Raw genomic sequence first — 72089 nt, 5'->3', positions numbered from 1 at the left:
GGAATGGCGCCAAACTTCGGTACTTAAAAATCGAGATAGGCGACGCTTTAACATTTTTTTACAGGTTACTATTTTTGAGTTACAGAGGAGTTCTAGTGCTAGAATTGTTGCACGCGCTCTAACGCACGCGATGATACCTCACATGTGGTGTTTGAACGGCGTTTACATTATGTGGGCGGGACCTGCATGCGTGTTCGCTTCTGCGCGCAAGATAAAGGGGACAGGGGCGTTTTGAAAAAAAATAAAAAAATTATTTTTATTTTACTTAATTTTTTTATTTTTACACTTTTTTTTATATTTTTTTTATTTTTTATCACTTTTATTCCTATTACAAGGAATGTAAACATCCCTTGTAATAGGAATATATTGTGACAGGTCCTCTTTATGGAGAGAGGCGGGGTCAATAAGACCCCAAATCTCTCCTCCAGGCTGGAAAGCATGAGATTGTGAAAAAAAATCACCGATCTCATGCCGACAGCCGCGATTGCGGCTTTTTTTACTTCTGGGTACCGGGCGTGACGTCATCACGTCGCTCCCGGGACTCCGACGGTCATAGAGATGACTGGTGACCATCAGGTCACCAGTCATCTCTATGCTTTTCAGGCTGCGCCGACCGATTCGCTCTCCGGGCCCCCGATGGCACGGGAGAGCCCGAAGAAGCCCCGGATGGCGGCAGGAGGGGAGGGAACTGCTTTGATCGTTCTTGTCGTGCACAGAATCGGCGGCGGAAGACGCGATATCTGAATGATGCCTGTAGCTGCTCCCATCATTCAGATATCACCGCACAAAGCCGAGGACGTCATATGAAGTCCTCCCGTGGACAAGTGGTTAATGGTCCCGTAATCAATTTTTCATGAAATTGTAGACATGTGCAATTCTTTTCGTTCCGAATTTGTTTTTAAACAAATTTCGACAAATTCGTTTATACAGAAACATCCGAATTAACGCAAAAACCCTTTTAACTAAATTTTCCGAATGTTCGTAAATTCGAAAATCCGAAAACCTGAAATAATAACTAACTATTAAATTATAGGTATAATAATATAAAAGAATAGAATAAAACAGAATAGAATAAAATAGAAAAAGAATACAAAATAAAGAATAGAATAAAACCGAATACAATCGAATAGAATAGAACATTTAAGAATAGAATAGAAAAGAATATAATAAGTTAGAATAGAAAAGAAAGAAATAGAATAAAACAGAGCACAATCAAATAGAATAGAACATTTTAAAGTAGAAAATAATAGAATAAAACAGAATATAATAAAACAGAAGAGAAAATAATAGAATAGAAGATAAAAGAATAGAATAAAACAATAGAATAGAATAGAATTTTTTTTTTTTTTTACACTTTTTTTATTTATTTTTTATTTTTTATCATGTTTTGTAAACATCCCTTGTAATAGGAATCAGTGTGACAGGTCCTCTTTATGGAGAGAGGCGGGGTCAATAAGACCTCACATCTCTCCTCCAGGCTTACAAGCATGAAATCGGTCACCAGCACCCATCAATGCAGCCTCACCGGCGCCCATCAAATGTCGTCTCACCAGCTCCCATCAAATACCTCACCAGCGTCCATCAAATGCAGCCTCACCAGCGCCCATCAAATGTAGCCTCACCGGTGCCCATCAAATGCAGCCTCACCAGCGCCCATCAAATGCAGCCTCACCAGCGCCCATCAAATGCAACCTCACCAGTGCCCATCAAATGCAGCCTCACCGTTGCCCATCAAATGCAGCCTCACCAGCACCCATCAAATGCAGCCTCACCAGCACCCATCAAATGCAGCCTCACCAGCGCCCATCAAATGCAGCCTCACCAGTGCCCATCAAATGTAGCCTCACCAGCACCCATCAAATGCAGCCTCACAAGCACCCATCCATGCAGCCTCACCAGCACCCATCAAATGCAGCCTCACCAGTGCCCATCAATGAATGTTTGCTTGCTTCCATTCATTCAGGAGTTGGGACACAGACACAGTCCTCCACCGCCTCTGACACTATGTGCTAACAGAGCGGTGGCTGCCTACTGATGCTGAGACTTAGTTGCTTGCTGCAGAGAGAAGAGAGTAGGAACACCAGTGGCTGGGCGCCCCCTAGGCAGCAGTTTGCCTAGTGGTAGCACCGTCCCTGTGTCCATCCAAACCCATGCCTACATTGGCCATCCACCTCAACACTCCTTCCATGTGCCCACATCATGTCCCAAACCTCACCTCTTGCATCCGGCCATTTATTTTCAAAAGGGATAACCAGGAAAGTTTAAGAGATTTTAATTTGAAAGGAACTCAGTCCTGAGTGAAGGAGACAAACGAAGGGAGGCGCTTCCATGTGGACACCATAAGATATCTGCCATTACCTTCACCCATGCTCTTCACTGCCCAGATCCATTGAGGATGTCTCCAAAAGTCCTGGTTATTGGCTGCTCAGGAAAGGGGTCAGAATTTTTGGTGGGGGATTATGTCCCTGTGTGGGTGTATGGGGGGGGGGGGGGGGGGCGGGGGGGGGGGAACCCGAGGACACTGATGTGAAAAGAGGGGAGGGGCTCTGATGTAAAAGGGTGGTCCTTGAGGATGCTGTTGCGGAAGGGGGAGGACTGAGGACTCTGATGTAGAAGGGGGGGAACTAAGGACTCCGATGTTAAAAGGCTTTAATGGGAAAGTGGGGGGTTGGGAGGTTGGTTGAGCTCTGATGTGAGCGGGGGAGATGAGGACTCTGATGGGGAACCATGGAATGGGGGAACTGAGGACTCTGATGGTAAAGGGGGGTTACTGAGGATGCTAATGTGGAAGGAGAAGGACTGTGGACTTTGATGTGAAAGAGTTTAACAGGGAAAGTGTGTGTGGGAGGGGGGGGGGGGGGGTAACTGAGAACCTTGATGTGAGAGGGGGGAATGAGATCTCTGATGGGTAAACATGTAATGGGGGGAACTGAGGACTCTGATGGGGAAACATGAAATGGGGGGAACTGAGGACTCTGATGTGAAAGGGTTTGATGGGAAAGTGTGTGTGTGTGGGGGGGGGGGGGGTAACTCAAAACTTTGATGTGAGAGGGGGGATGAGGACTCTGGTGGGGAAACATGGAAAGGGGACATTGAGGACTCTGATGTGAAAGGGGGGTTACTGAGGATGCTAATGTAGAAGGAGAGGGACTGTGGACTTGGATGGGAAAGTGTGTGTGGGAGGAGGGTAACTCAGAACTTTGATGTGACAGGGGGGATGAGGACTCTGATGGGGGAAACATGGAATGGGGGGAACTGATGACTCTGATGGGGAAACATGTAATGGGGGGAACTGATGACTCTGATGGGGAAACATGGAATGGGGGGAACTGATGACTCTGATGGGGAAAAATAGAATGGGGGGGGAACTGAGGACTCTGATGGGGAAACATGGAATGGGGGGAACTGATGACTCTGATGGGGAAACATAGAATGGGGGGATCTGATGACTCTGATGGGGAAACATGTAATGGGGGGACCTGAGGACTCTGATGGGGAAACACGGAATGGGGGAACTGAGGACTCTGATGGGGAAACATGGAATGGGGGGGAACTGAGGACTCTGATGGGGAAACATAGAATGGGGGGGAACTGATGACTCTGATGGGGAAACATGGAATGGGGGGAACTGATGACTCCGATGGGGAAACATGGAATGGGGGGAACTGATGACTCTGATGGGGAAACATGGAATGGGGGGATGAGGACTCTGATAGGGGAAACATGGAATGGGGGGAACTGATGACTCTGATGGGGAAACATGGAATGGGGGGAACTGAGGACTCTGATGGGGAAACATGGAATGGGGGGAACTGAGGACTCTGATGGGGAAAAATAGAATGGGGGGGGAACTGAGGACTCTGATGGGGAAACATGGAATGGGGGGAACTGATGACTCTGATGGGGAAACATGGAATGGGGGGAACTGATGACTCTGATGGGGAAACATAGAATGGGGGGATCTGATGACTCTGATGGGGAAACATGTAATGGGGGGACCTGAGGACTCTGATGGGGAAACACGGAATGGGGGAACTGAGGACTCTGATGGGGAAACATGGAATGGGGGGGAACTGAGGACTCTGATGGGGAAACATAGAATGGGGGGGAACTGATGACTCTGATGGGGAAACATGGAATGGGGGGAACTGATGACTCCGATGGGGAAACATGGAATGGGGGGAACTGATGACTCTGATGGGGAAACATGGAATGGGGGGATGAGGACTCTGATAGGGGAAACATGGAATGGGGGGAACTGATGACTCTGATGGGGAAACATGGAATGGGGGGAACTGAGGACTCTGATGGGGAAACATGGAATGGGGGGAACTGAGGACTCTGATAGGGGAAACATGGAATGGGGGGAACTGATGACTCTGATGGGGAAACATAGAATGGGGGGATCTGATGACTCTGATGGGGAAACACGGAATGGGGGAACTGAGGACTCTGATGGGGAAACATGGAATGGGGGGGAACTGAGGACTCTGATGGGGAAACATGGAATGGGGGGAACTGATGACTCTGATGGGGAAACATAGAATGGGGGGATCTGATGACTCTGATGGGGAAACATGTAATGGGGGGACCTGAGGACTCTGATGGGGAAACACGGAATGGGGGAACTGAGGACTCTGATGGGGAAACATGGAAGGGGGGGGAACTGAGGACTCTGATGGGGAAACATAGAATGGGGGGGAACTGATGACTCTGATGGGGAAACATGGAATGGGGGGAACTGATGACTCCGATGGGGAAACATGGAATGGGGGGAACTGATGACTCTGATGGGGAAACATGGAATGGGGGGATGAGGACTCTGATAGGGGAAACATGGAATGGGGGGAACTGATGACTCTGATGGGGAAACATGGAATGGGGGGAACTGAGGACTCTGATGGGGAAACATGGAATGGGGGGAACTGAGGACTCTGATGGGGAAAAATAGAATGGGGGGGGAACTGAGGACTCTGATGGGGAAACATGGAATGGGGGGAACTGATGACTCTGATGGGGAAACATGGAATGGGGGGAACTGATGACTCTGATGGGGAAACATAGAATGGGGGGATCTGATGACTCTGATGGGGAAACATGTAATGGGGGGACCTGAGGACTCTGATGGGGAAACACGGAATGGGGGAACTGAGGACTCTGATGGGGAAACATGGAATGGGGGGGAACTGAGGACTCTGATGGGGAAACATAGAATGGGGGGGAACTGATGACTCTGATGGGGAAACATGGAATGGGGGGAACTGATGACTCTGATGGGGAAACATGGAATGGGGGGAACTGATGACTCTGATGGGGAAACATGGAATGGGGGGATGAGGACTCTGATAGGGGAAACATGGAATGGGGGGAACTGATGACTCTGATGGGGAAACATGGAATGGGGGGAACTGAGGACTCTGATGGGGAAACATGGAATGGGGGGAACTGAGGACTCTGATAGGGGAAACATGGAATGGGGGGAACTGATGACTCTGATGGGGAAACATAGAATGGGGGGATCTGATGACTCTGATGGGGAAACACGGAATGGGGGAACTGAGGACTCTGATGGGGAAACATGGAATGGGGGGGAACTGAGGACTCTGATGGGGAAACATAGAATGGGGGGGAACTGATGACTCTGATGGGGAAACATGGAATGGGGGGAACTGATGACTCCGATGGGGAAACATGGAATGGGGGGAACTGATGACTCTGATGGGGAAACATGGAATGGGGGGATGAGGACTCTGATAGGGGAAACATGGAATGGGGGGAACTGATGACTCTGATGGGGAAACATGGAATGGGGGGAACTGAGGACTCTGATGGGGAAACATGGAATGGGGGGAACTGATGACTCTGATGGGGAAACATGGAATGGGGGGATGAGGACTCTGATAGGGGAAACATGGAATGGGGGGAACTGATGACTCTGATGGGGAAACATGGAATGGGGGGAACTGATGACTCCGATGGGGAAACATGGAATGGGGGGAACTGATGACTCTGATGGGGAAACATGGAATGGGGGGATGAGGACTCTGATAGGGGAAACATGGAATGGGGGGAACTGATGACTCTGATGGGGAAACATGGAATGGGGGGAACTGAGGACTCTGATGGGGAAACATGGAATGGGGGGAACTGAGGACTCTGATGGGGAAAAATAGAATGGGGGGGAACTGAGGACTCTGATGGGGAAACATAGAATGGGGGGATCTGATGACTCTGATGGGGAAACATGTAATGGGGGGAACTGAGGACTCTGATGGGGAAACACGGAATGGGGGAACTGAGGACTCTGATGGGGAAACATGGAATGGGGGAACTGAGGACTCTGATGTGAAAGGGGGGTTACCGAGGATGCTAATGTGGAAGGAGAAGGACTGTGGACTTTGATGTGAGAGGGTTTGATGGGAAAGTGTGTGTGGGAGGGGGTAACTCAGAACTTTGATGTGAGAGGGGGGGTGAGGACTCTGATGGGGAAACGTGAAATGGGGGGGACTGAAGACTCTGATGTGAAAGAGGGGCAATGAAGACTGATTTAAAAGAAGGAGGCTGAGGACTCTTATATGCAAATGTGGAATGAGGGGGACTGTGAAGGTGGCGGGGGGGGGGTGTTACTGAGGATGCTGGGGGGGTGACTGACTAAGGACCCTAATGTGGAAGGAGGGGAACTTTGATGTGATGGGTGACCACGTTTTAGATTGGGGCGCTTTGAGATTTTGTACGCTGTTCTTGCATTAAAAATCAAATAACTATCTACAATCCAACGCGTTTCGGGGTGTAAGCCCTGCCACCTTCACCTGGGTTTGACCTGTAATATCAAAAAACGGAGAACGCTCGTCAGCAGCCGCGGTAGAGGGAAGTCACCAAGGTGACATTGCGGTGACTGTTACACTAATAAATCACACTGTGACAATAAACCGGCAACACAATCAGTCAGATTAATAAATCTTCTGTGCCGTGTCTTTTTTTTTGGTGTTCCTCTTTTTCAGTCAATATTGGTTTATGAAATCATCAGGACATCCCGGAACACTTCTTCGTTGTGTAACATGTTTGCTCGGAAAGGGGGAAGTGATTCCTGAGACTGAGATTCTTTTCAGAAATATTAATGTAGCGCTACCCCTTCAGGAGCCGCTGGTTGTTTCTGGGATCGGCGTATTAAGTAACCTCTAATCGTTGTCTAGGGTGATAGTAGTGAGTAGAGCAGTAAACAAATGTCCAATCAGCGAGTAAGGTTTTCTGAATGCTTTATTTCTCGGCCGAACAAGACCAACATCAACATGAGGTAGAGAGGAAAGGTTGATGAAGTAAGAGAACCTCGCAGTATCAGGCCTGGATAGGAAAAGAGCAGTCCTGCTCTCAGTAGTAGTAGATACAGTTCGTCGCCACTCCAGCCGGAGTGGGTGAAGTGCCCCCGGACAGACTCCTGCCACGAGCCTGGCAGCCGAAGTGTCACTTTAAGGTTTGCTGAGAAGAACAAGTCACTGCCACTGACTTGGCTCTGATTTTAACCACTTGCCGCCCGCCAATGACAGATTGACGTCGGCAAAGTGGTTGTGGAATCCTGACTGGACGTCATATGACGTCCTCAGGATTCTGAGCCGATGCGCGCCCCCGGGGGCGCGCATCGCGGCGATCGTTGTTGCAGGGTGTCAGTCTGACACCCCGCAACACCGATCTCGGTAAAGAGTCTCTCACGGAGACTCTTTACCACGTGATCAGCCGTGTCCAATCACGGCTGATCACGATGTAAACAGGAAGAGCCGTTGACGGCTCTTCCTCACTCGCGTCTGACAGACGCGAGTAGTGGAGTGCCGATCGGCGGCTCTCCTGACAGGGGGGTTCGCGCTGATTGTTTATCAGCGCAGCCCCCCCTCAGATCGCCACACTGGACCACCAGGGAAGGGCAAACAAAAAAAAAAGGGGCCAAAAAAAAAAAAAGTCTGAAAAATAAAAGATGCCAATCAGTGCCCACAAATGGGCACTGACTGGCAACATGGGTAAATCACTGCCGCCCCACAGTGTCCATCAGTGCAACCCCACAGTGTCCATCAGTGCCACCCCACAGTGCCCATCCATGCCCAGTGCCCACCTATCAGTGCCCATCTGTGCCATCCATAAGTGCCACCCATGAGTGCCCATCAGTGCAGCCTATGTGTGCCATCAGTGCCGCATACCAGCGCCGCCAATCAGTGCCACCTCATCTGTGCCCGTCAGTACTACCTCATCGATGTCCATCAGTGCCATCTCATCGGTGCCCATTAGTGCCGCCATATCAGTGCCCGTAATTGAAAGAGAAAACGTACTTATTTACAAAAAAATTAACAGAAAAAAATAAAAACGTAATTTTTTTAAAAAATTTTCTGTCTTTTTTTAGTTGTTGCGCAGAAAAAAAAATCGCAGAGGTGATCAAATACCACCAAAAGAAAGCTCTATTTGTGGGGAAAAAAGGACGCCAATTTTCTTTGGGTACAGTGTAGCATGACCGCGCAATTGCCATTCAAAGTGCGACAGTGCTGAAAGCTGAAAATTGGCTTGGGCAGGAAGGTGCGTAAGTGCCTGGTATGGAAGTGGTTAAATAAGATGCCAGATGAGGCCTCTGCCACAGGCTCAATGCTGACAATGGAGGACAGCAGAGCAAATCCTCCCAGTCTTTCTCTTTGGGGTCACCGACTGACAGTACTAAGGTTATCTGTCAGTGTTCGGTCACCAGATCCCCGATGGTTGGTTCAAGCCCCTCAGATAACCTGCCTCCGGGTTCTCCTTGAGCCGATCCCCCACCGCACAGCACGTAGCTTAGGATCTCTTCAGTAGAGTTGGGGACCCAGTAAGTCACTGGGGCCCCTGACAGCATCAGTTGCTCCAGGCCAGGAGGGCCCAGAGTCAGGAACTCCGCGTTGCGACCCCAGGCCAGGTAGGCCATAGTGGTGGGGCCCGCGATGTGCGCACGCCCTAAAGGTGGGTGCCGCACCCGGAAACCAGGAACCCGCGAAGAACCAAGAACAACGGCCTCCGCCACAGAAATACTCCCTCCCAGCATGCACAGCGAGGCTCAACTGCTCTCATTGGCTGCTGGGAAAAATCGGCTCCGCCTGGACCTCTCTGGCGCCACCTGCCGCCCAGGGATGGCACCACATCCCTAGAACGCAGTCTGACCCACAGAACAATCCAGATTTGGCGACAGGCAAATTTAACATAATTCGGAATGAGAGCAAATTATCTCTCTCATTCTCCCACTAACTTTAGCGTAGCGCCTTTACTGAAAGTAAGGGGGCGTTACCCTAAGATACAAGGGTTGCCATTTCCTATGATTGATGGAATAAACTTGACAGCCACCCCACGGCGTGCATTTATAAAAATACATTTTCCAGGTTTTTCATCCTGTGAAACTGCATGTACATTCGCTCTGTGCCATCGGGGGGACAAAAACTCAATGGGGCAGATTCACGTAGAGCCGCGCAAAATTGTGCGGGCGTAACGTATCTGATTTACGTTACGCCTCCGCAACTTACACGGGCAAGTGCTGTATTCTCAAAGCACTTGCTCCGTAAGTTGCGGCGGCATAGCGTAGATCACCCGCCGGAATTCAAATTCGGCGGGTAGGGGGCGTGTATCATTTAAATCAAGCGCGTCCCCGCGCCGAACGAACTGCGCATGCGCCGTCCGTAAAATATCCCAGTGTGCATTGCTCCAAATGACGTCCAGGCCCATTTACGGAAGACTTACGCAAACAACGTAACTTTTTAAAATTTAGACGCGGGAACGACGGCCATACTTAACATTGGCTGCGCCTCATATAGCAGGGGCAACTTTACGCCGGGAAAAGCCTAACGTAAACGTCGTAACTTTACTGCGTCGGCCGCGTGTACGTTCGGGAATTCGCGTATCTAGCTAATTTGCATACTCAACGCGGAATTCGACGGAAGCGCCACCTAGCGGTAAAAAAAAAATGCTGTTTAGATCCGACGGCGTAAGAGACTTACGCCTGTCAGATCTAATGGATATCTATGCGTAACTGATTCTAAGAATCAGACGCATAGATACGACGGGTCAGATTAGGACTTACGGCGGCGTACATGGCGCTGCGCCATCGACGCCGTCCTTTGAGAATCTGGGCCAATGTTATTAGGCTATTTTCTCTCCGGGGCAAATGTTACGCATTCATAAACATAGAGGTTTAGGAAAATACAGCATTATGGCCACTAGATTGCGCCGATGATCATAGCAAAAAAGCATTTATTTCCTTTGATGATCATCTCCATCTAGTGGCCATAATGCAGCATTTTCCTGTTTCACTCTATTCCACATGAAGAATAACATTCGACCTGGAGAGAGAATAGCCTGACATTAGGCAGGAATTAGGTAATTTCTCTGAACCCTCTGGGTGATTGTAAGGGCCACTTTCAGTCAGCTCCAGCTATTGCTTATATCTTCTAAATTTTTCATGTCATCCAGAAAATATCAGGAAATTTGCAATAGCAGAGAATGCTTAAACAGTTATTTTCAACTAACAAGGCAAAGGGGGCCTCAACTGTGTGCCATGATGGCCATAAGGGCTGCCCATTATATTCAGTATACAAAATGCTACAATGCTCCATTAATTCAAAGTCCCACTGTGGCCCATGGAGGATTTTTCTTCACTTCCTGTCTTAGTGAAGGGAAATCTTTAAAAAAAAAAAATAGGCCAAGACAGGGCTTGACAAATTTGCTTGGAATCTAGGAGCCAACTAAAAAAGTTAGGAGCATGAAAACGCGCCCCGTCCCGCTAAGCTTGCGCGCAGAAGCGAACACATACGTGAGTATATGAAAGCGGTGTTCAAACCACACATGTGAGGTATCGCCGCGATTGGTAGAGCGAGAGCAATAATTCTAGCCCTAGACCTCCTCTGTAACTCAAAACATGCAACCTGTAGAATTTCTTAAACATGGAGATGGAGATTTTAAAGGATAAAAGTTTGTCGCCATTCCACGAGCGGACGCAATTTTAAAGCGTGACATGTTGGGTATTAATTTACTCGGCGTAACATTATCTTTCATAATATAAAAAAAAATTGGGCTAACGTTACTGGTGTCATATATTATATTTAAAAATAGTGGGGCAGATTCAGGTACCGCTGCGCACTCCTTACGCAGGCGCAGCGTCCCGTTTTTTTTATTTTATTTTTTTATTTATTTGCGCTACGCTTCATTCACGAAGCAGTAGCCACGTAATTTGTGTGGGCGCTCCTCAAAAATGCCCGGCGTAAGGGCGCGTAATTTAAATGATCCCGTAGGGGGCGTGGATCATTTAAATTAGGCGCGTTCCCGCGCCGAACGTAGTGCGCATGCATTGCGGCAAATGACGTCGCAAGGACGTCATTTGCTTCAAAGTGAACGTGAATGGCGTCCAGCGCCATTCACGATTCACTTACGCAAACGACGTAACATTTAAACTTCGCGACGCGGGAACGACGGGTATACGTAGCATTGGCTGCCCCTACTATTAGCAGGAGCAGCCTTACGCGAAACCCGACGTACGCAAACGATGTAAACTGCGTACGCAGGGCTCGCGTAGGGTTGTGAATCGGCGTTAGTATGCAATTTGCATACTATACGCTGACCACAACGGGAACGCCCCCTAGCGGCCAACGTAAGAATGCAGCCTACGATATGACTGGCATAAGAGCCTTATGCTAGTCATATCTAGGCTGCCGTCGGCGTAACGAGGTTCCTGAATCAGGAGCATTCGAAACGCCAGCGCAAGTAAGCAATTGCGCTGCGTAACTATGGTTACGCAGACGCAATTGCTTCTTGAATCTGGGCCAGTGTATTTTTTCCCAAAAAAGTGCGCTTGTAAGACCGTTGCGCAAATACGGTGTGACAGAAAATATTGCAACAACCTCCATTTTATTCTCTAGGGCAGTGATGGCGAACCTTGGCACCCCAGATGTTTTGGAACTACATTTCCCATGATGCTCATGCACTCTGCCGTGTAGTTGAGCATCATGGGAAATGTAGTTCCAAAACATCTGGAGTGCCAAGGTTCGCCATCACTGCTCTAGGGTGTTAGAATAAAAAATATATATAATGTTTGGGGGTTCTAATTAGAGGGAAGGAGATGGCAGTGGACAGCTCCATTAGCGTTGCTGGTTGTCTTGTCATACCAACGGCCACCACAAGATGGCGCCAGATCACAGAAGGAAGCATAGGCCTGCCGAAGGCCACAAAGCCACAGCCTTAATTACCGGCCAGCGTGGCCCTACGCGATCGTGCGGCGGGGGAGGTAGGGGCGCACGGAGACACAGGATACCCCAGCTGTACCACCCCAGGCGCCAGGTCGCTAATTGTAGAAAAAATAATAATCTTGGGTCATAAAGAAGGTTAAGAACCACTATGACTATTGTATTACTGTCTTTGAGGGAAACTGGTGAAGAGTTGTAACCTTTGGCCTAGAGACAAACAAGTAAAAAAAAAAAGCATATTGGTGGTAGGGAAGTTTCGAACCCCCATGAGTATTGTATTACTCTTTTTGAGGGAGATTGGCGATGGTGTGGAACATTAGGCCCATGGAGAAACTTTTTCACTCCGTATCTCAGTGAATGGAAATCTCTCAAAAACAGGCCCAAGAAATAAAAAATGGATTGGGTGGCAAGGATGTTTAGAACCTCCGCAAGTATTTCATTATTGTTTGAGGGACACTGGCGAAGGTTTAGAACCTTTATCCATGGAGGGACTATTTTCACTTTCTGTCTTAGTAAAGGGAAATCTCTTAAAAACAGACCCATGGAAAAAAAAATGAAGAACTGGGTCGTAAGGAAGGGTTTAGATCCTCCGTAAGTATTGTGCTAATGTTTTTGAGGGAGACTAACAAAGGATTGGAACCTTTAGCCAATGGAGGAACTATTTTCACTTCCTGTCTTAGTAAAGGGAAATCTTGGGTTGTAAGGAAGGTTTAGAACCTCTGTGAATACTCCATTAATGTTACTGAGGGGCACTGGCCAAGGGTTGGACCCTTTGGCCCAAGGAGAAACTTCTTTCACTTCCTGTCTTAGTGAGAAAAAATGTCTCAAAAGCAGGCCCAAAAAATATATATATCTTGGGTCATTACGGAGGGTTTAGAACTTCCATGAGTATTGTGTTACTGTTATTGAGGAAGACTGGCGAAGGGTTTGAACCTTTCATGCATTGAGGAACTTTTTTCACTTCATGTCTTAGCGAAGGTAAATCTCTTAAAAAAAGGCCCAAGAAAAAAAATCTTTTTAGTTGTAAGGAAAGTTTAGAACCTCCACAAGTATTGTATTACTGTTTTTGAGGAAGACTGGTAATGGGTTGCAACCTTTGGCCCAAGGATGAACTTTTTTCACTTCCTATCTAAAGCCAATTGGACAATTGTTGTCCAATTTCCCTGTTTTAGTAAAGGGAAATCTTGGGTTGTAAAGAAGGTTTAGAACCTCTGTGAATACTCTATTAATGTTTTTGAAGGGGACTGGACAAGGGCTGGAATCTTTGGCCCAAGGAGGGACTTTTTTCACTTCCTGTCTTAGTGAGAGAAAATTTCTCAAAAGCAGGCCCAAAAAATATATATATATCTTGGGTCATACGGAGAGAATTTCCATGAGTATTGTGTTACTGTTTTTGAGAGAGACAGATAAAGGGTTGGACTCTTTAATCCATGGAGGAATTTTTTCACTTCCTTTGTCCTATGGAGGACTTTCCTTCACTTCCTGTCTTAATGAAGGGAAGTTTCTCAAAAACAGGTACAAGAAAAATAAATATTGGGTCATAAGGAAGGTATGAGTATTGCATTACTGTTTTTGAGGGGTTGGAACCTTTTGGCCTATGGAGGAACTTTTTCACTTCTTGTCATAGTGAAGGGAAATCTTTAAAAAAAAAAACAGGCACAGAGATAAAAAAAAATATTGGGTCATAAGAAAGATTTAGAACCTCCACAAGTATTGCATTAATGTTTGAGGGAGACTGGTGATGGGTTGGAACCTTTGGCCCATGGAGGATTTTTCTTCACTTCCTGTCTTAGTGAAGGGAAATCTTTAAAAAAAAAAAAAAAAAACAGGTCAGTGAAAAAATAAATAAATCGTGGGTCATAAGGAAGGTTAAGAACCTGACAAAGGATTGGAACCTTTTGCCCATGGAGGAACTATTTTCACTTCCTGTCTTAGTAAAGGGGAATCTTGGGTTGTAAGGAAGGTTTAGAACCTCTGTGAATACTCCATTAATGTTACTGAGGGGCACTGGCCAAGGGTTGGACCCTTTGGCCCAAGGAGAAACTTCTTTCACTTCCTGTCTTAGTGAGAAAAAATGTCTCAAAAGCAGGCCCAAAAAATATATATATCTTGGGTCATACGGAGGGTTTAGAACTTCCATGAGTATTGTGTTACTGTTTTTGAGGAAGACTGGCGAAGGGTTTGAACCTTTCATGCATTGAGGAACTTTTTCACTTCCTGTCTAGTGAAGGTAAATCTCTTAAAAATAGGCCGAAGAAAAAAAATCTTTTTAGTTGTAAGGAAAGTTTAGAACCTCCACAAGTATTGTATTACTGTTTTTGAGGAAGACTGGTAATGGGTTGCAACCTTTGGCCCAAGGATGAACTTTTTTCACTTCCTATCTAAAGCCTTGTACACACGGTTCGATTGTTGGAAGGGGATTGTCTGTTGACAGACTGTTTTCTGAAGTTCTTACTGTTAGTACGCTCCTTTTGACAATTGTTGTCCAATTTTCCGGCAACAAATGTTGGATGACATGCTAGTACATTTTCGGCGGACAACTGTTTTTCATCAGATTTTCTGATGGTCAGGGCACAAATCCGTCACACAAAAATCAAAAGTACAAACACGCATGCTCGGAATCAATGCTCACCAAACACGAAATTAGCAGAGGGGGCTCAAAGGGTGGCGCTCAAGAGCTGAAATTCCTTGTAGTACATCACTACGTTCGTGTTTGTGACAAGACAATTTGTGTAACGTCAGTATGCAAGACAAGATCCTGGCATACGCCCTTTTGACAAAAATCAGGCGCTCGGTTGTCCAACATCGTGTGCACCAGGCTTACGTGAGGGGAAATGTTTTAAAAGCCAAGCCCAAAACAAAAAAATCTTGGGTCATACGGAAGGTTTAGCACCTCCATTATTATTGTGCTACTGTTTTTGATGGGGAATGGTGAAGGGTTGGAAACCTTTGGCCCTTGGAGCATTTTTCTTCCCTTCCTTTTTTAGTGAAGGGAAATTTCTCAAAAACAGGCCCAAGAGGAAAAAAAATCTTGGGTTGTAAGGAAGGTTTAGAACCTCTGTGGGTACTAAGGGCCAGATTCACAGTGACTGAGATACAACGGAGTATCTCAGATACTCCATCATATCTCTCAGAGTATCTATGCGGCTGATTCATAGAATCAGTTACGCATAGATATCCCTAAGATCCGACAGGTGTAATTGTTTTACACTGTCGGATCTTAGGATGCAATACCGCGGACGCCGCTGGGGGGAGTTCGCGTCGTAAACCAGCGTCGGGTATGCAAATTAGGAGTTACGGCGATCCACGATGGATTTTCGCGTTCGCTACGTCGCCGCTAGTCTAGTTTCCCGTCGCAAAGTTAGTCGTCGTTTTTGGTGCCCTAACTTTACACAGCAATTGTATTGCTGTATAAAGTATGGCCGTCGTTCCCGCGTCAAAATTTAAAAATTAACGTCGTTTGCGTAAGCCGTCCGGGAATACGGAATTACGCTACGCGCGTCGCCGTTCGAAAAAATGACGTCACTGCGCGCAAAGCACGGCGGGAATTCCGAAACGGAGCATGCGCAGTAGGTCCGGCGCGGGACCGCGCCTAATTTAAATGGCACACGCCCATTTAAATTACGCGGGCTTACGCCGGAGGCCGCCGGCGTAGTTTTCATCGCAAGTGCTTTGTGAATCAGGCACTTGCGATGAAAACTTGCGGCGGTGTAACGTATCTACGATACGTTACGCCGCCGCTAGTCTACGTGAATCTGGCCCTATATGACTGGTTTTGACAAAGAATGTTGAAGAATTTGAACTTTTGGCCCATGGATTTTTTCACTTTCTTTCTTAGTACAGTGGAACCTCGGATTACGAGCATAATCCGTTCCGGGAGAATGCTCGTAATCCAAAGTACTCGCATATTAAAGCGATTTTTCCTGTTGAAGTCAATGGAAATGAAAATAATTTGTTCTGCATTGGAATAAATACTTATAGAGCGCCGAATGCGAGTTGTGACTTCAATGGCATGTAATACCGAATGCAGCCAGAGGCGGGGGGGGGGGGGGCGCCGGGGGGCCCCAGAAACGGCCGAAAAAGGCCCGAGGACACCTCGGCAAACCTCGGAAAGGTTTTGTTCCCGAGATTTGCCGCGGTCAGCCGTGCTGTCCTCTTGCCTTTCTGTGCATTTCCGAACGGCGCCGATCGCCGACGTTCGGCTTTGCTCAGCTCCGGCGCCCCCGCCACCTCAGACCAAACGCGGTACTGCAACCGCTTTAGCCTGAATTGTGCTCGTTTTGGGAGACAACACTTGCGATTTTTAAAAATACAGTGCTCGTATTGCGAAACGCTCGTTAACCTTGTTACTCGCAATCTGAGGGTCCACTGTATAGGAAAGTCTGTCAAAAACAATCCAAGAAAAAACAAACAAAAAAAAACACCCCCCAACCCTTCTCCACGCTATCTAAAGCTCAAAATGTTTTCATTGTAGCCATGTGTGTTCCTCCCATCGAGTTCATATACATTATCTCTGTGCATGGCTATCTCTCTCTCTCGGTCTTCAAAAAAATATTGACTTTGTAAACTGAAAGGAACAGCAGGGCTGCGTACAAAACAATTAGCAATTACAGACCTCTGATAATCAGCACTTAAATATCAGTGGAGCCTAATCAGCATATCGGCCCATTCCCATTCATATGAATGGCGTATAGACTCCTTCTCGCGTGACGTCCAATGAATAAACGAAAGGCCAAAACGAGAGGTCGCAGTCCATGGCAATAACAAAGGAGGAGCGCATTCTTTCCCCCGTTCAAATGAAAAGATCACACTTTGCATATAGAACAAACAGATTTTATTATCCCTGAATGTCAGACATGGAAATGTGCACAAAGCGGAGGAGGAAGCAATGAATTAATACATAAAATCTCCAGCCCAAGGTCCCCAGGCTCTTATCCCCTCCCCCCGCAATTATAGGAACTGCAACTTTCTTGGGTGCAAAAAAAATAAATGTGCAAACAAACATAAATAAGATTAGGATAAATTATGGAGTATTTAAAGATCGCTGCGTATCACAAATGGGATTGATAAAATATGTTGCGTCCGCAGCGATCTTCTCTAAACATCTCCCTTATTAGAAATAAAATAGCGAAAGCAAAAAAAAAAGCTGCCTCTTTTAAAAAAAAAGATAAAAATAATATAAAAACAAATATAGCCACACATCATATAAAATAGAAAAGCAAGCACGCAGACAATTAATATTACTAGATAATAATTAGGTCATAGCAAAGGACGTGGATAAGCTTTATAGAAATTGGCAAAAAAAATAAAAAATGGGGCAAGTGCTTCATTGCTATTTTTTAAATGTTGGGAATACAAAACATTATTTTGTTTCATTTTTTTTATTCTTTTTTTTTTTACAATCCTTTTTTTATTTAAAGGGTTATAAATAAATTCATTGGCCAACGTTCTTTTAATAATGCATTCAAGTTTTGATAAAAGCTGTATTTCACAGGTCTGGAAAAAGTTGTAAGCCACTGCTGAAAGCTACGTTTGAATTCTGAAATTCATCTAATTTTAGTTTTTTTTTTTTATGCAAAAACACAGGGTAGAAAATTCCTTCCTTTCCTGACAAAGAGCCCCCCCCCTTTTTTTTGGACAATTCCAAACAGAAGAGAGATTTAATGGCTTTACTGTTAAATTTGTTTAGCTGATATTACGGAGGGGAACTAATAAAAATAAAATTGAGGGTCTGTTTACATAGGTTTGCAAAAAATTGTATTTAAAATTTTCAATACATTTTTTTTTTTATTTTATTAGCAGCACTAAACACTGAAATTGCCCAAAAAGAACTGAAGGAAACACAGTCAGTGTTTAGTGCTGCTAAAAAAAAAAAAAAAAAAAAAAAAATGTATTGAAAATTTTAAATACAATTTTTTGCAAACCTATGTAAACAGACCCCCAACTTTTTTTTATTGTTTTTTTTTTCGTAATATCAACTAAGCAAATTGAACAGTGAAGCCATTAAATCTCTCTTCTGTTTGAAATTGTCCAAAAAGAACTGAAGGAAACACAGTCAAACAGAAGAGAGATTTAATGGCTTCACTGTTCAATTTGCTTAGTTGATATTACGAAAAAAAACAATAAAAAAAAGTTGGGGGTCTGTTTACATAGACTTGCAAAATTGTATTTAAAATTTTTAATTAAATTAAATTCTTTCTTATTATTTATTAGCAGCGCTAATCTATGACCGCGTTTCCTTCAGTTCTTAAAAATGTTAAGCTTTGATGATGATATTGCACAAATGATTGAGTACTAATAGAAAAGGTAAAAAGCAAGAAGATACTTTAAAGAAAAAAAAACCGAGAGGAAATAAAAAAATCCAGATTAACCAAAAAAAAATAAAAAATTGTAGAGTAATATTTAGCGGTATACTGCAACTCAATGCTTTTCTTCTTTCTGTAGTTTTTACCCAACAAATATGCTATTTTTAAACTACTTTGTAATGTTTGAAAAACTCAATAAACACTATGCTTAAATATATATATATATATATATATATATATATATATATATATATAAAATAATAATAATAATGAGTAATATTTAGCGGTATACTGCAACTCAATGCTTTTCTTCTTTCTGTAGGTTTTACCCAACAAATATGCTATTTTTTAACTACTTTGTTAATGGTTGAATTATTCAATAAACACTATGCTTAAAAAAATAATAAATATATATATATATATATATATATATATATATATATATATATATATATATATATAAAATAATAATAATAATAATAATAATAATAATGAGTAATATTTAGGGGTACACTGCAACTCAATACTTTTCTTCCTTCTGTAGTTTTTGCCCAACAAATATGCTATTTTTAAACTACTTTGTAATGTTTAAAAAATTCAATAAACCCTATGCTTAAAAAATATAAATAATAATAATAATTGGGAGTATGCAGGAAAATTAAGAAATCCGGTGCCCTCCGAACTTCCTGTTTGGGCCAAAAACATTGCTTTTGTCGCACTGAAAGCCCAACCGGCATAGTCAACCTTGCCTGCTGGACTACAGAACTCAACCTCTGTTGGGTGTTTTCCAACACACTTGTCTGGGGGTTAAGTTCCTAATGTTGTTGTAGGCATGCCCCCAGAACTACGTCTCCCAGGAGCCTTTTCCCTGTATATAGAGAATTTTACAAGCCTGGTGGTGTCACAGGGAGTAAAAAAATAAAAATAAAAGGCCGTTTTTCACTAAAGGAGCCAAGGGAGAAGAAAAATAATAATAATAATGCTGGACATGATCTAGCAGGGGGAGAAAGAGGTTTGGGAGGGGGGGTAAAATTGGGGATTATCTGGACCTACACTTTAAAGGAGAACTTCCTAATGTAAATATACCTGGTTACCTGCCTCTAGATTTGTTTTAACCATGACTGTTGAGGTTTTAGGCCTTGGGTAGGTGTTAATAACCAGCATTAAGTACATACAGCCCAATTAGTGTTGAGAACTTTAATTATTGATCCATGGCCAGGGACACACTTGCATTTCGGAGAAATAACACCTGTGTAATATAAAACGTAGAACTTCAACACTTCCAGATCCCATGAGCTTTACCAGCACTGATGTATGGTCTCTCCAGACCATCACGTACATTGAGGCCCACACTACTGGAAGACCAGCCTGATCTCCAAGGAAATCAGAAGACATCGTCTTGATGGCAGCTTTTAAGGTTACAGGTGGCCAGAATCTATTGGATCGACCAAACAGCGCATCCAAAAACACGATGCGACCATAAAAGTGTCATGGCTTGCCTATTATTTTATGGGGGTTTTTTTTCATTATTATTACACAATTCTGTCCCTTTTGCTTATGTTGGCTTATGTTGGCCAAAGTCCAGCTGCCCAGTCTGACCATTTGGCAGCAGTAACAGAAATTGTACAATGACGGCATACACATCGCCTTACTGGCAACATGATGATATTTTTTTGGGGGGGGGGGGGATTTTATATATACGGTAATATTTTTTTAATTATTATTAATTATTTAAATAAAATCCAGGATTTTTTCACCCATCATCTATACAGCACTTTAACATGAAGATGAACTTAAAATCTGCCCGCATTCTCCACCAAAAACAATTCAATTTACAGACATTACCGTAGGGCTGGCAAGCCAGTCCATCCAGTCAAAAAGTGTACATAAACCTTACACTTGAACCTAAAACCTAAACATGAGCGTGTTCCTTTATTAATTAAGTGTCCATGACCTTTTTGCCCCTTTTGTCACTGCAGTCCCACTTACTATTAGATACCTGTCGATCCTGCCAGTTTTCCCCACCTTTTAGTAAAATTCTGACCATGCAAACCACGAAAGCAGATCTGTGCTGGCGTGGTCAGTTCATGTGCTTGGTCTTCACTGGAGTTACAGGATGGTGTGCAAATAAACAACGTGCCTGTATTATAATAGTTAGGCTTTGCCGCCATATCCCAACCCCCCCCCCCCCCCCCATCATTTACCCCTGCGCTGCTCTCCTTGATTGACCGCAGCCCATTAGCATGGATCCTGGCTGTCAAAGTGACAGCAGGGTATTGCCCAGAGTGGGCAGATGATCCTGAATGGGCTCTCTTATTGACTTCTGCCTACTGTTGGATAAGTTTTAATTCGGCTGCCTTCCTATTTACATTGTTGGTGCGCCCCTACCGAAAAATAAAAGGACCATGTAGTAAAAAACATTATGCTATTGCAAAAAAACGTTCTAAATCTGAATACCAAAAAAAATGATATATGAATAATAATATTTTATATATGAAAAAAAAAAAAATTGTAATTCCATACCTCTTAGGGAGAGGGATTGAAAAAAAGAAACTGCAATAACAAAATTGTATGCTGTTGCAAAAGACTTTCAAAATTCAATTAGCAAAGAAAAAAATATTAATAAAAAAGTATGTATGTATGTATATATATATATATATATATATATATATATATATATATATATATATATATATATATATATATATATATATACACATACATACACACACACACACACACTTTTTATTTTATTATTTTTATTTTATCCTTTAGAATTTTTTTTGTGAATTCTTTAGAATTTTTTTGTGAATTATATATATACACATATACATACATTTTTTATCTCCGATATGTGTGCAGTGGCAACCATCGGTGATTGTTTTTATATATATATATATAATATGTTTTTATTTTATTTTTTTCATGTAAAATATCATTACTATATATATATATATATATATATATATATATATATATATATATATATAAATAATTCACAAAAAAATTCTAAAGAATTCACAAAAAAAATTCTAAAGGATAATAAAAATAATAAAATAAATATATATATATATACTTATATATATTGTATATTTATTTTTTATTATTATATATTCATTTTTATTATTATTATTCATTTATTTTATATTTTGTAAAAAAAAAAATTTAATTTATTTTTTTCACAATAGAATTCAATTTTGTTTTTTAAATGTTATTGGCATTTTAAAATATTCATTGCAACAGTATACAGCGATTTTATTGGTGTCACATATTTTTTTTTTTGTTTAGGCTTTTTTTTTAGGCTCTACAGCAGGCTCGTGAGATTTGTCCAGCCCTGTGGCATACAGCTTACATTAGAAAGACGGCTAATTAAGGAATGCAAAGAAATGTTATCTTTGTTAATTTATGCGCCAGGTGATTCTGCATACAGCGGCTCTAGGCTGGGAAAAATACACAGACGCCTCCCAGCAGTTCCTGATCTGGAATCACCTTCAGCAAACACGGCAAGTGACTCCGCCTGGGTGACGTTTAATGGGAAAGTGGACAGTCCTGCTACTGTAGACAATCACTGCTGAATGATAAATGGGATTCCCATATATATATATATATATATATATATAGATAGATAGATAGATAGATAGATAGATATATCTATATATATATCTCTATATCTCTATCTATAGATAGATCTCTATACGTATATAGATCTATATATATATATATATATATATATATATATATATATATATATATATATATATATATATAGAGAGAGAGAGAGAGAGAGAGAGAGATAGATAGATAGATAGATAGGAGAAAGAGAGAGAGAGAGAGAGAAAGATCTATCTATATATAGATATATATCTATTTATATATATATATATATATATATATAAAAATAAAACTGGGACATGCATACACCTATAGGACATGCATAAATAGATTTGTCACCTGATTTTGCCAGGATCTATAAAAAGCAAATATAGTATAAAAAAAGTGAATAAAGCAAAAGTTAAGTATTTAATAATCTTCAATCTATATAAAAATGTAAACCGCCGTTTGGGCCAAAATAAAAACCATTTTGTGGGGGGGGGGGGGGGGGGGGTTGGGAACGGGCAAATCTGTAGCGCTTACGCACTGGGGGAGGGGCCGGTCCTAGCGGCGGATGGCAGGTATCTGATTGGCCTCTGAGGACAGAGGGATCGTGCAAGGCTCGAGAGGCCACCGACAGCCTGAAAAAGTGCAAGTGCAACAGTACACTCATGCATACACAACACACACATACACAACACATTAATGCTCTACTCTAAACGCACAACTGCATCTTAAAGGGTCAGTCCACTCAAAGCTGGCAAGTTAAATTTTCAATGGAGAGGAAGATATTCCTGTCAGAGTTCACATCTCAGTTCCCATGCAAGGAAGTCTCACTTATGCTGTGGCATTTAAAAAAAACCAAAAAAAAATACATGCACACCCTTGGCAGTAAGAGTGAGACACCTTTCTAATAGCCATGACAAGTGGACTAACCCTTTAAGTTTTTTTTTTTTTTTTACGTTTTTTTGGGGGGGTTTAGCCTCCAGGGTAAAGTATGAGGCTAGTGGGTTTTCAAGTACGGAGTCAGTAAAATGCAGATTCTTGTTCCCGTTGATAAAGTGTTCCATTAAAGGGCCAGGTCTCCTAAGATTATCTGTGCTGGTTGTCCAGGGTCTCCCCCTTCGGTGTAGAGGATAATGCTGCCCGTAAGAAAAAGACCCTCACAAAATTCCTGGAAAAGTTTCTGAAAAATCTGCATCTCCCGGTAAACTCCACGGCCGATGACCAAAAATCCATTGCTGACCATCTTCTAAATCCTGGCCAGCCCTGGCGATTGATCCATGTGTGGAGACACTTGTGTGTTGTGCTGGGTGAAGACATGTGGACCTCCTCTGTCTGAAGTCCAAGACGTTGGTTCACTAGAGGTTCTTAAGCCGGTTGTACATTTCACGCTTGCTCTTGTCACCGGCCCAGGTCCTGCTCTTGCTGCGGAAGAGCTTCAGGTGTTCTCTAAAGTCCTTGTGGTCCATGGGGCAGTAAGCCTGGGGCTCACAATGGGTCTGCAGGAAAGATGGAGGACAAACGTTAGACACAATGACCTTCAGCAGAGGACATCACACATGGCCAAATCTCTACGTAATTCTACCCATGCCATAACTTGACCATTAAGTAGTCATAAAACAAAAATAAACACCTGACAGGGGTTCGAACCTTGGCTCACTCTACTAGAAAGCAGTCTGCAGAAGGTAGTGAAAGTCATGGACCAGAATAAAAGATCCCTCAAGGACAAGCCAATGTGGTTTGAAGGCCCTGAAGAAGTCCCCCTTCTTCAGGGCTGAAGAGGTTCAAAAGTCTGAAATCTGGACCAGACAAGCTAAAGCAATACATAGGGCTCCCAACAGAACCATCAACATTACCCTTGTTGTTTATACCATTTTGGTCCAGATTTTGGACCTTTGATCTTTTTCAGCCCTGAAAAAAACTTAACTCCAAATGTGTTGGCTTTTCTTTATTTTATTTAAAATCCCCCAAAGAAAAGCCAACACGTTTTGGGGTTAAGTCTTCCTTCAGGGCTGAAGTCTGAAATCTGGTCCAGACAAGCTTGAGGGAGCCACAGAGCCCCCAACAGAACCATCAGCATTAGATTACCTGTTCTGTTGATACCATTGTCTGGTCCAGATTTCAGACTGTCGATCCTTTTCAGCTCCGAAGGAGGAATTAACCCCAAAACGTGTTGGCTTGTCTTAGGTATTTTATTTAAGATCCCCCAAAGAAAAGCCATCACGTTTTGGGGTTAAGTACTCCTTCAGGGCTGAAGAGGTTCAAATGTCTGAAATCCGGACCAGACAAGCTAAAGCAATACACAGGGCTCCCAACGGAACCATAAACAATAGATTACCCTTGTTGTTGATATTATTTTGTTCCAGATTTTGGACTTTTGATCTTTTTTAGCACTGAAAAAAGGAGAACTTAACCCCAAATGTGTTGGCTTTTCTTTGCATTATTTAAGATCCCCCAAAGAAAAGCCAACAGGTTTTGGGGTTAAGTCTTCTTTCAGGGCTTAAGTCTGAAGTCTGGAAGAGACAAGCTTGAGGGAGTTCTGTTGATACCATTGTCTGGTCCAGATTTCAAAATGTTGATCCTTTTCAACCCTGAAGAAGGACTTAACCCCAAAACGTGTTGGCTTGTCTTAGGTATTTTATTTAAGATGCCCCAAAGAAAAGCCATCACGTTTTGGGGTTAAGTCCTTCTTCTTCAGGGCTGAAGAGGTTCAAAAGTCGATACCATTGTCTGGACCAGATTTCATACTTTTGATCCTTTTTAGCCCTGAAAAAGGAGGGACTTAAAAACGCGTTGGTTTTTCTAAGACCTCCTTCTTCACGGCTGAAGTAGATCAAAAGTCTGAATTCTGGACCAGACAAGCTTGATGAGCGGGGCCCCCCCAACAGAACCATCAGCATTAGATTACCTGTTCTGTTGATACCATTGTCTGGTCCAGATTTCAGACCGTTGATCCTTTTCAGTCCTGAAGGAGAACTTAACCCCAAATGTGTTGGCTTTTCTTTATTTTATTTAAGATTCCCCAAGAAAAGCCAACACGTTTTGGGGTTAAGTCTTCAGGGCTGAAGTCTGAAATCTGGAGCAGACAAGCTTGAGCAAGGCACAGTGCCCCCAACAGAACCATCAGCATTAGATTACTTGTTCTGTTGATACCAATGTCTGGTCCAGATTTTGATCCTTTTCAGCCCTGAAGGGGGACTTAACCCCAAAACATGTTGGCCTTTCTTTGGGGGCTCCTAAATAAAATACTATTCTGGGCTTTTATATGTGGAGTGGCATTTTTACTCTTTATCCTATCTGCAGATTTGGGTTGGGTGGTACTCCTGTCCTTTCGGTCTATACACTGACCTGATAGCTGGGGAAGAAGTCCTTGTAGCCTCCCTTCAGTATGTACAATTCTGGGTAATGGAGTTTTGGGTACTCATTGCCGTTCCTGTCCTGTTTTCTAACATAACGGCACCTGTGAATGACACCAAGAAAATGATAAGGATCAGATCTTTTTTTTTCATTTCAATGTTTTTTTATTGTTGTTTGCGTATAAAAGATCAGATCTTGATTATATCAGAAGTCTTAAAGAATATTTTTACAGCTGCAACAAGAACTTACATGCGAGGCCCGCGCTCGGAGGAGAATTCACAGTGGAAGATGATGATGACCCTTTTGTCTTCACTGGTTGGGATAATTGGATTTTTCATAAGAAATTCCTCTATGTCTTGCTCCAGCGGGAGATTTACCGCGTTCTAAAACAGAAACATTTCATGAGAAACCTGCCACTACCAAAAATTTTGCTACAGAACCACATCCAGAGCCCACCAACATTACTACTGAACCCCATCCAGAGCCCACCGAAATATTACTACAGAACCCCATCCAGAACCCACCAACATATTACTATAGAACCCCATCCAGAGCCCACCAACATATTACTACAGAGCTACCTCCAGAGCCCACCAATATATTACTACAGAACTCCATCCAGAGCCCACCAACATATTACTACAGAACTCCATCCAGAGCCCACCAACATATTACTACAGAACTCCATCCAGAGCCCACCAACATATTACTACAAAACTCCATCCAGAGCCCACCAACATTTTACTACAGAACCCCATCCAGAGCCCACCAACATATTACTACAGAACTTCATCCAGAGCCCACCAATATATTACTACAGAACTCCATCCAGAGCCCACAAATATATTATTATAGAACCCCATCCAGAGCCCACCAACACATTACTACAGAACCCTTCTAAGAGCCCAACATATTACTACAGAACAACATCCAGAGCCCACCACTAACAACTCTTTATTACCATCGAACCCCATCCAGTGTCCACCACTACCAACACAATATTATGGAACCCCATCCAGAGCCTTCCACTACCAACACATGGTTACCATGGAACCCCATCCAGAGCCTGCCGCTACCACCACATTATCATCATGGAACCCCATCCAAGAACTTACACTACCAACACAATATCATCATAGAACCCCATCCAAGAACTTACGGTGCCAACACATTATCATCATGGAACCCCATCCAAGAACATACACTACCAACACAATATCATCATAGAGCCCCACCCAAGAACTTACACTACCAACACATTATCATGGAACCCCATCCAGAGCCTACTGTCACTCACCTTGATGTGTCCTCCCTCATACTCGTATGGGTATCGGCAATCTACAATGACGCAACGCTCAATGCGATCCCTGTACTTCCCGCTCAGCACGTCATCCATCTGATCAGAGCAGAAAAGAAGAAAAAAAAATTGAAGAGCAGTTCATAGTGAAACCTGGGAGCATTTAATAAACTACTATTACTATGCTGCAAGAAATGCAACTAGAGGCACTCATAGGGGGGCACAGGCTGTACTGGTGGACTGGGCCCCATTAGGTCAGCAGTGGGGGCCCGGGGATAGCAAGGTCTGACAATGGGTGGCAGCAAAGTGCACAGAGAACAGTGCAGCATCAGTTTTAATCTCTCCTCTGCTATCTCTCCCTTCCCTCCTCAATCAATTGACAGTGGAGGAGGGGAAGCGACATGCTGTGACACAATCACTTTTAAACTACATAGGCAAGTAAAAAAGTTTTAGTGCTGGCAATTTTTTTACACCACATACAGTTTTTTGTATGTGCGAGGCTACATGGAAGGTATTCCAGCAACACCAGCAGATGTGTTCCAGGATCACCAGCAGATGTGTTCCAGGATCACCAGCAGATGCTTTCCAGGATCCTTGATAAAAACTGGAACTACTCAGCAGGAAGGCTGTGCTTCCTATATGCATCTTAATGCTTCTTTTCCAAGTTTAACTGACCATCTCCTGTGGTTACATGACAATATAGGATGATGTGGTAGCACGATAACTCACCATTTCTGGAGTGATATACTTCAGATCCTGGTGTCTGCCTTCTACTGTCTTCAACAGGTATGTCTGTTCAATAAAAAAAAAAAAAAGAGTCTATCATTAGTACATGTACAAAAGTAGCTTTGGACCTCTAGAATCTGTAAGAATTAATCAGTCATTGAAGATTTACGTGGTGGAAAGGTTGGCCTATAGCAGGGGTCTCCAAACTTTTCAAACAAAGGGCCAGTTTATTGTCCTTCAGAATTTAAAAAATGTCCTGGGCTCAGCATCAGTGAGAATAAATGTGGCCTTAGGGTTGGTGGTCAGTAGAAGGAGTAGTGCCCTTATCAGTAGGAGGAATAGTATCCCATCATTGGTATAAGTGTAAGAGACAGTGTCCCCTTGTTGGTGGCAGTGGGAGGAATAGTGCCTCATATCAGTGGGAGGAATAGTGCCCCAAGGGCCGGATAAAGGCTAACAAAGGGCCACATCTGGCCCTCGGGCCACAGTTTTAAACCCTGTAGGCCAGGGGTCTCCAAAGGATGCTGCCGCTTATTAATTGCATCTAGTCCAACTGGTTTGTTCCTCTAAAACCTCCACCGTGCACACGAAAAGGTGCTATTCATACCCAATTCAACACAACCCTTCAATTATATATATATTTTTTAAATCCAAGGTATCGTACTTATCGTAGAACTACAAGGCCGGGGAATTCTGGGACCCTATAGACCTCAAACCATGCCCACTAGTAGTTCTGATTTCATGTTCCCGTCTTCCTTACCTTAGAGGAATCGCCAATCAAGTCCATCTGGTCACTGTCCAGGACGTGTTCAACCGTCGCGAGACACAGAGACTTGGACCGACCCAGTTTCATTTTCTAGAATAAAACAAAAATAATAAGTCAACGCAACGCCAATAAAAGGTTCTTGATCACGAAAACAGCTATAAAAATTAAACTTCGGCAGAACCAAAAAAGGTGATCGGCATTTAGGGTTTGACCGGTTTGGTGTTTCACAAAGCCCTGCCTCATGGTTAGGCAGGTGACATGCCTATTACCTGTGAAGCTTCCTCTGTCACCTCTGTACTTGTAGTCTTCTTATTGGACAATGAAGAAGCAGCATCTGCCCTTTTCAAAAGGCAGGGAGGTGACAGCACTGACGCGTTTTACCCACTAGGCTTACACACAGGAGGTGCAGATATTGGGTGAAATGTGTCAGCAGAGTTGTGTCTGATAAGAGAGATTTTGCCATATCTGATACCAGTTCAGAAAAAATGCAACTTCGGTGCATCCAATTAAGGAGGAACTGCAAATCCAAGTGCACCAGCAAGCTAGCCAAACAGAATTTCCACAATAATTCCAGAGACACCCACGTACCGGTTCCTCTATAACAAGCATCTCATCATCGGCGTCAGCTGAGCTCAGGTTCTTGTGCCGCTTGGATTTCACCGGCGTATCCTCGTCTTCTGGGCGCTCCAGGCGCTTCAGGATGGGTCGGATCACAGAGATGGGCATAGAGGGCGAGCGGAAGAGGCGGCGACATTTGCTTCTGATCACCAATTCCTGGCACGGGCAAGAAGAAGACGAAGGTTACACACCCTGATAACACCGTCCTCTTGGATTCATATACCACAATTCATTAATTCATTGGCATCCATAAGAAAGCCAATGTGTCAGCTCAGCTGGCTTTAACCATAACGGTAACACCCGCTTTAGGTATATGCAGCATATGCAATAATGCAATTTCTTTTTAAATTCTTGCGATGCACATGTAAGATTTAAAGCAATAACTGCAGGAACTTACCGAGTCATCTTTCTTCAGTGGTCCAGTCAGCAGGTTCTCCATGCCCGTCGGCAGGTTTGGCTCAGTCTGAAACAGAAAAGGTTAAAAAACAACATGAGTGACCAGAAGACAAATTGTAATATAAAACATTATATTAGTCTAATGTTTTATTTCAAAATATATTATCATTTTTATTTATTAAAATTATTTATATTAGAATTTATTATGATATAATATAATAATAAAGAGGAATATAAAAACATTGTAATATATTATTATATTAAAATGTTTGATATTATAATGTATTAATATTGTAAGTTATTATTATATAATATATTTTATTTTATAATATAATAGATTACAATGTTTTATATTGTATTATTAGTATCATAAATTCTAATATAAAACACTATATTATTATAATGTTTAATTTCAAAATATTTTATTATTATTATTAATGTTATTATTATTTTATAATAGAATACATTTTATTATATAATATATTAAAATGATTTATATTAGAATGTATTATTATTATATATAATAAAATATATTATCTTAGAAAATAATAATACAATATAATAATAATATTATGAAAAAGAAATTCTAATATAAAACATTTTAATTTATAATAAAATATATTATAATATAATAATATAACATAATAATACATTCTAATATATAATATCCTAAAATAATACAATTTAAAACATTGCCAATAGCATTTGGGGGCATTACGCAGAATACAAGAGCATTTGGGGGCATTAGGCAAAATAGAGCGAGCACGTTTTGTTTTTTATAGAAGGAAGACGAAGGAAGAAAAAGGAAGAAGACGAAGGAAGAAAAAGGAAGAAGACGAAGGAAGAAAAAGGAAGAAGACGAAGGAAGAAAAAGGAAGAAGACGAAGGAAGAAGACGAAGGAAGAAGACGAAGGAAGAAAAAAGAAGGAGACGAAAGAAGAAAAAGGAAGAAGACGAAGGAAGAAAAAGGAAGAAGACGAAGGAAGAAAACGAAGGAAGAAGACGAAGGAGAAGAAAGAAAAGGAAGGAAGGAAGGAAGGAAGGAAGGAGAAGAAGAAAGAAAAGGAAAGAAGGAAGGAAGGAAGGAAGGAGAAAGAAGGAGGTAAAAGAAGGAAGGAAGGAAGGAAGGAAGAAGAAGGAAAAAAGGAAGAAGGAAGAAAAAAAGGAAGAAGGAAAAAAGGAAAAATTAAGAAGGAAAAAAGTAAGAAGGAGAAGAAAAAGTTCTAATATAAAACATTGTAATATATAATAACAAAATATATTATATTATCAAATAATAATAATAATATAATATAATAATAACATAATTTAATAATAAATAATAAAATATTGGCAATAGCATTTGGGGGCATTACACAGAATACAAGAGCATTTGGGGGCATTAGGCAGAATAGAGCGGGCATACTTTGCTTTGATCAAATGTCATTCTCTTAAATCTGTGCTTGCCACCACTGGTAACCACCAGTTTTCTAGGCATTGCCACCTCCATCAAGTACCGATGTGAAGGAGTGGGCAAATATATGATGGAGTGTAACCACTCCCATTAGCTGGCACAAGAAAAAAAAAAGTTTAATACCTTTGCATCATCATCATCATCGATAATGTCCATGAAGCCATCGTCATCATCTTCATCCTCGTGTACAGAGAAGGTCAGGGAGGATTTGCGTAAGCGGACGGGGCTCTCATCATCTAACTGAAACTCATTCCTTTCTGGTGAAAACTAAAGACGGGGAGAATAATAAAAAAAAACACAATGTAAATCATCTCAACATTAAGAGGTTCATCTATAAAGCAGTGGATTTGACTTTCACCAAATATCCTCGGGTGGTGGATGGATCAGGATGGATTCACCCGCAGTGAACATTTGGAGAATGCCAGATTCTCTGCTTTTGAAATATGACTTCACCAGCACTGCCAGACTCTACGGCCTGCAACACAGGAAAGGGACACAAAGACCACTTACCATGAGGGCTGGAGCAGAACATGGGCGGGGTTTGAGGGCATCATCGCTGCGACGTGGGAAGCGAGAAACTGGGAACAAAAATGGCCTCTTGAAGAGGAAAACTTCCTGTAATAGAAAAAAAATAAAGAATTTAAAAAGTGATCATTATTTGGCAATAACTGCCTTTTTCAATAGACATGTCTTGTTCCAAAGAGCAGTAACCCACAGCAATCAATCGGTGGAGTCAGGCCAGTACAAGATGGATTCTTATTGGTTGGCATGAGTTTGGGCACTTAAAGTGAAAGCTCAGAACCCAAAAAAAAAAAAAAAAAACAGTACATCTCTGCAAATACATTTCCCCTATGTTTTATCCATTACTCTGCCAGAAATCTAGTGCACTCCTAACTTGGGCAATATGGTGCCTGTTCTGCATGGAAATTCCCAACCAGCATGGCCAGCCCTGGCTGACGGACTCCAGAACTCCACCTATCCCTGTCCATACATTAATTTATTTTCCAGCCTCATCTCCCAAGAGCAAGATCACACACTGTGCAAGGAAAGGGCTCATTGGAGATGTGGTCCTGGGCGGTGCCTACCAAAATATGAACTGACCTCTCAGCAGCTGCCCCTTCAAAAAAATTTACAAGCTTGGTGATGTCACAGTCTCAGAGGCTGCAGTGGGCCCATCCGAGCTCAACGTTAAGTCCCAGAACTAAACCTATTGGTCCCGGAGTCCAACAAAAACAAAAACATTTTGTTGTTTGTGCCCTGCACTTCTCCTCCTGCTGCTGAAGAAGGCCTGGTGAAGGACATGGCTGTGCCCCAGAAATGAACCCATTGGCTCCTGGGCTTGTCCTCCTGCTGCTGCTGAAGAAGGCCGGTGGAGGACATGGCTGAGACAGCATTGTTTCTCATAAATGAACCCATTGGCTCCTGGGCTTGTCCTCCTGCTGCTAGAGAGGGCCTAGTGGAGGGCATCAATGGGACAGTGTTGTTCCCCAGAAATGAACCCATTGGCTCCTGGGCTTGTCCTGCTGCTGAATAAGGCCCGGTAGAGGACAAGACTGGGACAGCATTGCGCCCCAGAAATGAGCCAATTGACTCCAGGGCTTGTCCTCCTGCTGTGGAAGAAGTCCCGGTGGAGGACAAGACTGGTACATCATTGTGCCCCAGAAATGAGCCCACTGGCTCCAGGGCTTGTCCTCCTGCTGCTGAAATGGGTCTGGTGGAGGGAATCAATGGGACAGAGTTGTGCCCCAGAAATTAACCCATTGGCTCCAGGGCTTGTCCTCCTGCTGTGGAAGAATTCCCGGTGGAGGACAAGACTGGGACATCATTGTGCCCCAGAAATGAGCCCACTGGCTCCAGGACTTGTCCTCCTGCTGCTGAAATGGGTCTGGTGGAGGGAATCAATGGGACAGAGTTGTGCCCCAGAAATGAACCCATTGGCTCCTGGGATTGCAGAGGGCCCGGTGAAGGACATCACTGAGGCATAGTTGAGTCTCAGAACTGAATATATTGCTCTTGGGCTTGCCCTCCTGCTGCAGTGAGCTCAGTAAGAGTTCTCTATATTAGAGCATGTTGGATCATTGCTGTATCTGCAGATCCTGTCAGTATAACTTACATTCTCCTTGTTGTCTGGTTTGGAGGGGCTGTTATCCAGGGGGCTGGCGACATCCAAGTCTGAGGTGCTGGAAAGTTTTCTCAGGGCTGGGCTTCCCCCAAGAAGTGTTACCTATAAAACACAAGAACAAGCAGAGCCGTCAGGACAGGGATCACAGAGGAAAGGAAAGGGAGCAATCAACAAAATTATCTCTGACCCCGCCTGGCCCAAATGGTGTCTCTTTTATGGTGGGCTCTGCTGGCAGAGGTTTCCAGATTAAGGCCATATCTGGGAACGGGATCTGATAGCAGAGGACCAGCATATGGCTTTACATTAACCCATCCTCCACAGGGTAACATGATAAGTAATCAATACACTCACCGGCAGTGACTGTCTTCTTCTCAGAGGCAGTTTGAATCTGCAAAAGGAATGAGAAAGAAAAAGATAAATACAATTGCGCAATCACAACAAGGCTTCCATTTTTCAAGTATCAAGTCAAACTGGTATTTTATGAAGATGACCCCCTTAGTACTCTATAGATCAGCCTTTCTGAACCTTTTCAACAGAGGAACCCTTGAAATAACTTTCCTGGCTTGGCGAACACCCTACTAAAAATTACTACGTCTACAACTCATGATACATTAGTGTTACATTTAGTGGGAAGAGTACTCCTTACATTTGTGGTCATTGGGAAGAATTCCCCCCTTCTGTCTCATTGGGTTCCATGCCATACTGAGTAGAAGCCATTAATTCCATACAAGGCACTGATGATGGTAACTGACCAAGCTGTATGCAAACCCTTTGTTTGTCACCTTTTTGTATTTTTGTTTACGTACACTTTTTTGCACGTGTGACTGGTAGGGTGTAGGTCCTCGGACCTGCACTAAAAGTGGTGGACTGGCCTTCTGTCTTAGTTAGCCCTCTCTCCTCAGGCCTGCCCCAAAAAATCTTGGGAGGGGATGGACTGGCCTTCTGGCTTAGTTCGCCCTCTCTCCTCGGGCCTGCCCTGAAAGTCTTGGGAGGGGGTGCACTGGCCTTCTGGCTTCGTTCGCTGTCTCCCCTTAGGCCTGCCTGAAAGTCTTGGGAGGGGGTGGACTGGTCTTCTGGCTTAGTTCTCCCTCTCTCCTCGGGCCTGCCCTGAAAGTCTTGGGAGGGGGTGGACATGGCCTTCTGGCTTAGTTTGCCCTCTCTCCTCGGGCCTGCCCTGAAAGTCTTGGGAGGGGGTGCATTGGCCTTCTGGCTTAGTTTGCCGTCTCTCCTCAGGCCTGCCCTGAAAGTCTTGGGAGGGGGTGCACTGGCCTTCTGGATTAGTTCGCCCTCTCTCCTCAGGCCTGCCCTGAAAGTCTTGGGAGAGGGTGGACTGGCCTTCTGGCTTAGTTCGCCCTCTTTTCTCAGGCCTGCCCTGAAAGTCTTGGGAGGGGGTGCACTGGCCTTCTGGCTTAGTTCGCCCTCTCTTCTCGGGCCTGCCCTGAAAGTCTTGGGAGGGGGTGGAAATGGCCTTCTGGCTTAGTTCGCCCTCTCTCCTCGGTCCTGCCCTGAAAGTCTTGGGAGGGGGTGGACTAGCCTTCTGGCTTAGTTCGCCCTCTCTCTTCGGGGGAGCCCCACCTAGCACTTGGGTAGGTCTGTTTAGGCAGACCCTCCCGAGAACGGGGTCAGTCTGGTTTCGGCCAGATGGACCAAGTGTAAAGTACCCCAGTCCCCGGCTGGAGCCTAACACCCCGTGGGGATCAGGGCAAGGCCCTCTAAATGTAAAGGGCTTGTGACATTTTTTTGGCACCTGGTGAAGTTTTTTGTGCGTTTCACACGCCATGGGCTTTCAGAAAAAGCTGTATGCAGACTGGAATAAATATTAGGCTATATTTGTATTATATACCAGCGGTTCTAGATGTGTTGGGGCATAAAGTAATAATTTGCATGGCTTTGCCCACTGTCCTGGCATTAGGAATAATCCTCACATTTTTGGGTTATGTGATAGAAAGGCATCTGAAGACTTTCTAATAAGGCTTTACTGTACTACACAATATCAAGGACATCACTTGGGGGTTGAATCTGACCACCCTTCCTTCTCAGGGCTTCCAAAACATTAAAGAAAAGTGTCTAAAAATATAAAGTTTGCTTCGAATACCATTAGCTTGATTGAGAACTGAAAGTTTTCTACAAGTCTCTCAACACCCCATTCAGTCCCAAAAATAAACTCTTCCTCGAGGCCTAAATGAAGCGTGTCGGTCCGCGTGCCATACTTACTCATTGTTTGGGATTCTGCGTTCGAAAATAGTCTTCTCAAAGCTGCAAGGAAGGAACAAGAGAGCGTTAGAAACTGAAGCTGGAACAACAACACTTCCTCTGCGTGTTTTTATACTCTGTAAATAGGAAACAAAGGACAATCTGGCCGCACATATGAAAGAGGAACACGAGAGAAGAGCAACAATGTGTAAACTTAGCAACCCATCTTAAGAGCCTGATCAGTCAACAACGACCCAACTGGCTGTGGTTGGTTATCTATTCATCATACTAAACATCAAAACAAGCTAAAATCTGTCTGTTAGAAGGAATGTTGAAGGAGAAAATGTCAATGTTATTGACCATATCACAAGAAACTCAGCAAGGGAGAAGAAGAACGTGGTGGATGGACATTGTGATAGAGTGAATTATAGGATGTTACAAACATTTTAAACTAGGGCTTATTTTTGGGGTAGGGCTTATATTGCAGCCCTCCTGGAAAAATAACGCTAGGTTTTATTTTCGGGGTAGGTCTTAGTTTTGGGGAAACACGGTAGACAAACCTCTGGGAAAGGCAGTAAGCCCATCACTGAAGCCAGTCTTGGGAAGTTTGGCTACTATGGTTGCATACAACATGGCACACCAACAAAATATACCAAATGCTTTAAAAAAAAAAAAAAAATTATCGCAATGGCTTAGTGGTTAGCACTTCTGCTTTGCAGCACTGGGGTCCTGCGCTTTCATTCTGGCCAGGACACTTATCTACATGGGGTTTGCATGTCAAGGATATAGAATGAGACCCAAGCCCAACATCTAATATTAAACATTTTGTGCCAGATCCACATACATTTAGATCGGCGTAGCGTATCAGAGATACGCTACGCCGCCGTACCTTACCTGGCGTATATTAGAATCCTCAGCGAGTTTGCGCCATAAGTTATGGCGGCGTAGTGTATTTCTGGCGGCGGATTTCAAATTGGGTGGGCTGGGGGCGGGTTTCATTTAAATGAAGCGCGTCCCCGCGCCGAATGAAATGCGCATGCGTCGTCGCGAAATTTTCCGCCGTGCATTGCGCTAAATGACGTCATTTTTTTAACTTAGACGTGAGTTACGTCCATCCCTATTCACGGACGACTTACGCAAAAAATAAAAAAAATTCAAATTTCGACGCGGGAACGACGGCCATACTTAACATGGCAAGTCTATCTATACGCCGCAAAATACCAGCTTTAACTATACGCCGGAAAAAGCCGGCTACAGGCGTTCGTGGATCGCCGTAAATCGCTAATTTGCATACCCGACTCGGAAACAACGCAAACGCCACCCAGCGGGCGCCGAAGTATTGCACCTACGATCCGAAGGCGTACGGCAAACCCAGATGCAGTCGTATCTTGGTTTCAGGATTCAAACTAAAGATACGACGCGGGAAATTTGAAAGTACGCCGGCGTATCAGTAGATACGCCGGCGTACTTGCTCTGTGGATCTGCCCCCTTAAGTTAATAGGTAAAGTCAAATTATCTAAACGTTAAAGTTACGGGGCGACATCAGAGACGCAAAGGCGAATTCAGAGTTGGGGGAGGGGCTGAGGTATCTCGGAATGTGAAATGTTGGTCCACCTTTAAGCAGGTGACATACAAGGGATCCCCCCCCCCCCCCCCCCCCCCCCGAGAGGGATTTAATCTTTAATGTCACATGACAGCTAGATAAGGAGATATTAAAGATTAGAGAAAATCCCGGGAACAAAGACTCTTTGTCCCGTCTCAGAGTCTGAACTCCACCAGCAGCTCCATTCACTCCACCTGTATGCAAATGGCTTTTGTTAGCCGAGGGCCCAAGCCATATGTCTGATGCAAGGGCCCCCAACAGCTGTCAGCCTGAATCAGCCGAGACAAGTGTGGCAGCACGCATAAAGGGCCTATTCAAGGCCATTCATAGAAGCACGTGCACTCAGGATCCCGGCCCTCCTAGACAGCAGAGAGCCGGCAGATGGGAGGCACGCCACAGCCCCAATTAACTCCAGCATTTCACCGGGAGATTACGGCCTTTGTGTCCCGGGGTATTCAAACACACCTCCTCCCCCCCTCATCTATTCAGGCATACAGCCTCTCTGCTGGGGTGTCCTGATGTGCACTGCTTTCATTGGGATAATAATAATTCTGTCTTTAGGAACACAAATGACCCCCCCCCCTCCCTACCACCCCAACCCCCACAACGCAAGCTCTTGAAGTGTCTCGCACTCTGGGTGTCCAAACTGAACGCAATTTATTTCCATCTTTTTTTTGTGCGTGCCGTGTAACCATTAACTGCCCCATGTTTGTCCTTCCTCCATTGTCCCCTTACAGTCCATAGAGGGTCCCTGCGCCCAATAATGGACACTTTGACCTGTGGCGGATAACCAAATACATATCACTTCTAAAGCCTTCAGGGGTTATATTTTATACGGCTTCAGTGAAATCATAGCTGTGCCCCCTCCTAAACTAACATATTTGTACTTGTAGCCCTCCTCAATAAGGACTTATAGGTAGATTCAGTAAGAGTTAGGTTGGCGTATCAGTAGATACGCCGATCTAACTCAGAATCTACGCCGACCTAACTCAGAATCTGCGCCGACCTATGTTTAAGTGTATTCTCAAACAGAGATACACTTAAACCTATCTAAGATCCGACGGCTTGCGCCTTCCTATCTTAGGGTGCAGTATTTTGGCTGGCCGCTAGGTGGGGCTTCCATTGCGGTCGGCGTAGAATATGTAAATCACTAGATACGCCTATTCACGAACGTACGCCCGGCCGCCGCAGTACAGATACGCCGTTTACGTAACGCATTAGCAGGCCTAAAGTTATTCCATCAAATAGTTGGAATAGTAATGTTTAAAGTATGGCCGCCGTTCCCGCGTCGAAATTCGAAAATTTTACGTCGTTTGCGTAAGTCGTCCGTGAATAGGGATTTACGTCGTTTACGTCCACGCCGAAATCAATAGGCCCGTGCGGCGGACTTAGCCGCAATGAACACTGGGAAATGTAGGCGCACGGCGCATGCGCAGTTAAAAAAAAAAAACATCACGTCGGGTCAAGCCTTATTATAATAAAACACGCCCCCTCACCCGAATTTGAATTAGGCGCCGCATTTACGCTACGCCGCCGTAAGTTAGGAGGCAAGTACTTTGAGAATACAGTACTTGCCTCTCTGACTTAAGGCGGCGTAGCGTAAATACGATACGCTACGCCGCCTTAAAGTTGCGGCCATCTCTCTGAATCTGGCTATTAATCATGGGTGCTCAACAGTATTAGGCATATATACAGCAGCAGGGTAGATGGCTCCAGCCACTGCATATATTTTTAGTGGTCGTGTTCTGCGTCGAAGTCTATCTAGTGACCAGGCTGGCACCAACAGCACACGGTCAGCTTCTAATGACTGGGAGATGGTAAGATGGGCTTCCTACTGTCCTTGGCATTGCAGCCTACTTAAAAAAAACTTTAAAAAGTTGAGAACTCCCCCCCCCCCCAGCAAGTACTCAACACAGTTGGTCTTCCTGGAAGGAATTGGTGATGTAGCCTTCCCAGGGCGCAAGGGGGAGTGCAAGCTTACAACCAAAGCTTTCAAGGGCTGTGCATGCTGCACTTTTTTTTCTTTTATATTTAGAGGTGGGGTTGGGGGTCCGCTTTACATTTTTTTTTTAAAAGGTGGACTATTCCTTTAAGTACTAAACATGTGACGTCTATATAACTGGTGAACTGCTCCAGGTCCCGACACTCTTGTTAGAGACAGACCGCTGATGTCACATGTGGATTCACGCTTGCATAATAATTTCCATCATGTAATGACAAAGACTGAGACTTATGTGGATCTCGGTTTCGGTCTGAGGCGCTTAAGGTGGGCTTAACCGCAAACAGGTCTCCTGCAGAGATGAAAGGCAAGACGTGCAAAACCCTATATACAAGGTTTATACAAGAGTTTTAAAAGTGTGCGTGTGAGTAAATGAGCCTGGCTCTTTCCCTGTAATGAAAAAAAAAAAAAAATAAGAAAAGAAAGGTTAAAAATGATGAAAAAAAAAATATATATAAGAAAGAGTTTTAAAAGTGTTCGTGTGAGTAAATGAGCCTGGCTCTTTCCCTGTAATGCTAAAAAAAAAAATATAAGAGAAGAAAGGTTAAAAATGATAACAAAAAAAATAAAAATATAGGAAAGAGTTTTAAAAGTGTTCGTGTGAGTAAATGAGCCTGGCTCTTTCCATGTAATGCTAATATATATATATATATATATATATATATATATATATATATATATATATATGAAAAGAAAGGTTAAAAATGATAACAAAAAAATAAAAAATATAGGAATATAAAATATAATTAAATTGCACAATTTTCTTTTTTATATATTCCTATATAAAAAGAAAATTGTACAAAAAAAATTAAAATAATGTTAAAAATTATATATAATATAATTTTTTTTCATTATTTGTTATATTCCTATATATATATTTTGTTAGCATTTTTAACCTTTATATATATATATATATATATATATATATATATATATATATATATATATATAAAGAAAGGTTAAAAATGATAACAAAAAAAAAAGGAATATAACAAATAATTTAAAAAAAAATTATATTATATATAATTTTTAACATTATTTTTATATTTTTATTTTTTTGTACAATTTTCTTTTTATATAGGAATATATAAAAAAAAATAAAAAGAAAATTGTGCAAAAAAAAAAAATAATTATATTTTTTTTGCACAATTTTTTAATTATATTTTATATTGCTATATTTTTATATTATAATTTTTAACCTTTCTTTTCTTATTTATTTATTTTTTCTATTGCTTGTTTTTTTTTTATTTATTTTTTGCATTACAGGGAAAAAGCCAGGGGAAAAAAAAGGAAGGTTAAAAATTATATATAAAAAAAGACAAAAATAGGAATATATATTAAAAAAAGGTTAAAAACTGTACAAAAAAAAAAAAAGAATAAAAAGAAAAGAAAAGTTGTGAATCTGTAAACAGGGGTCAAGAGACTTTTTCCTAAATTCTAGGAGACTTCTTCGCAGGTAATAAGCCGGGTTGGTGGTTGCCGCCCAGCCGCGCACACGCCGGAGGTGAAAGGTGAAGGAATCCGAACAGCTGCCCATTGTTTTGTTAGCAGGGGGCAAGCATGACACCCCCTGTCCCCCCCCCCCCTCTCCACCTGTCCCTACCCCGTCCTTTGTGCCAAGTCTGTATGAGGCAGTTCATGAAAAGTGCTGACAGGTGCCAGCAGTGCTGGGGGCCCTGGGCTGGATTGGCCCTAATTAGAGGGGACAAAGTGGAAGTGGGCGAAGGAGGGGGTGGGGGTGGCATTTGCTCAGCTCAGGATCTCTGCGGTTTTGTCTCGCAGTTGTTAGAAGAAAGGAAAACGACAAACACAGATTGTCATCTGCCATATCTGCTTCCTCTCCAAACATCGCACACCTGTCACCACCGCCCTGCAAGAGGCCGGAATGATTGTACTCCACCTCTTACAACAAGGTTAAGGGGAGAGGTTTTTGGTGCAAGTTTTAACCGTTGTTGTTTTTTTTTTTTTTTCATTTAATTGTTTTAACTAAAAATATAATATAAATAATATTGTTTTTCTTATATTTAAAAAAAAAAATATTATTGCAAAAAAAAAATAATAATAATATAATAAAAACAATTATTATTAATTAATAATATTATTTTCTTATTATATTATTTTTTTTAAATAAAAAAAATATTAGGATATTATTTATACAGTTAGCCAACCAACTTAAAAATATAGGGCCAGATTCACGTAGAATCGCGGCGGCGTAACGTATCGTATGGGCTATGGTCACCTGAACCTCACCAAAGACTGCAAGTGGGCATGGTATGGGCTATGGTCACCTGGACCTCACCAAAGACTGCAAGTGGGCATGGTATGGGCTATGGTCACCTGGACCTCACCAAAGACTGCAAGTGGGCATGGTATGGGCTATGGTCACCTGGACCTCACCAAAGACTGCAAGTGGGCATGGTATGGGCTATGGTCACCTGGACCTCACCAAAGACTGCAAGTGGGCATGGTATGGGCTATGGTCACCTGGACCTTCTCTATACCTCACGATACCTGACCGATTTGTATGCCTGTAACTTTTCTTATTCCTCAATAAATTCAGATTGAAGTAAAGGTGGGTGAGAATAGAGCCAGCCGCAGATCCAGATCTATAAGTGAAAAACCGCTTCCGGGGCGGACTGACGCTTTATCTCTCACACCGAGAAGAAGAACCTGAATCTGCTGCATCACTTTTGGGGGAAATTGCACGCAGACGGTTAACCAACTTCTCAGCTGTTTCCATCTCAGAGGATTTCCTGCCGATGACGCACTACGCCCCAGCTGGCAGCAGCACCGTGCGCTCTCCTGGACCGCCCTTCGCCACTTCCTCGCTGCACGGAGGACTACAAATCCCAGCGTGCCTGCACCACTGGCACATGTAGTGCCTCAACAGCTGCCTAGCATTGCTCCATGTTTATAGGTAACCTATTACTGGCGCATAGCCAGGCAAGCCGAGTGTCGGCCCTTCCCACCAGCTGAGGAATTTACAATGACATTCTGCAGGCCTCCCCGGGGGCCCCCGCGGACGGACGACAAAAAGTGAAACTGGAAGAGCCTCAACGCCCACGAATCAGGTTACCTCCTCCCTCCCCATAGAGGCTATGAGGCTCATAGGAGGAAAGGTGAGCTTAGCAGAGACAAAGACATCCTTCCACCTAGGGCCACAATGGGAGTGCTCAGGGGCCCCACCAGCTGTTCTGCAACCATGGAAAAGTGCAGAGTCCTCCACAGCAGATGTCCTCCTTCACATTCCTGCAGGGACGCGCGTGCGTGACAGCGATTATCCCAAAAACAAAGTCCACGTGACTCTTATCGCCTTATCATGGTCAGATAAGAGGTTCCAACCAACCGATAAGAAAGAAAGTGAAACCCAACAAGAGCGGCGGGTGCAAAGGACAATCATATATGAATGTTTCCACCGTGTCAGAAAATGGTAAGAGGTGGCCACATACCCGAGTATATGAAGAAAAAGGAGATACCCTCTAAAATGGGATTTTAACGACAACAACATCACCAAAATTGAGTAAAATCAAATGTTTATTGGTACATATGAAATGTACACATATGTGACGATCATGTAAAAAACAAAGCAAGAACAATTACGTAGGTTGGACTTGTGTCTTTTTTCAACCTCACCTACTATGCAACAAGATACTGTATGTAATATAGTATATATGTTACTCTCCAATGTCCGAAAACACTCTTCGTTCCCCCCGACGGATTTCAACTTCAAGCCCTTCGTCAGGGGTGCTTAATAGGAGGATTTATGTTTAAATATTTATCAAAATAGGATAGGATAAATGGCGCAATGTTGCTGAAATCATTGCGAACGTGCAAGATATATAATGTAGTATATGTTACTCTCCAATGTCCGAAAAACACTCTTCGGCACCCCCAACACGTTTCAGCTTCAAGGCCTTCGTCAGGGGTGCTTAATAGGAGGATTTATGTTCAAATATTTATCAAAATAGGATAGGATAAATGGCGCAATGTTGCTGAAATCATTGCGAACGTGCAAGATATATAATATAGTATATGTTACTCTCCAATGTCCGAAAACACTCTTCGGTCCCCCAGACGGATTTCAACTTCAAGCCCTTCATCAGGGGTGCTTAATAAGAGGATTTATGTTCAAATATTTATCAAAATAGGATAGGATAAATGGTGCAATGTTGATGAAATCATTGCGAACATGCAAGATATGTAATATACTCTGTTAATAATAAGACCTAGCGTTATTTTCCAGGAGGGCTGCAATATAAGCCCTACCCCGAAAATAAGCCCTAGTTAAAAATGCTTGTAAAATCCTATAATCCACTCTATTACAGTAGTATATAATGTACAATGTGTGTGTTTCTGCAATATAATTGTGGGGAGGAGAGCTCCGGCGGGTCACAGAAGCGCAGAGCGGCACTATAACGAAGGTATTTGGCACAATTATATTACAGAAACGCACACATTGTAAATTATATAATACTGTAATAGAGTGGATTATAGGATTTTACAAGCATTTTAACTCGGTTCACACTGGGGATTCCTGACAGGCAGGGAGGGAGAGGGGGAGAGAAGACAGTACATTACATGGTAAGACCTACCCCGAAAAAAAAGCCCTACTGTGTCTTTTTTTGGCATAATTAATATAAGACCTTATTTTTGGGGAAACACGGTAGTATATGTTACTCTCCAATGTCCGAAAACACTCTTCGGCACCCAACACGTTTCAGCTTCAAGCCCTTCGTCAGGGGTGCTTAATAGGAGAATTTAAGTTCAAATATATATATCGAAATAGGATAGGATAAATGGTGCAATGTTCTTCTGGGTTATTTCAAACAGAGATCAAAGGCATCACTGCAATGGATGGTGTCCGTGGAGATTACCGACACCACCCCTAAAACCAACCTGGGTGTCCCACGGAAGGTCACCACAGAGAATGGTCGCAGACCAGGAATGGTGAAAGAAAGAGAAGCCCTGCCAGGGAGGATGGTGTCTTGACAGGGGAACATTACAACAACACAATACAGGGAGACATGGCCGTCTTTAACACAGGGCAAAAGGGGAAGCTGCCCCGGGCCCAGTCATTGTCCTGGGGCCCAAGGCAGCTTCCCCTTGAGCCTGCGAATAGCTGATAAGTGGATTCGGGAGGGCCCAAGAAAATATTTGCCCGGGGTCCGATCAATAATAAAGACGGCCATGCAGAGAAATGGGGGGGGGGGGACCCATAAACAATTTGTGACTGCTCACCTAAGGACTTGGTCAGATCTATACTGCGATATCCCTCCATATTGAACCTGCCCCTGTCATCTCTCTTTTTTTTTTGTTTCACCATTTACACAGTTGCTGGAACAATGCATGATGGGAGGTATGCACTGACGTTACGAGCGCACCCTCCCTGACATACTTTTGTAGAAACAGGTGGAGAATGCGGGCAGAGGATGTGAAAAAAGAAGCCAGTTTTTATGAACGTGTATCAGGAATGGATGCAACGCGACGAACACTTTCTTGGAATAGTTTGGGGACCCGACTTGCACGCCCAGCAAAGGGTTGAACGCCCCCCTTTCAGTCCGTCTTCCGAGAGACGCCATAGAAACCAGAAGGGTTGCCGGGCGACCAGCCAGGAGATGCTCAGACGGGGTCAAAAATGCTGCCAGGTCCCGTCCCTTTTTTTTTTTTTGGAACCTTTCCAGAGTGCGCAGAAGATACATTGTATCGCTAGAACAAATCGTAACCTTTTCCAGCTTATTGGAATCGCTATTGTCTCTGGGGGAATCACAAGACCACATTGTGGTTCTAAGGCTCCATTCACACCTAGGCGTATTTACGCCCGACGCTCGATACGCTGGAGGAGAGAAATACTATTGCCCTCTATGGAGATGGTTCACATCTCCACGCCGAACGCCGAAACGCCGAACGCCTGAAGCTCAAAACAAGTCCCTGAACCCTTTTTTTCAGGCGGCTTCGGCATAGGAGATGTGGACCTGGGGGTTAATGGGGGTTAAAATCGCGGCGTTTTTTCGCCGCAAATCGCGGTACAAAACACCGCAATTTGTCGCCGCAATTCGCGGGACAAAACGCCGCGATTAGGTGTGAATGCAGCCTTAGAGAATGCTGGAGTCTTTATCAATACAGTGATCATAGGTGTGCGCAGCTTGTTGCATTAGGGTGTGCACCTGAAAGCTCAAAAACATGGTACCGATCTCTCACTGTGTTCATTCAGAAAGGGAAGGGGGCCAGTAAATGACATTACCCCCTTTCCCCACGCATCCTGAAATATCATCCATGTGTGCCCACTGCAGTAGCCAATGGGAGAGGAGGCAAGCCAGCCATGCTGTGGGAGGGAGCGCCGGGCAGCAGGGAGTGATTAGGGTGTGCCTGGGCACACCTGGCGCACCCTGTGCGCACACCTATGACAGTGATATCTGAGGAGGGTTCAGGGATGATCATGTGACCACAGTACAGGTAGAACACTGGCTTGGAGCCATTGGGGTGGTTTATTATTAAATACCTACAGAACAGAAGCAGGTGAGGATCTGCTACAATCCTTGACATGTACAGAATTGGAGGAAGAGGAGGAGGGGGGGGTTCATTTAAAATGTTACATTTTGAGCAATTTATTTCCACTGATAGGAAAGCCAACACAACAGGTTGCACAACCTCCTCCCACACACATACCCATCTACACAGCCAGCGCATGCAGAGACAAGTCGTAGTGAAGGTAAACACAAAGCGCACTTACATTTCCGAAGAGACGGGGCTGATATCCTCCAAACACAAACCTGAGAGAGAGACAGAAAAGTTAGAGAATGCCGAATCAAAAAAGTACAATATTACTTTAAATGGAGCAACTAAATTGCTGTATGCGATCATTTCCCACAGGCTGCCGATCTCCTGTACCCAACACCCTACGAGATTTTGTGTCTCCACCCACCCACCATCAGGACCGCCCACAAAACTTACACTTTCCCGCCCTACTACATAATATTTAAAATTAAAACCATGTCAGCAAAATAAATAAATATTCAAATAAATAAAATGAATAGAAACATAAAGGCAACAGTTCCGCTATAAAGACACTGCTTCTGCTGTTGCTATAGGGTGGTTCTCTTTACGGGGTACACTCTGGGTATCCCAAGAGGAGAGGCACAGGGCACCCTAATCAATGCCAGTCGCAACCCTAATCGACGGGGCGATCGCCCAGGCGCACTCACCGGAGTCAGACGAGTCGGAGGAAGAGGTGCGGATCAAGCTGGAGGTCAAGACGGGATAGCCGAAGCCTCTTCGCTTTGGCGTGTCGCTGAGGCTGCAAAAAGAAAAAAAAAATAGTAAATTGGTGTTAAAAATTTTTTTTTTAAAAGTACACAAACACAAAAAGTCCTCTATAATTGAAAAAAAAAAAACAAAGCAAAGAACCCCCCCCAAAAAATAAACCAAAAAGAAACTCCCTCCGCCCCAATTTTTTTTTGTAAATTGGTGGTAAAAATGTTTTTAAAAAAAGTACACAAACACAAAAAGTCCTCTAAAATAAAATAAAAAACCAAACAAACAAAAAACAAAGCAAAGACCCCCCCCCCAAAAAAATTAAATAAACCAAAAAGAAACTCCCCCACCCCCAAAAAATGTTTTTGTAAATTGGTGGTAAGAAACATAAGAAAAACAAAACAAAAAAAACACAGAACATACACAAACACAAAAAAGCTCTCTAAAATTGAAAAAAACAAAAGCAAAGAACCCCCCCCCCCAAAAAAATAAATAAACCAAAAATAACCCCCCCCCCCCCCCCAAATAAAAAAAATATGTAAATTGGTGGTAAGAAACATAAAAAAAACCAAAAAAACAAACAAAACAAAAAAAAAACACACATACACAAAAAGACATCTAAAATTGAAAAAACAAAGCAAAGAAACCCCCCTCCCCCCCCAAAAAAATAAATAAATTGTAAATTGGTGGTAAAAAAAACACACATAACATACACAAATGCAAAAAGACATCTACAATTGAAAAAACAAAGAAAATAACCCCCCCCCCCCACAAAAAAATTCTAAATTGTTGGTAAGAAGCATAAAAAAAAAAACACACATAACATACACAAACGCAAAAAGACATCTAAAATTGAAAAAGCAAAACAAAAAATCCCCCCCAAAAAAATAAACACTTTTCGGTACCAACGCATTTCAGGTTCAAGCCCTTCATCAGGGGTACTTAATAGAATTTATGTTCAATCACATATGTGACGATCATGTAAAAACAAAAAAAGAACCCGCCCCCCCCCAAAAAGAAAAACTTTGTAAACTGGTGGCAAGAAACATAAAAAAAACACACCCCCCCCCCCAAAAACAAAAAACAAAGTAAAAAAAAAAACACAAAAAGCCCCCCAAAAACCCCAAAAGAAACACCCCTACCCCCCCCCCAAAAAAAAACAGAGGAAAGAAAACACAAAAACCATACACAAACACAAAGAGCCCTCTAAAATCGAAAAAAACAAACAAAGACCCCCCTAAAAAACGAAAAATAACATCCCCCCCCCCAAAAAACACTTTGTTATTGGGTGATAAGAAAAAAACTGAGACAACCCCCCCCCCCCCCAATCAAAAACAAAGCCATATCACCAGAGACAGCATTAACAACTAATAAGACACTATTGCACATCAACAACAAAACTTTTTTTTAGATATGGATAGAGTAGTAAGGGGGTGTTAGAACCCCTGTCAGCTTTTTACCGTGGTCTGTGTTGGAGAATGAAAGTTTTTTTTTCAGAGGAGGTCAGAAAATCAGCGCATGGAGGGCGGATTAGACACTCGGAACGCGTCTAAACTCGTGTAAAACGCACGGATATTTAAACCACGGGAGAAACCGACCCGAGGAGAAATATAAACAAACTCTAAACTTCACAGATCGGTTTCTCCTGTTCAAATAAAACAAACACAGGAGGAGGGCGGCTGGGAATGAGGGGCGCGACGTGTAATTGCTGCAATCAGCCAGGAGAAGACGCAATTGTATAGACTGAGCATGAATAGGGGGCTATACCCCGGGGGTCAGAGGGGGGGGGGGGGGTTCCCTTCACTTCCTGTCCCACTGCCACAACAGGAAGTGAGGGAATCCATTTTGCTTTTAAATGTCCTTATTGAGAAATCCTCACTTCCTGTTCTTCTGTCTGTAACTCCACACAGTAATGCAAGGCTTTCTCCCTGGTGTGGAGTGTCATGCTCGCCCCCCCCCCCCCCCCTGGATTACAGGAGAGTCAGGACGCCCACTAACACACAGCTCCTTTCTCTATCTGCAACGTAGAGAGCGTCCTGACTCTCCTGTAGTCCAAGGGAGGGGGCGAGCACGACACTCCACACCAGGGAGAAAGCCTCGCATTACTGTGTGGAGTTACAGACAGAAGAACAGGAAGTGAGGATTTCTCAGAAGAAATAAGGACATTTAAAAGTAAAATGGAAGGATGAGGTAAGTGAAGGAGGACTGCACTAAGGTAGAGGAAGCTATTTAGGGGGAAAAAACATTTCCTTTACATCCCCTTTTAGTTCTACTTTAGAGTTTACCAGTGAAGGGAATGCACAAAATTTGGGGTTGTCACCAGAACAGGAATAGAGGGAAAATCTTCTAATGGGGACACCAGGGCTTCTTGGTTATTAGTCATACACACCAATATAAAACAAAACAGGCGATCAATAAATTCCAAACCTAACCTCGCTTTGTAGGGATTTCCTCTCACTTCCTGTTTGGCTATGGGACAGGAAGTGAGGGGAAAATCTCCCTAAAGGGACACAGACAGCAAAAAAAAAAAAAAAGATCTCACAGAGGTTCTAGACCTCTCTTACTTTACAAAAAAAAAAAGCTGTGGGGCAGATCCACAGACAGAGTACGCCGGCGTACTTTCAAATTTCCTGCGTCGTATCTTTAGTTTGAATCCTCAAACCAAGATATTACGGCATCGGGGTTAGATCCGACAGGAGTACGTCTTCGGATCTAAGATGCAATTCTTTGGCGTCCGCTGGGTGGAGTTTGCGTAGTTTTCAGCGTCGGGTATGCAAATTAGCTATTTCCGATCCACGAACGTACGCGCGGCCGTCGCATTCTCTTACGTCGTCTCTAGTCGGCTTTTTCCGGCGTATAGTTAAAGCTGCTATTTTGCGGCGTATAGATAGACTTGCCATGTTAAGTATGGCCGTCGTTCCCGCGTCGAAATTTGAATTTTTTTTTTTGTTTTGCGTAAGTGGTCCGTGAATCAGGATGGACGTAAATCACGTCCAAGTTAAAAAAATGACGTTGTTGCGTCGTCATTTAGCGCAAAGCACGGCGGGAAATTTTTAAACGGAGCATGCGCAGTTCATTCGGCACGGGGACGCGCTTCATTTAAATGAAACACGCCCCCTAATCGCCGATTTGAATTCCGCCGCCAGAGATAGACTACGCCGCCGTAACTTACGGCGCAAATTCTTCCAGGATTCGATTTAAAGCCAGGTAAGGTACGGCGGCGTAGTGTATCTCTGATACGCTGCGCCAATCTATTTGTATGTGGATCTGCCCCTTTGTCTTTAGTTCTAATCAGCCAATAAAAAGTATCACTGTACACTTTCTGCTATTCATTTTTTTTTTAAACATTTAGTGCATCGACCAATCACATCGCCTGTATTCTGACATTGTCACAGCAATCGCAGGACTCCGCCCCCTCTCTAACCCAGAACTTTTTTTCTGTAGCCAGAGGGGCTCAATATTTCCTGCCCCGGGGGGAGGGGGGAGGGGAGGTGACATGTTTGGAGGTGTTTAATGAGCCATTCCACACCTCGGGCCCCCGGACAGGTACAAGAAAAGGTGTTTGTTGGCGGATTAGATGATGAGGTGCGATCCTTCGCTTCCTTTGTCATTATATAGGAAGGTGTGCGAGAAGCGGCACAACAACGGTGTCCCCAGAACATGTCCCCTGCGGGGGGGGGGGGGGCGGGGGCAAATCCCTTCCCAAAATATTGACCCAGAGCCGCAACCGAACCCCTCATTTTATACCCAAGATCGAAAATCGAAATACAGACTAGCAGACTGGTGATATAGCCATAGAATGCAAGCAGTTTTTTGAGGTTGGTGTCCCCATTAGGGAGATTCCCCCCCCACTTCCTGTTGTGTCACCAGAGCAGGAAGTAAGAAAATCTCACCAAAAAAAAAAAACACAGGCACCAACAGACACCTAGCACAGGTTATCAGCCCGCCTTCCCTATTCTATTCATAAAATCGTTCTTATTCCAGTGTCCAATTCTTCAAACTACGGCCCTCCAGTTGTTCAGAAAACTACAATTCCCATCATGTCTGTGAATGTCGGAGTTTTACAATGGCCTGGTGGGAGGTGTGGTTCTGCAACAGCTGGAGGGCCGTAGTTTGAGGATCCCTGGTCCAATGAATGAGATTTTTCTCGCTTCCTGTTGTGTCACCAGCACAGCAGGTAAGAAAATCTCACTAAAGGGGACAGGCACCTGTCACAGGCTTTCCCCATTCTGTTAATAACATTTTTTTTGTTTTTTTTTTATTGTTGTGTCCAGTTGATGAGATTTTTCCTCACTTCCTGTTGCGTTGTCACCAGCACAGGAAGTAAGAAAATCTCACTAAAGGGGGGGGGCACAGACAGTAACAGGCACCTGGCACAGGTTCTTGGCCTTCCCCATTCTATTAACAACGCTTTATTAATCGAATCTTCTTCATTTTATCAATAACGTTTTTTGTTTGTTTTTTATTGTTGTGTCTAATTGATGAGATTTTTCCTCACTTCCTGTTGTCACCAGCACAGGAAGTAAGAAAATCTCACTAAAGGGGGGGGCACAGACAGTAACAGGCACCTGGCACAGGTTCTTGGCCTTCCCTATTCTATTAACAACACTTTATTAATAGAATCTTCTTCGTTCCATTAATAAAGTTATTTTTTTTATTTTTCTTGTGTCCAATTGATGTGATTTTCCTCACTTCCTGTTGTGTCACCAGAACAGGAAGTAAGAAAAATCTCACCAAAAGGGACACAAATGAGAACAGACGCCGGGTACAGGTTCTCAGCCTTGCCCGTTTTATTAAGTGTTTTTATTGTTGTGTCTAATTGATGTGATTTTCCTCACTTCCTGTTGTGTTGTCACCAGGTCAGTAAGCGACGAAGAATCTCTCTGGGGGGACACACGTTGTGATCAAAACCTGACAGATGATATTCCTTTCCCAGCTTTATCCAAAAGTAAAATTCTAACAGGACAGGCGGCCTGTCGGTTCACTATGAACCCATGACAAGGTTTTTGGTATGGGTGGACCGCACTGGGCCAGGGAAGAACAATGGGGGGGGCCAGCAAAAAAGTCACAGAAGAACAATGGGGGGGGGGGGCAGGTAAAACCCAACAAGCCACAGAAGAACAATGGGGGGCCAGTGTATAGTAATGCCATGCATAGAGTACTGCACAATAGGCCTCCGTCACATGGACACTCTGCATATGAATACAGACTGGACACCAACACACCACAAAACATAAATAAAGGAGCCAAAAGTCATCAGAATCCAAAAACAACAAGAAACAGTCAATGTATAGAAAGATCAATACAGGAGGTCATATCCACCAATATAAACCGATCAGACGATCAATAAACTGCAGAAACCAAAGTGCTGAGAAAACTGCAGAACATCGTCGATATATCCAATACAGGAGAAAATACATACACCGGACACTGGATGAGAATACAGCACAGGATCAACAAAACACAACCTAAAACACAACCTAAAACACAACCTAAAACACAACATACACACCGTACTGATCACCCCTGGAATCCAACACAACCCACACAATGTCGTTATAAGAACAGAACAGGATTGGATACAATGTGTCTGTGTGTGATCACATATACAATGTATCAGCCTGTATATGAACAATATAAACACACAGCATCCCCACAGATATAAACAGTAAGAAATGGAGATACAAAATAAAACAATAGAGTTAAAAATAGAAATGTGGAATATAAACACGTTCCAGAAATAGAATAGAATGTATGGAGGAAATATACAATACAGATAGGAGAGGGGGTATAGAAAGTATACATGCGGTGCCAGGACTGGGGGGTATATCCAGGGGGTATGAAAAGTATACATGCAGTGCCAGGACTGGGGGGTATATACACTATTGGGGGGGTATAGAAAGTATACATGCATTGCCAGGACTGGGGGGTATATACACTATGGGGGGGGGGGGGGTATAGAAAGTATACATGCGTTACCAGGACTGGGAGGTATATACACTATGGGGGGGGGGGTATAGAAAGTATACATGCAGTGCCAGGCCTGAGAGGTATATACACTATGGGGGGGGGTATAGAAAGTATACATGCATTGCCAGGACTGGGGGGTATATACACTATGGGGGGGGGGTATAGAAAGTATACATGCAGTGCCAGGACTGGGAGGTATATACACTATGGGGGGGGGGTATGGAAAGTATACATGCAGTGCCAGGCCAGGGGGGTATATACACTATGGAGGGGGGGGGTAGGAAAAGTATACATGCAGTGCCAGGACTGGGGGGGTATATAAAGTATACATGCAGTGCCAGGCCTGGGGAGTATATACACTATGGGGGGGTATAGAAAGTATACATGCGTTGCCAGGACTGGGGGGGTATATACACTATGGGGGGGGGTATAGAAAGTATACATGCAGTGCCAGGACTGGGAGGTATATACACTATGGGGGGGGGGGGGGGGGGTATGCAAAGTATACATGCAGTGCCAGGCCAGGGGGGTATATACACTATGGAGGGGGGGGGGTAGGAAAAGTATACATGCAGTGCCAGGACTGGGGGGGTATATAAAGTATACATGCAGTGCCAGGCCTGGGGAGTATATACACTATGGGGGGGTATAGAAAGTATACATGCGTTGCCAGGACTGGGGGGTATATACACTATGGGGGGGGGGTATAGAAAGTATACATGCAGTGCCAGGACTGGGAGGTATATACACTATGGGGGGGGGGGGGGGTATGCAAAGTATACATGCAGTGCCAGGCCAGGGGGGTATATACACTATGGGGGGGGGGGGGGGAGGAAAAGTATACATGCAGTGCCAGGACTGGGGGGGGTATATAAAGTATACATGCAGTGCCAGGCCTGGGGAGTATATACACTATGGGGGGGTATAGAAAGTATACATGCGTTGCCAGGACTGGGGGGTATATACACTATGGGGGGGTATAGAAAGTATACATGCGTTGCCAGGACTGGGGGGTATATACACTATGGGGGGGGGGTATAGAAAGTATACATGCAGTGCCAGGACTGGGGCCCACAGATCAACGCAAACCCCATGATGCAAATGTAGAAACCAGGAAGAGCCAGGAGAAGTGGGGGGCATGGTGCCAGGAGAAGGGGGGCAGAGTGCCAGGAGAGGGGGGCAGAGTGCCAGGAGAAAGAGGGCAGGGTACCAGGAGAGGGGGGCAGAGTGCCAGGAGAAAGAGGGCAGGGTACCAGGAGAGGGGGGCAGAGTGCCAGGCCCACATATTACATGCATATAGTAATGCAATACAGCAAATTAGACCCCCTGAATGCATACAGGGGTGCCAAGAAGGGGGTAGGGGTGCAAATTATATTAATACCCCAAATAAGAAATAGCGAATTGAATTAAATCAGTGGGGGGGGGGGGTACTAAAGAAGAATGCCAGGGGGGGGGGGGTTAGCGTGCACACAAATCCAATACTGCATGCACCAGTGCTAGGATAGGGGGTGCAGAAGAAGGGTGCAAGACAGGGGGTGCATGCTGAAAAAGAAGGGGTGCAGGATGTAGGAGAAGGGGGTGCAGGATGTAGGAGAAGGGGTGTAGAAGGGTGCAGGGTACAGAAAGGGGGTGCAGAGAGAAGGGTAGTAATCCAATCCCCGGTATATATATACACATTATGTGTAATCCCCGTATATATATATATATACAGTCACACATTCCCCGCCGTATATATACGTTATGTGTAATCCCGGTATATATATACACTGTACATTCCCCGCCGTATATATACGGTCACACATTCCCCGCCGTATATATACGTTATGTGTAATCCCGGTATATATATATACACATTGATACATTCCCCGCCGTATATATACGGTGTCTCTCTCTCTCACCTCCCGAGGACTCCGAGCTGGTTCATGGTGAAGGTGAGGCTGGTGACCGGGGACAGCACTCCGGGTTCGGGGCTCAGCAGGCTCAGTCCGCAGGGTAGAAGGGTGGAGGGGCGGCGGAGGGGGCGGCTGGTGGGACTGAAGTCGTTCAGCATCTTCTCCATCTCCATGGTGCGGAGCGATGTGCGGGGCGGTGCGGGGGGAAGCGGTGTGCGGAGCGGGGTGCTGATGATGATGGAGGGTGATGGTGGGGTGGAAGGGGGGGAAGAAGTTCTCTATAATCCGATCATAATCCTCCGGTGGGTGGGGATGTAGTTGTAGTAGCCGGCCGGGCACACATACACCCAGCGATTCCTCCGCTCTCCGCCCGGCCTGGCCTCTTCTCTCTCCCCGATCCTCCGCACCATTTATATTCGAAAAATAACACAGCCAGGCGGAGGAGGGGGACAGCCAATGGGAGAGCCGGAGGGGCGGGGATAGCCGCTGTCACTCTGGCTGAAAGGCGAGAGGTGGGGCGGGGCCTGGAGCTGTCACTCTGCTTGGATGGAGAGGAGTGGGCGGGGTGTCACTGCACAGGGCTGTCACTGAGCGCTACAGGGATCCATTCCATATACATCCATTCCTAATACACCTCTATACAGGGATCCATTCCATATACATCATTATACATCCATTCCTAATACACCCCTATACAGGGATCCATTCCATATACATCCATTCCTAATACACCCCTATACAGGGATCCATTCCATATACATCCATTCCTAATACACCTCTATACAGGGATCCATTCCATATACATCATTATACATCCATTCCTAATACACCCCTATACAGGGATCCATTCCATATACATCCATTCCTAATACACCCCTATACAGGGATCCATTCCATATACATCCATTCCTAATACACCTCTATACAGGGATCCATTCCATATACATCCATTCCTAATACACCCCTATACAGGGGGGCCACACTAATCCCTATACAGGGTCCATATACTTCATTATACATCCATTCCTCTAATACACCCCTATACAGGGATCCATTCCATATACATCCATTCCTAATACACCCCTATACAGGGGGGCCACACTAATCCCTATACAGGGTCCATATACTTCATTATACATCCATTCCTCTAATACACCCCTATACAGGGATCCATTCCATATACATCCATTCCTAATACACCCCTATACAGGGGGGCCACACTAATCCCTATACAGGGTCCATATACTTCATTATACATCCATTCCTCTAATACACCCCTATACAGGGATCCATTCCATATACATCCATTCCTAATACACCCCTATACAGGGGGGCCACACTAATCCCTATACAGGGTCCATATACTTCATTATACATCCATTCCTCTAATACACCCCTATACAGGGATCCATTCCATATACATCCATTCCTAATACACCCCTATACAGGGGGGCCACACTAATCCCTATACAGGGTCCATATACTTCATTATACATCCATTCCTCTAATACACCCCTATACAGGGATCCATTCCATATACATCCATTCCTAATACACCCCTATACAGGGGGGCCACACTAATCCCTATACAGGGTCCATATACTTCATTATACATCCATTCCTCTAATACACCCCTATACAGGGATCCATTCCATATACATCCATTCCTAATACACCCCTATACAGGGGTCACATACATCCCTATACATCCTAATACACCCATATACAGGGATCCATTCCATATACATCATTATACATCCATTCCTAATACACCCCTATACAGGGATCCATTCCATATACATCCATTCCTAATACACCCCTATACAGGGGTCACATACATCCCTATACATCCTAATACACCCATATACAGGGATCCATTCCATATACATCATTATACATCCATTCCTAATACACCCCTATACAGGGATCTATATACATCCTTATACATCCATTCCTAATACACCCCTATACAGGGATCCATTCCATATACATACATCCTAATACACCCCTATACAGGGATCCATATACATCATTATACATCCATTCCTAATACACCCCTATACAGGGATCCATATACATCATTATACATCCATTCCTAATACACCCCTATACAGGGATCCATTCCATATACATACATCCTAATACACCCCTATACAGGGATCCATTCCATATACATCCATTCCTAATACACCCCTATACAGGGGGGCCACACTAATCCCTATACAGGGATCTATATACTTCATTATACATCCTAATACACCCCTATACAGGGGCCACACTAATCCCTATACAGGGTCCATATACATCCCTATACATCCCAATACACCCCTATACAGGGGCCACATACATCCACATCTCTATACATCCCTATACAGGGGCCACATACATCCACATCTCTATACATCCCTATACAGGGGCCACATACATCACCCTATACAGGGGCCACACTAATCCCTATACAGGGATCTATATACATCATTATACATCCATTCATAATACAGGGGCCACACTAATCCCTATACAGGGGTTCCTATACATCCTAATACACCCCTATACAGGGGCCACGCCACATACATCCCTATACATCCTAATACACCCCTATACAGGGGTTCCTATACATCCTAATACACCCCTATACAGGGGCCACACTAATCCCCATACATCCCTATACAGGGGCCACATACATCCCTATACAGGGGTCACACTATTCCCTATACATCCCTATACAGGGCCACATACATCCCTATACAGGGGCCACATACATCCCTATACAGGGGTCACACTATTCCCTATACATCCCTATACAGGGCCACATACATCCCTATACAGGGGTCACATACATCCACATCTCTATACATCCCTATACAGGGGCCACATACATCCACATCTCTATACATCCCTATACAGGGGCCACATGCATCCACATCTCTATACATCCCTATACAGGGGCCACATACATCCTAATACACCCCTATACAGGGGCCACATACATCCTAATACACCCCTGTACAGGGGCCACACAAAATCCCTATACATCCCTATACAGGGGCCACATACATCCTAATACACCCCTATACAGGGGCCACACTAATCCCTATACAGGGGTTCCTATACATCCTAATACACCCCTATACAGGGGCCACATATATCCCTATACATCCTAATACATCCCTATACAGGGCCCACACAAAATCCCTATACAGGGGCCACATACATCCTAATACACCCCTATACAGGGGCCACATACATCCACATCTCTATACATCCCTATACAGGGGCCACATACATCCTAATATACCCCTATACAGGGGCCAAACTAATCCCTATACAGGGATCTATATACATCATTATACATCCATTCCTAATACAGGGGCCACACTAATCCCTATACAGGGGTTCCTATACATCCTAATACACCCCTATACAGGGGCCACATACATCCCTATACATCCTAATACACCCCTATACAGGGGCCACACTAATCCCCATACATCCCTATACAGGGGCTACATACATCCCTATACAGGGGCCACACTAATTACTATACATCCCTATACAGGGGCCACATACATCCCTATACTTGGGGGCCACATACATCATTATACAGCCCTATACAGGGGCCACATACATCCCTCTACAGGGGTCCATATATATCCCTATACAGGGGCCACATACATCATTATACATCACAATAAGAAGCGTATAGGGAGGGTTGCAGAGATAATTATGGGGGTTCTTCATATATTACATTAGAGGAGACATATATATTAATATAAAGGTGTAGGAGGATGCATACATTAAAATGGGGGTGCTGCATGCAATACTGTTGGGGTGCAACATTTGTCGCTATAGAAATGCCCACCTCCTTCCTATAAGAGTGTGGGGGGGGGGGTGCAGATCTCTATAGGTGTGCTAGGTGCCTAATACATCACTATAGGGGTGCAGATCTTTATAAGTATACAGTGTGCTCCACACATCACAATAGGGGTTCAGATCTCTATAAGTATGCAGGGTGCTCCGCACATCACAATAGGGGTGCAGATCTCTATAAGTGTGCTAGGTGCTCCATACATCACAATAGGGGTTCAGATCTCTATAAGTATGCAGTGTGCTCCACACATCACAATAGGGGTGCAGATCTCTATTAGTATGCAGGTTGCTCCATACATTACTATAGGGGTGCAGATTTCTATTAGTATGCAGGAGGCTCCATACATCACTATAGGGGTGCAAATCTCTATAAGTATGCTGGGTGCTCCATACACCGCTATAGGGGTGGAGATCTCTGTTAGTATGTAGGGTGCTCCATACATCACTATAGGGGTACAGATCTCTATTAGAATGCAGCATGCTCCACACATCATTATAGGGGTGCAGATCTCTATAAGTGTGCTAGGTGCTCCATACATCACTATAGGGGTGCAGATCTTTATAAGTATGCAGGGTGCACCATACATTACTATAGGGGTACATATCTCAAAAAGTATGCAGGATGCTCCATCCATAACTTTAGGGGGTGCATATCTCTATTGGTATGCAGGAGGCTCCATACATCCCTTTAGGGCTGCAAATCTCTATAAGTGTGCTAGGTGCTCCATACATAACTTTAGGGGTGCAGATCTCTATATGTATGCAGGGTGCTCCATACATCACTATAGGGGTGCAGATCTCTATTAGTATGCAGAGTGCTCCATACATTACTATAGGGGTGCAGATCTCTATTAGTGTTCTAGGTGCTCCATACATTACTATAGGGGTGTATATCTCAAAAAGTATGCAGGAGGCTCCATACATTACTATAGGGGTGCAGATCTCTATAAGTATGCAGGAGGCTCCATACATTACTATAGGGGTGCAGATCTCTATTAGTATGCAGGGTGCTCCATACATTACTATAGCGGTGCAGAAATCTATTAGTATGCAGGGTGCTCCATACATCATGTGCGGGGGGGCTTCATATATTTTTTAGGGGTGCTGCCTATATTACTACAGGGGTGTAACCTTCCTATTGTTAGGGGTGCTCCATACATACATGTAGGGTTCCTTGGAAGGTGAATCATGTACTGGCTTCATATGTCTCAGGGACTGTGGGGGGGGGGGGGTCAGATCTGCTCTTTCTTCTTTACATTGTAGGCACTTTCTAATGTAATAAGTAATTGCGGAGGAGTCCAGCTGTGAGAGGATGTCACCATGGGGGTTCCTGTCTAAAACAGGGCGGTGGTGGGTTCATTCAGCTCGACCGGTGCCCATCTAAACACTGAACCACTGAAATATTTAAATCTGGCACCAAGTGGCCCCCATTGAGGTGGGCAGAAGCAGTAAATGATTAAGCAGATGAATAGAGTTTCCCTCTAAGACTATTATGTATATAAAAGACTATTGACAAGCACAGCTCATTGTCTTCATACATTTGTATGTGCCAATGTGGCCCCGGGGTCTGGATCTCCAGTATGGCTCCCACCTGTGGCTGTGTCCTCTCTCCTTCCTTAATTGTTTGGAAAACACCATTCCATATACTGTACATCATCTGTACGCTCTTTATTTGCATTGCACCAGTGATGGATTGGCCTACTGGCCATGGTAATGGTCTACTGATTGGCAAAGGTCTGGTCTACTGGCCATGGAAATGGTCTACTCATTGGTAAAGGTCTGGTCTACTGGCCATGGAAATGGTCTACAGATTGGTAAAGGTCTGGTCTACAGGCCATGGAAATGGTCTACAGATTGGTAAAGGTCTGGTCTACTGGCAATGGTCTGTTGATTGGTAAAGGCCTGGTCTGCTGGTAATGGTCTACTAATTGCAAAATTATATTTTTTAATATTTATAATTAATAATATATTTTATTTAAATAATATGTTTTTAAAAAAATGCTAAAAAAATATGAAAATATATAAATATTAATAATAAAAAAAAAAATAATAATAATAATAATAATAATGATAATATATATAAAATATGCTAGAATGTTTCCAATATTTAGCTAACAATCTATAACAAATCTTCCAGCACTCGATCCACACATTGCACAGGCATAAGAATAAATACAAGGGGGCAGATCCACAAAGAGAGTACGCCGGCGTATCTACTGATACGCCGGCGTACTTTCAAATTTCCCGCATCGTATCTTTAGTTTGAATCCTCAAACAAAGATACGACGGCTTCTGGTTTCGATCCGAAAGGCGTACGGCTTCGTACGCCTTCGGATCGTAGGTGCAATACTTCGGCGCACGCTGGGTGGAGTTTGCGTCGTTTTCCGTGTCGGGTATGCAAATTAGCGATTTACGATGATCCACGAATGTACGCCCGGCCGTCGCATTTTCTAACGTCGTCTGTAGTCGGCTTTTTCCGGCGTATATTTAAAGCTGGTATTTTTCGGCCTATAGATAGACTTGCCATGTTAAGTATGGCTGTCGAAATTTGTATTTTTTTTTTTGCGTAAGTCGTCCGTGAATAGGGATGGACGTAACTCACGTCTAAGTTAAAAAAATTACGTCGTTGCGACGTCATTTCGCGCAAAGCACGGCGGGAAATTTCTGGACGACGCATGCGCAGTTCAATCGGCGCGGGGACGCGCTTCATTTAAATGAAACCCGCCCCCTGATCGCCGATTTGAATTCCGCCGCCAGAAATACACTACGCCGCCGTAACTTACGGCGCAAACTCGCTGAGGATTCGAATATACGCCAGGTAAGGTACGGCGGCGTAGTGTATCTCTGATACGCTGCGCCGATCGCAATGTATGTGGATCTGGCCCAAAATGAAAAAAACAAATATATATTACAAATAACAAAAAAAATGAATAGTTATAATATATATCTATATATAGATATATATAGATATAGATAGATCTAGATCTACCTATATCTATATTTATCGACATATATATCTATATATATTATTATTTTTTTTTATTTAAATAGTATATTTTTTAACAATGCTCAAAATAAGTACAAAAAGCTACAAAAATAATATAGAATTATTAAAATAAAAAATCCTATAATGTTTACAACATTTCCATTTCCATTGTGCTTTGTAAGCCTACATAGATCTGAACTCTTGGCTCTGCTGAGCATGCAGGTTTTTTGTCACCGGGGAGGGACAGTTTCATTCTGGGGGCATTTGAAAAGATTTTTTGACACCTTTTTGGCAGCATGAGAAACATTTGCTGATGTGATAGATAAGCTTTTCACACCCTCTAGGTAGAGATACAAGATGGCGGTCAGAAGGTGCCGCTGAAAAGTCCTCCCTATGACAGCCGCATACACCCAATGACACGATCTTCCATATAATATTTGTTAGAATGAAAGAATCTTATGATTCGGAATTTGATTGCGTTACATTGAGTGTTTTGGTTAATAAAAGGATTGGGCCAGGGCTGTCACATGTTCTTTCATACCTGCAAGTACTAGATTTTTTACTTACGCTCCCAGAGCTTACAGGAGCGTCGGGGGAGCAGGCTGCTGGAGGGGATGGGGGGGCGTTAAAACAAACTTCATACTGCGGCTGATCCCCAGCAGCCACTTTGCAGTTATTTCCCATCTACATGTACTCCAGCTCTGGCTGCCTGCATGGCATTTCTCAGGATGGGCTTCCCGATGGTGACTACTGATGGCCATGCCACTCAGGGGTGTATTTAGGTTTTGTGCTGCCCTAGGCCTGGTGAAACTCGCGCACCCCCTACTTTATATATGACGCACCCCTTCCTTTTTAAGACCCGTCCTGTCATTTTCATGGGATGAGGACAGGGGGGACAGGGTGGGATGAGCACAGGGGGACAGGGTGGGATGAGCACAGAGGGACAGGGTGGGATGAGGATAGGGGGATAGGGTGGGATGAGCACAGGGGGATAGGGTGGGATGAGCACAGGGGGACAGGGTGGGATGAGCACAGGGGGACAGGGTGGGATGAGCAAAGGGGAACAGAGTGGGATGAGCACAGGGGGACAGGGTGGGATGAGCACAGAGGGACAGGGTGGGATGAGGATAGGGGGATAGGGTGGGATGAACACAGGGGGATAGGGTGGGATGAGCACAGGGGGACAGGGTGGGATGAGCACAGGGGGACAGGGTGGGATGAGCACAGGGGGATAAGGTGGGATGAGCACAGGGGGACAGGGTGGGATGAGCACAGGGGGACAGGGTGGGATGAGCACAGAGGGACAGGGTGGGATGAGGATAGGGGGATAGGGTGGGATGAACACAGGGGGACAGGGTGGGATGAGCACAGGGGGACAGGGTGGGATGAGCACAGGGGGACAGGGTGGGATGAGCACAGGGGGATAAGGTGGGATGAGCACAGGGGGACAGGGTGGGATGAGCACAGGGGGACAGGGTGGGATGAGCACAGGGGGATAGGGTGGGATGAGCACAGAGGGACAGGGTGGGCTTTTTCACCGCCCCCCGCAAAGTGCCGCCCTAGGCCTGGGCCTTGTCGGCCTAGGCCATAATACATCTCTGATGCCACTTGTAGTCTCCATGTGACAGGGTGACCACATAGGAGCACAATTGAAAGACAGGGATTGAGCGTTGTCACCCTATAACAGGAAATTCCTAAACAAAGACCCACACGGGCAGGATCAGCAGGAAGTATTTTAATGGGATTTGCAGATGCAAAAATATTAAACACATTCAAAATGATATGAATTTTTTGGTGATTGAATTTGCAATGTGCTAAAAAATGATAAACTTTCCCATACAGGGATCCTGGCATCTCTGGTCAGCTATAATAACACAACACAAAGTAGCAGCAGATAGAAGAGTGCAGCATATGGGAGCAATTACAGGCTTGGTTTAGGAAACCAGCAGCCTGGGGCCTCAGTAAACACAGGACTGGGGGGCATTTCAGGAGAAACAGGAGACAACTGGAACTTTATTTAAATATCAATTCACAGGAGTGAATGCAGCAGCTAGCAGGGTGTGTGTATGTATGGCATATTGTTATGGAGCTATTCCTGGGACAACACATACTTGTGTGTATGCAATGTGATCACTGAATCCGAGGGGGGGCTGGTGGGTCCAGGGTAGTCATTCTGCGGATCAGAAGAAAACACAAATATATAATACTATTCACAAAATAAAAAAAAAATAAAAAAATACAAATATATTTTTAAAAATGATAAAAAATATTAAAATATATAAATAATAACAAAATAATAAAACCTTGTTGAAAATATATGTACATAAATATGTATAAATTATGTATATTTATTTAGATATATATATATTTATATATATATATATATATATATATATATATATATATATATATATATATATATATATATATATATATATATATATATATATATGTATGTATATATATATATATATATATATATATATATATATATATATATATATATATATATATATATATATATATATATATATATATATATATATATATATATATATATATTTGTGCGTTCACCTTTCAAGGACCCATTGGTGCCGCTCTTTCTTTTAGATTAATAAATACAAATTTAACACAAAAAAAGCAAACAAATAAACAAAATAGGAATATATATATATATATATATATATATATATATATATATATATATATATATATATATATATATAAATAAAAAAGACCTGGTTAAAAAATGCAAAAAATAAATAAAAATAAAGTTGATGATAAGATATACAAGTATTAAATAGAAAATGTAAAAACAAAAAACAATAAGTACAATATATAAATATAAAATTGAAAAGGGGCTGGAAAATGACAATCCAATATATAAATACTAAAAATAATACTAGAAGAAAGGACCCTGTGGCATAAAAGCTTAGTACATGTATTAACGATACATTTTTAAATTGGACAGGTAAACTACAATGTCTATTTACATATGGTCTTTCTATGCAATTAGTTTGTCTACAGGGCTCCCCCTCCCCCATAAATGCCAGTTTTGAAGGATTGTCTTGAACCATACTGGCGGGAATGGCTTTTTAATACGTGGACCTGAATGTTGCACTTTCAGGCCATGCTTGCAATTAAAGTCAAAGGTCAAACGAGTATTCTGGGGTGAGGTAGCAACGGCATTGGGTGCAATTTTACATTTTTATATAGGCGGCGTTGCCCCAAGCTATCCTATGTACCCCTGATTGCTCCTAAACCTGACTTTGGATCTCTGGATTGAGTTTTGGGTTGCATTTTGCATATGAACTAGTTGAACTAGATGTTTTATTTTCAACCTGACTATCTATATAACTATAAAGTGCCTGGATTTTGGGGGCTTGGGGTTCTTTGGAAGGTAACTCGAGGTCTTCCAGCTGCGTTTTTGTTCTTCCTGCTGCAAGTTCATAAACCCAATTACAGATTGTATTGCACAATGGCCACCTTTCACTCTCCTCTCCAATTCCTTCTCCCCCACTTTCTTTTTATTTATACCTTTGTTTGTCACTTTTTGTATTTCTTTGTTTGTACACGTTTTTTTGCACGTGTGACTGGTAGGGTGTAGGTCCTTCGGACCTGCCCTGAAAGTCTTGGGAGGGGGTGGACTTGGCCTTCTGGCTGAAATTCGCCCCTCTCTCCCAGGGCCTGCCCTGAAAGTCTTGGGAGGGGGTGGACTTGGCCTTCTGGCCTAGTTCGCCCTCTCTCCTAGGGCCTGCCCTGAAAGTCTAGGGAGAGGGTGGACATGGCCTTCTGGCTTAGTTCGCCCTCTGTCCTCGGGCCTGCCCTGAAAGTCTTGGGAGGGGGTGGACTTGGCCTTCTGGCTTAATTCGCCCTCTCTCCTCTGGCCTGCCCTGAAAGTCTTGGGAGGGGGTGGACTTGGCCTTCTGGCTTATTTCGCCCTCTCTCCTCGGGCCTGTCCTGAAAGTCTTGGGAGGGGGTGGACATGGCCTTCTGGCTTAGTTCGCCCTTTCTCCCCGGGCCTGCCCTGAAAGTCTAGGGAGAGGATGGACATGGTCTTCTGGCTTAGTTTTCCCTCTCTCCCCAGGCCTGCCCTGAAAGTCTTGGGAGGGGGTGGACTTGGCCTTCTGGCTTAATTCGCCCTCTCTCCTCTGGCCTGCCCTGAAAGTCTTGGGAGGGGGTGGACTTGGCCTTCTGGCTTATTTCGCCCTCTCTCCTCGGGCCTGTCCTGAAAGTCTTGGGAGGGGGTGGACATGGCCTTCTGGCTTAGTTCGCCCTTTGTCCCCGGGCCTGCCCTGAAAGTCTAGGGAGAGGATGGACATGGTCTTCTGGCTTAGTTTTCCCTCTCTCCCCAGGCCTGCCCTGAAAGTCTTGGGAGGGGGTGGACTTGGCCTTCTGGCTTAATTCGCCCTCTCTCCTCGGGCCTGCCCTGAAAGTCTTGGGAGGGGGTGGACTTGGCCTTCTGGCTTATTTCGCCCTCTCTCATGGGGTCTCCTTTCAGGGGAGCCCCACCTAGTACTTGGGTAGGTCTGTTTCGGCAGACCCTCCAGAGAACGGGGTCCGTCTGGTTTCGGCCAGATGGACCAAGTGTAAAGTACCCCAGTCCCCGTCTGGAGCCTAACGCCCCAGGGTAAGGCCATCTGATTTTGGAGGGCTTGTGTACCCCCGTCCGCACTTTTTTGTGTCACTGCTTTATGTGTGTACACATTTTTTGTTTGCACCAGTGAAGTTTTTGAGTGTGTTTCACACGCCATGGGCTTTCAAAAAAACAACAAACTCAATTACAGATTTTCTTCTGATGCTTTAGTCAATTAGTATGTTAACTTAACATAACCCAATATTTACCATAGGGGCTCCACATACCTAATTTAGTTGCTTTATCCTACAAACAATTTTTGTGCCTTTGTGTGAAAAAAAGTTCGTGGCCCAGGCACTGATTTATCAGAGCAATGAGAACCTACTATATGCTGCCCAAAATCCACTGTTATATTGGCCATAAATAGTCCAACTCTGATACGAATCTCAGGTAAAGAGCAAACTCTTAAAGCAATGAATAGCAGGTAGACATACTCATAGGGCCAGATTCACAAATGAGATACGACGGCGTATCTCTGTTTCTATCTATGCGACTGATTCATAGAATCAGTTACGCATAGATATCCCTAAGATCCGACAGGTGTAATTGTTTTACACTGTCGGATCTTAGGATGCAATACCGCGGCCGCCGCTTGGGGGAGTTTGCGTCGTAAACCAGCGTCGGGTATGCAAATTAGGAGTTACGGCGATCCCCGACGGTTTTTTCGCGTTCGCTACGTCGCCACTAGTCTAGTTTCCCGTCGCAAAGTTAGTCGTTTTTTTTGGTGCCTTAACTTTACACAGCAATCGTATTGTTGTGTAAAGTATGGCCGTCGTTCCCGCGTCGAAAATTTAAAAAATAACGTCGTTTGCGTAAGCCGTCCGGGAATACGGAATTACGCTACGCACGTTGCCGTTCAAAAAAATTACGTCACTTCGCGCAAAGCACGGCGGGAGTTCGGAAACGGAGCATGCATGGTAGGTCCGGCGCGGGAGCGCGCCTAATTTAAACGGCACACGCCCATTTGAATTGGCCCGCCTTGCGCCGGAGGCCGCCGGCGTAGGTTTTCATCGCAAGTGCTTGGTGAATCAGGCACTTGCGATGAAAAATTGTGGCGGTGTAACGTATCTAGGATACGTTACGCCGCCGCGATTCTACGTGAATCTGGCCCATAGCTCCCAACTGTCCAACTGTCTCTGATTTCGAGGGACTGTTCCTGTTTTGGAGCAATGTCCCTCTGCCCCTCTTTCTTCCTCATTTGTCCCTCATTTTGGTCAGATCTATAGAGTTGTGTAAAATGCACTTTTTATCTTTCAAAAAGTGTTCCCCAGCACTAAACCTTTCATCTGATTTCTAAATGGTTGCATTTGTACATTTTAAAAAGACAATATAAAGGAATAGTAGTGGTAAAAAAAAGCCCTTCTGGATTTTATTAACTTTTTGGGTTATTTCTCCTTTAAGGGGGTGTAGCAGGGGGGCGTGTTCTATGCCTACATACATTTGTTAGTAGGTGTCCCTCATTCCCATATCTAAATGTTGGGAGGTATGCATACTGTATGTGTTTTCTACAGCCAACTGTAGATTCAAGATGTCCTTTAGCTGAGATTTGAATGCTTGAAGGCCAGTTCACATCCGAAAGTGTAAAAGTACCGAGCTATAAAATTATGTAAGGCAATGTATCTCCTATCAACTGGAGCCTTTTAGTTTCTTAACTACTTGCCGACCAGCCGCCATCATTTTACGGCGGCAGGTCGGCTCCCCTGCGCGAGAGCCCGTAGCTATACGTCGGCTCCCGCGCAGGCCACTAGGGGCGCGTGCGCGACACCTCCGGCGGCGCGCACATGCCCCCCGCTCTCCCCCAACTCCCGTGCGCGTGCCCGGCAGGGGCGATCGCTCGTTACAGAGCGGGGACCGGGAGCTGTGTGTGTAAACACAGCTCCCGGTCCTGTCATGGAGAGAAATTCTGATCTTCTGTTCATACAATGTATGAACAGAAGATCAGTCATTTCCCCTAGTGAGGCCACCCCCCCCTACAGTTAGAACACACCCAGGGAACATACTTAACCCCTTCCCCACCCCCTAGTGTTGACCCCTTCCCTGCCAGTGGCATTTTTATAGTAATCCAATGCATTTTTATAGCACTGATCGCTATAAAAATGCCAATGGTCCCAAAAATGTGTCAAAAGTGTCCGAAGTGTCCCCATAATGTCGCAGTACCGAAAAAAAATCGCTGATCGCCGCCATTACTAGTAAAAAAAAATATTAATAAAAATGCCATAAAAATACCCCCTATTTTGTAAACGCTATAACTTTTGCGCAAACCAATCAATAAACGCTTATTGCGATTTTTTTTTACGAAAAATAGGTAGAAGAATACGTATCGGCCTAAACTGAGGAAAAAAAAAGTTTTTTTATATATTTTTGGGGGATATTTATTATAGCAAAAAGTAAAAAAATATTAATTTTTTTCAAAATTGTCGCTCCATTTTTGTTTATAGCGCAAAAACTAAAAACCACAGAGGTGATCAAATACCACCAAAATAAAGCTCTATTTGTGGGGAAAAAAGGACGCCAATTTTGTTTGGGAGCCACATCACACGACCGCGCAATTGTCAGTTAAAGCGACGCAGTGCCGAATCGCAAAAAGTGCTCTGGTCTGTGACCAGCAATATGGTTCGGGGGTTAAGTGGTTAAAGTGGTTGTAACCCCTTTTTAACAACATTATGCTACAGGTAAGCCTATATTAAGGCTTACCTGTAGCTACCCAGGATATCTCCTAAACCTGCACGGTTTATTAGATATCCCCCTGTGTCTGCATGTGTCAAAGTCATCGGCACATGCGCACTGGGGCAAACTGAAGCAATGGCACCTATGTGCCGTTGCTTCAGTCTTTGTGCCGTTACCGGCGGCTCCCGATGCGCATTCGCGGGAGTGACGTCATCGCGGCTCCGGCCAATCACAGCGCCGGAGCCGCAATACCCAGAAGCAACTCCGGGATGCGTGTCGGTAGCCGGAGGGGGAGACATGGACCCCTGTATACCTGGAGACATGGACCCCTGTATACTATTCTATGCATACTAGCTCATTATGCCTTTCTCATGCAGTTTTTTTTTTGGGGGGGGATTTTTGGATGAGGATTTACTTCCGCTTTAAACCACAGAGCCAAAGGGCCTACATGATGTTTTCCATGCCTGTCGTACGCCATAAGACGCCCATTTGCTTGTAAAATCTGCCCAATTACTGGGCCTGGCCACTACTGCAAAAACATAATATCTTGACCCAGTGTTTTTTTGTGTTAAACGGATATTGGTTATACCAGCCTTTCTCCATCTTTCTACCCTAAAGGAACCCTTGAAATAATTTTCAGGTCTCAATGCTTAAAATGACTGTATATACAACTCATGATACATTAGTGTGATGGTCAATGGGAAGAATGCTCGTTACACTTGTGGACATTGGGAAGAGTTACCCCCATACAGATAGCTAAGAAGATCAATGGTGTCAGTGGGAACTTATCTAAGAGGCAGAAATTGTTCATTGCTCAAGGAACCCCTAGGAACCTCTGGAAGAACCGTAGGGTTCCATGGAACTCTGATTAACCACCTGGGGCCCACGCTATAGACGAATGACGGCTACAGCGCGGACCTGAAAATCCAAGTGGACGTCAATTGACGTCCGCCCCTTTTGGCGTTCCCGGCGCGCGCTCCCGAGCGCGCAGCCGGGAAACTCTGTGTTGGCCGTGTCCCTTGGACACAACCAATCACAGATCGCGGCGAACGGCCAATCAGAGTGGCCGTTTGCTATGCGATCTGTGCGGCCAATGAGAGATGATCTCAAATGTAAACATTTGAGATCATCTCTCATTGCCGGCTCACACAGAGACAGCGTCCTGTCTCTGGAGAGGAGACCGATCTGTGTCTCTTGTACATAGGGACACAGATCGGTCACCTCCCCCCCAGTCACCCCCCCACCTACAGTTAGAACACTATACAGGGAACATATTTAACCCCTTCCTCACCTCCTAGTGTTAACCCCCTCAATGCCAGTCACATTTATACAGTAATTAGTGCATATTTATAGCACTGATCGCAGTAAAAATGTGAATGGCGCCAAAAATGTGTCCGATGTATCCGCCATAATGTCGCCGTCCCAATGAAAATCGCAGATCGCCGCCATTACTAGTAAAAAAAAACAAAATTAAAAAAAAAACAATTCTCTCCCCTATTTTGTAGGCGCTATAACTTTTGCGCAAACCAGTCGCTTATTGCGTTTTTTTTTTTTTTTTTTCCAAAAATATGTTTTTTTTTTAATTGGGCTATTTATTATAGCAACAAGTAAAAAATATTGTATTTTTTTTCAAAATTGTCGCTCTTTTTTGTTTATAGCGCAAAAAATAAAAACCGCATAGGCGATCAAATACCACCGAAAGAAAGCTCTACTTGTGGGGAAAAAAGGACGTCAATTTTGTTTGGGAGCCACGTCGCACGACCGTGCAATTGTCAGTTAAAGCGACGCAGTGCCGGAAGCTGAAATTTCACCTGGGCAGGAGGGGGGTATATGTGCCCAGTAAGCAAGTGGTTAAGAAACCCTGGCTTATGGTATATTTTCCAGATCAGCCAAAAATGGAAATTCTAATAATAAAGAATGTGGCATGCCTACAGTATTCGACACCCAAGGTAAATAATTTGTACTTTCAGTAATATTCATGTAATTAAAATGAATCAAATAATAATAAGGGATTGAAATGAAATGGAGACAGTACCCTTTACTTTGGTGGCTAGCATAGTGTCCCCTTGCATAAGGGGTCAGTGCAGACCCCTTACAATGGTGGCCAGTGGGAAGAATCCATTCCTTTGCTATTTGTGGATACACTGGTGCAGTTGATTCTGCAAAGTGACATTGGCCCTAGAATTGTACAGGCACCATCATGTGGGAGGTTAACCCATCACTGCTCAGGGAACCCCCTAGCATGCTCTAGAAAAGGCTTTTTCAACCTTTTTACCTCAAAGGAACCCTAAAAAAGGTCTCAAGAAACCCTTGGTAAAATAAATTGGGAAAATGTTCCTTATATTGATAGCCATTGGGAAGAATTTCACCCTCACAGACAGATACAAATATCACTGGTGTTAGGCTACTGGTTCAGCCAAGTAACATTGAACTCAGAACCTATGCAGGCACCATAGGATGGGGAGGTCAATTAGCCACAGCTCAAGGAACCCCCAGAAACTTCTGGAGGAACCTTAGGGTTCCACAGATTTCTGGTTGAGAATGGCGGCTCTAGAAAAATCTGAGGGTTCCATGGCTGGTTTGCTAACCTGAAGTTTTCATGTCTATGGATGCCCTGAGCACAGGTCAGGGGGGTGGTTGAGGGTTAGGTAAGCGGTAGATTGCGGTGAGGGAAGGGAGATGTTAGATGATAGGGGGTAACACTCTGGAATATTTAAGGACAGTTTGAAACCCTTATATAATCTATTCCCTTGTTGACTTGGCTCTGTGTGATGTAATGGTCTTCTCTAAACTGATAATGAGTAACCTTAGGGTCCATCTAGGTGCAGCTCACCTGGAGGAATCTTAGAGTTCCATGGAACCCCGGTTGGGAATGATTGCTCTAGAGCAGTGGTCTCCAAACTGAGGCCTGGGGCTGGATGTGACCCTTTGCTTGCCTATATCTGGCCCTTGGGGCACTGTAACTCCCAGTGACGCCAACAAGGGGGCACAATTCCTCCCACTGATATCAACAATTGAGCACTATTCCTCTCAGTCAGTAATACCAGTGATGGGGCATTGTTTACTCCCATTGATGCCAAGGCATTTTCAATTCATACAGACCGGCCCAGCCAAAGTCTGAAAAACAGTAAACTGGTTATTTAAAAAAAAAAATTTGTAGACCACTGCTCTAGAGGAACCGTAGGGTTCAACAGAGCCCCAGTTGACCGTGACTGCCCTAGAGGAAACTTAGGGTTCCATGGAACCCTGGTTGAGAGTGGCAGGGTTATATCATAGGGAAGCAATGTCAGTCAATGGCTGGTTTGCTAACCTGATGGTTTTCTAAAGACATTAGATTGTCTATTCTCATTTAATGTCTGTGGATACCTAGAGCACAAGTTAGGGGGATGGTTTATGGTTAGGTAAGCGGTAGATTGCAGTGAGGGGAGGGAGATGTTAGATGATAGGTGGAGGATGGTATGTGTGTCCATTCAGATGAAAACAAAGGTTCCTCCCGTTACACTCTGGAATATTCGAGGACAGTTTGAAACCCCCGGGAACACTTTATATCCATCTAGGTGCAGCTCACCGGGGGGAACCTTAGGGTTCCATTGAACCCTGGGTGGTAATGATTGCTCTAGAGCAGTGGTCTCCAAACTGAGCATTGGAGCTGAATGTGGCTCTTTATTTGCCTATATTTGGCCCTTGGGGCACTGTTACCCCCAGTAACGCCAACCAGGGGGCACAATTCCTCTCACTGACACTAATGGTGGGGCATTAGTGCTTCCCCTGACACCAACGATAGGGCACTATTCTTCCTGCTGACACTAACAATGGGGCTAAATTCCTCCCACTGACACCAGTGATCGGGCACTATTCCTCCCACTGATATCAACAATTGGGCACTATTCCTCCCAGTAATACCAGTGATGGGGCATTGTTTACTCCCATTGATGCCAAGGCATTTTCAATTCATACAGACAGACCCAAAGTCTGGAAAAACAGTAAACTGGTTCTTTGTTTAAAACGTTTGTAGACCCTTGCTCTAGAGGAACCTTAGGGTTCAACAGAGCCCGGTTGACAGTGACTGCTCTAGAGGAACCTTAGGGTTCAATGGAACTCTGGTTGGGAATGACTGCCCTAGATGAAACTTAGGCCTCGTACACACCATCAAACATG

At 44.0% G+C, this 72089-nt stretch overlaps 1 protein-coding gene across 1 annotated transcript; it reads right to left on the bottom strand.

Annotated features, from left to right (window-relative positions):
* Positions 1-23089: 23089 nt before the first annotated feature.
* Positions 23090-54186, bottom strand: CDC25B (cell division cycle 25B). Its single transcript, XM_040335582.1, has 16 exons — positions 53779-54186; positions 45862-45953; positions 45390-45429; positions 35079-35120; positions 33216-33252; positions 32856-32966; positions 31253-31357; positions 30866-31009; positions 29291-29356; positions 28864-29049; positions 28270-28365; positions 27513-27575; positions 26784-26882; positions 25736-25869; positions 25478-25589; positions 23090-23628 (listed from the first exon to the last, which is right to left on the bottom strand). The coding sequence occupies exons 1-16, from the start codon at positions 53943-53945 to the stop codon at positions 23488-23490; spliced, it is 1635 nt and encodes a 544-aa protein (XP_040191516.1). The 5' UTR covers positions 53946-54186; the 3' UTR covers positions 23090-23487.
* Between the last annotated feature and the right edge of the window lie 17903 nt (positions 54187-72089).

Source organism: Rana temporaria, chromosome 1, assembly GCF_905171775.1.
Source record: "Rana temporaria chromosome 1, aRanTem1.1, whole genome shotgun sequence".
NCBI classification, from domain to species: domain Eukaryota; kingdom Metazoa; phylum Chordata; class Amphibia; order Anura; family Ranidae; genus Rana; species Rana temporaria.
This window is presented reverse-complemented; position numbering and strand designations above follow the sequence as displayed.

Bases quoted from the DNA above. Each gene is read 5' to 3' on its own strand.
- CDC25B (XM_040335582.1), bottom strand. From the start codon at position 53,945: ATGGAGATGGAGAAGATGCTGAACGACTTCAGTCCCACCAGCCGCCCC. The intron at 45,954-53,778 runs GTGAGAGAGAGA...TTCTTTTTGCAG, and splicing joins CAGCTCGGAGTCCTCGGGAG to CCTCAGCGACACGCCAAAGC. The intron at 27,576-28,269 runs GTAAGGAAGACG...TTTATTGAACAG, and splicing joins TGATTGGCGATTCCTCTAAG to ACATACCTGTTGAAGACAGT.